General features: G+C 46.8%; 1 protein-coding gene across 5 annotated transcripts; it reads left to right on the plus strand.

Annotated features, from left to right (window-relative positions):
- Window positions 1-9,329: 9,329 nt before the first annotated feature.
- Window positions 9,330-60,138, plus strand: RTN4 (reticulon 4). Of its 5 annotated transcripts, XM_083175211.1 has the most exons (9): window positions 9,330-9,876; window positions 22,512-22,568; window positions 23,338-25,509; window positions 41,607-41,814; window positions 47,736-47,874; window positions 56,076-56,145; window positions 56,942-56,988; window positions 57,071-57,129; window positions 59,611-60,138. In XM_083175211.1, exons 1-9 carry the CDS (start codon window positions 9,519-9,521, stop codon window positions 59,651-59,653), a joined length of 3,153 nt encoding a protein of 1,050 aa, XP_083031337.1. In that variant the 5' UTR covers window positions 9,330-9,518; the 3' UTR covers window positions 59,654-60,138. The 5 variants fall into 5 exon arrangements, with proteins under 5 accessions (XP_083031337.1, XP_083031338.1, XP_083031339.1 ...); XM_083175212.1 differs by lacking the exon at window positions 23,338-25,509 and having other exon boundaries at window positions 9,336-9,876; XM_083175213.1 differs by lacking the exons at window positions 22,512-22,568; window positions 23,338-25,509 and having other exon boundaries at window positions 9,338-9,876.
- Window positions 60,139-60,948: the final 810 nt, after the last annotated feature.

The raw sequence follows: 60,948 nt of genomic DNA on the forward strand, positions 1-60,948 counted from the left end.
TGTGTATAAGGACAGTACTATCATGCGCAATAATGTGTAAGGGGAATTACTGCATGGCATTATGTGTCAAAGGGCATTACTGGTTTGTGGTAACATGTATAAGGGGCATTACTGTGTGTCAATATGTGTATAAGGGTCATTATTACCGTGTGGCATTATCAGGTGCCCTACTGGGTGGCATAGCATGTATAAAGGGCTCTACGGTGTGGTGTAATGTGAATAAAGAGCAATACGGTATGGTGTAATATGAATAAGGAGCAATGGGTCAGGTACAGTGCTAGGGGGCACCAACCAAACTCTTGCTTAGGGCATAAAATTAACTAGGGCCGGCTCTGATCCTGCTGAATCACTTGGCCCTTTCCAGCAACCACTCATCTCATTCCTTAAATACGTGCAGTGATGACCTGTTACTAAAATCAGTCTGCTTCAAATATATCCTTATCTCATTGTGCTTAAGCAGTATGAGACCCTAGGGAATACGAATGCAATTGTTTCCTCATTATAATTCTGATTTGCACAGTGTAGGCCTAACCTAGATTGCAAGCCCAATGTGTCACACTGATTGAAATATAGAAGATGTTATAGAAAAGGTTTTATACTGTAGCAGTCATTCCTACTGCAAGCGATGCGCAGGTACAACTGTATATTGATTGCAATCCTGAGAATACTCTTGTTTTATGTCAATACATTTAATAGCGCAATAAAGTAATTCATCAACGTCTCATTATGTAAAATAAGAACACGGAAACGTGGAAGACAGAAATAATGTTAATACGATGGGATGAGATGGCGAAATGGAAAACAACAATACATACTTTGATTAATGATTGCTGTCCTGATTCAGAGACCACCAATGCATTTGCAGCTGCAAGTCTGGATGCAGCGACTGTACGAAAATATGCAAATGTACAGCCATCTCAGCAGCTACATACCAAAACACAGTATCCGGCACAAAGCGGTCTAGTTTGTGTAGACACGAGACCATCAAGGCTCATGCGCACTCAGACTTAGACATTTGCGCAGACCATGGATAACTCAGTTTTGTAAACATCCCTGCATCAGGCACGATGATTGGAAGATAAAAATATATTGTAATTTCCAATATTTTTAATTAATAATAAAACTATATACTGGGCCAGTCTTACCACTAGGCAGTTGTCTAAAGCGCCAAGATTCTATATCTATCTATATATATATATATATATATATATATATATATATATATATATATATATATATATATAGAATAGAAAGAAGAGACTGGCACTCCTGGGACTTGTGACGGAAATCTGTATTCAAAAATATACAACGACCAACGTTTCGGGGCAGATGCCCCTTTGTCAAGGTGTAGGTGATAACCTACACCTTGACAAAGGGGCATCTGCCCCGAAACGTTGGTCGTTGTATATTTTTGAATACAGATTTCCGTCACAAGTCCCAGGAGTGCCAGTCTCTTCTTTCTATTCATTGTCCATTTCATTGTACGGGCACCCGGGCAGTCGAGCAGGAGGGGTGAGTGCCGGACCGCAACCCAGCTATATATATATATATATATATATATATATATATATATATATATATAGCACCTAAGCCTTGAATAAGTTACATGATGAATAAACAGCAAGAGGTGACGTATGAACCATCTGAGAAATTCCTGTTTGGTTTACTCTTAACACTTCATTTTCTCTGTGCCAACAGCAATGCCCCTACATACAGGGCGACTGCAGGGCATTTTCTAAACGATCTCACTAGATCACTTAGAAAATGCACCTACATTGCTCCATGTGTAGATAGTGATGCGTGGCCCCGGCCCGCGTGCCGCTATCATCCCAGTGATTAATATCCAGCATGCTGGATAAATCTACTTAATCGCCGGTCAGAGCCAGTGTTCTCAGCAGAGAACCCTGCCCCTGACAGATCGCTCAGCACACAGCGCTGACACAGAACTATGGCCCTTATTCTGATCTCGGCGGTACGGCCCGCGTGCGGCCGTACCGCCGATGGTTTCACTCTGCACATGCGCAGAGGTCACTCTGCGCATGTGCAGGCGAAATCGCCGCACAAAAAATGTATACGCCGCAAAGGGGGCGTATAGGGGCGTGAGGGGCTTAATAGCCTCATTACCCTATGCATACGCCCAGCGTTTCATGGGCGTTCCCATGCAAACGCGGGGCGTATGCATGGTAATGAGGCTATGACGCCAGTGATGGGGGCGGAAAGCTGACATCGCCGGATGTCAGCTCTCCGCCCCCATACAAGCTTTCACATGGACGATTGTCCGTGTGGTCTAAGCTTGCGGGAGCTGGTGGAGCGTGCGGCCCTGCCTTCGATGGTCGCCGACCATCGAATGCAGGGGGCAGCTCCCACCATGGTGGAGGCGTACGCCCCACCATTTTCATGCGGATCGCCAGCCGTCCGCGTACGGACGGCCGTGGCGATCCGTATTGTAGGCGGGGATTGGTTTGTGCGGCCGGAGCAACGTATGCGGCTCCGGCCGCACAGATCAGAATAAGGGCCTATGTGCTGAGCGATCTTGCTGAGCATTCTGAGTGATCTAGCATAGTTTAGAACGCTAGCCGCATCTCCCAGTGTGTAGGCCCCTTAATAAGAATTGTTACTTTGTACGGTAGTCTTTCACCCGGGTCCTGCTGAAATGGACTGAAAAACATCAGAAAAGATGAGTCACTTGTTATCTGCTCTCCTTCCGCACCTACTTCTGAATATCAGAGCTTTTTCTTTACTTTGTTTTCAGGGGTTTATGTTGATGCATCTGTAAAAAAAACATTAATGCTGCTTTCCCACTGCAGACCAGTTTAAAGTACTGGTAATCTTAAATGGTATTTAAAACGGTATTAGCATTCCCACTGCAGCAGATTACCGTTTTAAATACCATTTAAGTACCATTCCCATTGCAGTGAACCGTGAATAATGTAGAGTGCCTAACCCCCCCCCCCCTTCCCCCAGTGTAAAGAGTGCCTAATCCCCCCCCCCAGTGTAAAAAGTGCCTAACCCCCCGTACCTGCCCTGTGCCCCCACCTCCCCTCCCCTTGTACTTACCTGTGGGCAGTGGGGAGGCAGCGGGGGTCATTGCAGGGTCCATGCGGGGTACAGGCAGTCCCAGTGCCTGATGAGACCTAGTAGTTCTCACTTTTCGCATATGTAATGAGTGCACGTGCATACTAATGAGCCGCTCATTACATATGCGCATATGTAATTAGCGGCTCATTAGTATGCACGTGCAAACATTACACATGCACAAAGTGCGAACTACTAGGTTTCATCAGGCACTGGGACTGCCTGGAGGCTAAATAACGTTTAAGAGGCATTCCCACTGCCTCTTAAACGTTATTTAACCGTGTAGGACTCTGCTTTGAAAACGGGTTGAAATACCGTTTAACTTTAAACGGTATTTCAACTCTGGTGCTTTCCCACTGCAGCCTTAAACGGTATTTTGCCCTCAAAAATCGGCAATATACCGTTTTAAGGCTGCAGTGGGAAAGGGGCATTAGACATTTCTAAAATCCAAAAACAAATAAAAATAACCTCAACAACAGTGATATAAAACGTCAAAAAACAAAAACAAAAAGCAGCCCAAAAGCTTGAACAAATGTGTCAAACATATACATAGACAGTCATTCTGTGCAATAAATCCCCAACTTAATGGAACAAAATGAATCACAGATATTGTTAGGCCTAAAAAACATTTTTTTTTTCTCTAAATTGGACATTTTCTATCGAATATTAATTGACCAACTTTCTGAAACTTATGAAAAAAAAAAAGAATAATTACATAGTTACACAAAAACAAAAGTATAAATGAATCACCTTCTCCGGGATACACAGGTTATTTATAAATGACTGCATCATTGTGAATAGACAGGCTTACATACAGGCCCTTATTCTGGTTCACTCGCAAAGGCAAATGCCTTCTCAAACGGACAAAACCATGTGCACTGCAGGTGGGGCAGATGTAACATGTGCAGAGAGAATTAGATGTGGGTGGGGTTTTACTTCAGAGTGAGATCTATATTGCAGTGTAAAAATAAAGCAGCCAGTATTTACCCTGCACAGAAACAAAATAACTCACCCAAATCTAACTCTCTCTGCACATGTTACATCTGCCCCCCCTGCAGTGCACATGGTTTTGTCCATTTGAGAAGGAATTTGCCTTTGCGAGTGAACCAGAATTAGGGCCATACAGCGCACACATGTCAGCCGCATCAGGCTCATGGTTGTGATAGCACTGGCATTCTTTCCATAGCGAACCCGACATATGAATAGCTCAGAGTGGCAGATCATACCACAACAAATGGCTTTGTACAAACATTATTCTACTTCCAAGCAAGCAACATCTTTGTGTCAGTCTGATGCACTGTCTAGAGAACATGTTATATAATAACAATTGGTGAGGAATAGAATGACAGATAAATATTGTACAAATCAGATTTATTCTATTACCAGGGCAGGAGAAGCTACTGTCGATATGATATAATTATCTAGCCTGGGGATGCTGTTTCCAGGCAGCGAGAGCCGGAGGTATTGGTAATACTGCATACAAGAAATCTTGCAAAGCATTATGGGAGGAAGTTGTACAATCTGTGTGCAATGTCACCATGCATTATTTTTATACCAGTGCCAATAACCACTTAACTGGCAAATATTTTTTACAAAAAAAAAAACGCTCAGAAATTGTCTTTTTTTTTTTATAATTGAATTTGATTAAGAACTTTTATTTAAAATATATACAATTGGATTTTTTATAAGAAAACCAATTACATTTTTTTTTAAAGAAACATCAATACACACATTGTTGGTCGGAACATCGGAACATTGATGTAGGAACATCGTGTACATTGCAACTCCACATTTAATAGTGCATGGATACTCTTAAGGCCTGCTTTACCCCTGTTTACCCCAGTTTCTATTTTATCATGTTGTCTTTTTGTTTTGCTGCTGTTTTTGCTTAAGCTGCCATAAAGTCTACCACTGACTTCTTACCTCTATTACTGTAACTATGCCGTTATCTTTTGGGCACCGCACCACAACCTGTATCGTTATACCCAGGGCTATTTTTCAGCAGGCTCCAGCAGGAACTGTGGCCCTTATTCTAGTTCACTCTTTCTGACAAAATATTTCCTAGATGGACAAAACCATGTGCACTGCAGGTGAGGCAGGTGTTACTTGTGCAGAGATAATTAGATTTGGGTGGGGTTTTACACCTGCTTCACCTGCAGTGCACATGGTTTTGTCCATCTAAGAAATATTTTATCAGAAACAGTGAACAAGAATAAGGGCCTCAGTTCCTGCTGGAGCCTGCTGAAAAATAGCCCTGGTTATACCTCTGTTATATTTAGACCACACCTCCACTCTCAAAATATATACTGTACCAATCTACTATTTCCCTTATTCACTTCCCGGTCTCCATCCTCCTCTAGAACCCACTCAACTGAAACATTTACCATTTCCTGTCCCTCCCCCTTTTATACACGCTCTAATGCCAGATCTCTTTGCAGAAAACTGACCCCGCCCCACCCTTAGCTTTTTACTTCTAAATCTCTCAGCCTCATTGCTTTCATGGAGGCCTATATAGCTATGACTGATGATGAATCTCCAAAGTCCCTCTTCTACTTGCACATGGTGGTGGTGCCAAGGTCATCCTTCCCTCCACTGCACCTTATATGTCATTACATTTTCCTACTCCGCCGGGCAGCTTGATTTCTATTCTGTCTGTCCTCCTTTAAATTGCTACCATATACCCCCAATACTTTTTCTTAACTCCTTGATAAAGTCTCTGCCTGACTCCCTCACAGTCTCTCCCCTGACCACCTCAGCTTCATTGTATAGGAATTTAAGATTCATATTTAATATCTCTTAAATGTACAGCTCCCAATATTCTCTCCCAATCGACCTCATTCCACCTCTATTAGCTCCTCCTCCTCTCACATCAACATCCACTTCCTGGACCCAACCACGTATTGTACCCCTACATCTCTCTGACAATCAGGTCCACTCTTTCAGCATTGCTCCCATGTTTCCTATTCCCTTCCACCGCCTCCAATCTCTGTCTCCAAATGCCTGCTGCCCACCTGGTCAATCTAATGCTTTCCTTTGGTACATTCTCCCATCCTTCAAACGTACAATGTTCTCCAACAGTCTAAATAACACATCACCTCTTTTTATCACCCACCCATCTCTTTCCTCCACTATGCTGCAAAGCTTATTGAGTGGAAGGTGTGCAACCACCTCTCCGCCTGGTTCACCTTCCACCGCCCACTTCTCCTCCATAGAAAAATGAGCACTCTGCAGGACACCGGAGAGGATCAGGAATAATTAGTAGGAAACGGAATTCAGGAAACAGCTTCTGACACAGGGGACAGGAGTAGCTTAAAAACATGTTGAACTGGCAATGAGCAGGCACGTGGGAAAAGTTTAAATAGGGTGTTCTGGTCCAGGATTGGATACTGGAATCATGTGGGAACTAAACCCCAAGTGAATTGTTGTATCAGTCAGCTAAACAAGGAACGATGGTGGCACTCATCCCGCACTGAACACTAGGAAGACATTATAGACGGTAACAAGGGATAAGAGTAGGGTGACCAACTCATCCCTTTAATCCGGGAGTTCCAGAGCCAGATTAAGGTCTAAATGGGCCTGGAGCTCAAAATTATCAATGGCCTATTATGCGCAATAATAGGGGTTGTGGCCAGCACCTAATAATGTGGGAGGCGTGACCAGTGTTCTGGTTGGGTGGTCTGCTCATGGGTGTGTCTGTATTTGTGTAAATACTTTCAACTAATTATATATGCCTGGAAAAGGCAGGGGGCTGGCATAGGAAAAATGCAGGGAGATATATTGGCGGGTGCACTCCAAAGGTGTACCCGCAGGATGTCGATGTCCTAAGATACTTGCGTGGTGAGGCGGCACTGCAGTCATAAAAAAAATACTGAAAGCCGAAACTTGGTAGACAACATTTCAGCACCTTTTATGTGGTCACCTAAATTTAGCACACCATATACCCCTTATACAAATCATGCAACACAATAGTAACCCCCTTATACTGTTCTTGCCTCTTACACATTATGCCACATGGAATGAGCCAAAATTCACACTGATTGAGCCAAAATTCACATTATGCCACACAGATTAAGGCAAAATTCACATTTTGCCACATGGATTGAGCCATACCAGGTATGTCCAAACAGTGGCCCTCCAGCTGTTGTGAAACTGCACATCCCAGCATGCCTTGACATAGTTTTAGGATTCCCTAATAGCAAAACTGTGGCAATGCATGATGAGACTTGTAGTTTCACAACAGCTGGAGGGACAAAGTTTGGACATGCCTGCACTATACCAAAAAGATTGCACAATATGCTTCATAAACATGGGCATTGCGCGCCAAAGGCGCGCATTAAAAATTTACACCATAATGCCCATTACATGATAAGCCTCACACCATAATGTCCATTATGTATTATGCCAAACACCATAATGCCTATTAAAAATTATGCTACATAATTGTGACTTACGTACATGTTCATTGCCAGGGGTTCCATGCACATTGCCAGGGTTCCATGTTCGCTGCCATGTGGGATTACATGCTCATTGCCAAGGGGAATACATGCTCGCGGTAACTGGGGGACAGCCGCTGCCGGGCAGAAATGACAGCCATTGACAGCCGGGCAGAGAGCAGGGGGCTGCCCGGCTGTATTTAGAGCACTGCATGTCCCGGGTATTTGAAATAATACCCCTTTCACACCAGAAAATGCAGGGACTTACCCAGGAATATGGTCCCAGGATCATGCAGGGACATTCTCGGACTGGCCCCTTTTGCACCAGCCTAGTCCCTGCATTTTCTGATGTGAGGGGGAGAGAAAACCACCCCTGCCCCCCTTTAAACAACCACCTATATCTTCGGAACCAACTGACCCATTTACATGTAGGCTTCGAATGATTTGGTCCCGTGAAACTGGGCCGTTAGGGTTCCAGAGAAATCTGTCCTCAAACAACATGAACAGCCATGAAATTATATTTTAGAAATGAAAAAAAAATGGTTTAATATCTCTAGAACCAATAAACCCATATGGACCAGGTATCAGATTGAAGGCCCAGCGATATGGGTTCGACTGATATCAACCTCGAGCTTCTGTGATGCTGGAGGGGGGAACTGGCAGCCATTGGAACTGGGTATTGGTTGGAATTAGTGGGTCCCATGTTATCCTTGGGGGAAAACGTTCCAGGTTTGCCTGGCGGTATCTCCGGTTACCGGGAGGCTAGCGACACGGGGCTGGGCTCATTGGAAAGCTACAAAATGGGCCTATTTGGAGAGTGGGCCTGGAGCTGTAGCTCCATCAGGCCCATTGTTAATCCGGCCCTGTCCGGGACACATATTAATTACACAGGTTCTGTGGCAGTTTAAAACCAGGTCAAAGCCAGCCACAGAACCTGTGTAATTAATATGTGTCCCGGATTAAAGGGATGAGTTGGTCACCCTAGATAAGAGCCTGGTTGTGCACTTCCTGTTACAGTGTAGAACAACAGTCGGGATCCCCACAGTCATTTACCTGATGTTGGGATCCCAACTGCCAAAACCCTGACACAGAGTCCTAATGACTGTCGGTATACACCACACCCACTTAGGAGGAGATGGCACATTGGGGTTACCCCCTGTAGTGACGCCACTGCCTAGTAGCATTTTAGACCTGGCAAAAAGGCAGGGAGGTGGCTTCCCAGTGGCAGCCATTATGCCGCTCTGGCATGTAATAAGTACATTAGTGCTTCCAGGTGGGAATTACTGCGGAATCGCTACAGGTGGTGAACTTTTATTGAGGCTGCCGCTTGTAAGGGCACTAACCTTGTACTAAATGACTCACTATATGGCACTATGGGACCCTGGTGGCGCCTTGTAAATGAAACCTATTACTATGCCACATTCAGCCCCTGACATTGGGATACATAGGTCCAGACATAGTTATTACTGGTTTTAGTATTTGTCACTCATTATATAAACTGTACACTGCTGGCAGGATGCATAAGCCTGAGAGAGCCATGTCTGAGCATGAAGCCAGCAGCAGCCACACTCTCTCTCACTGAGCTCCTCCACCAGCCAGCAATGGAAAGTGACTGTGCAGCCGCACCGCCTCCCTGTCTCTAGAATGCACCGAGGTGTAGCAGACCGTGCTGGTGTCCATGGCAACCACCATTTCTCCTCAGCTTCGCCCTCCGATTGGTCAATGATCCCCCCTGCTGGTCCCACCTCCGAAGCCTTCCCGCTCTGTGAGTGGCGGACAGGGCTGCCAGTCAGCAGATGCTCGGCGCTTCGGCTGGTTGTCTCCTCTCCTGCGAGGTGGGGGTGAGGCACCGCTGCCGCCATGATTGCTGCTCCTGGCAGAGCCTGAGTCACCAGGGCGTGTCTCCCTCCCCATCCTCCTGCATTGTTATCAGCGCTCGCCTCAGACGGGTGGCGCACTTCTTCTCCCCGGCAGCCGGCTTCCCACCGCACGCAGCTCCCGCCAGCCGCCATGGAGGACCAATCATCGCACGTCTCATCCAGCCGCGCCGGCCAGGATGCTCCGGGGATGCCGGAGGAGGAGGGGTACGGGCACCGGTACACCGACATGGACGACGTCCTGGACCTGACCGGGGGAGCCGGACAGTTCTCCAATCACCCCACCTTCTCCGTCTCCTTCCCGGCCAAGCCCCTGGAGGAGGACGAGGAGGAGGAGGACCGGAGGAGCTACTCGGACAGCCTGGAGCCGTCACCGGAGGACGAGGACCCCGACAGCATCGGCAGCAGCGTGCGCGTCCCGCCGGCCGTCACCCCCAGCGCGCCCGAGGAGGAGCCCCACCGGCCGGCCGCACCGTCCTCCGGCTCTGTGGGTGAGTGGTGGTCCGGGGCAGCTGCCCATGCCTTGGTAGAGGTCACCCCCCCCCCCCCCCCCCCCAATAGGGGGGCACCCAGAGGGGGGGTGGGGGGGGGGTATGAAATATATATATATATATTCATTAGTGTGCACACCTATGGTGAGGAAGTACCACACTATTCCAAATGTCGTGCATGCTGGGATATGTAGTCCCCCCTCCCTCTGCAGCTCGGGTGCCACATGTGTGCATGTACTCACTAGGTTTGGGACTGATTATAGGTGTGTATGTACTAAGCCTGGAAGGGCCGGATGTATCAAGCTTCAAAAAGTGATACAATGGAGAGTGATAAACAGCCAACCAATCAGCTACTAACTGTGACAGGCTGGGTTTGGAAAATGACAGTTGGGAGCTGGGTGTTGTTGCTCTCATCACAAGCCATCCGCTCCTGTCACTTGTCAAACACTGCCAGTAACACGGTAGATAGGAGCGGACTGGTTGGTACTTTATCTCTCTCTGCGGTTTAGTACATATGTCCCTCATCAGTCATGGAGTGGGTGCTTGCCATGTGTCACGTTATAGTTACACATCCTTTTTCCATATAGGCCCTAGCGTAGCTGACTGTGGGTATGACGGCCTGCTGCTTGGGAAGCACACGATGGATTAGTCATGTAAACCTATATATATTTATTGTGTGCAGGGTATAGAGGAGTTGGCACGTGAGAGGGCAGGAAAGCGCGAGTCTGCCACAGTTGGGGGTCGGACCTGGTAGGTGGCAGCTAGGGTGATAAACGACATGCGTGGAGTCGGAGATGGGAATATAGCTGCTCCTGCCATGAGTCAGGAACCAGATGTGACTACATGCCCCTCCTGTTCTCCAGCATGTCTGCCCTGCTGCAATGGACGACTTGTGTCTGAGCTGCATCCTTGCACAGTGCCGACTGCCCACCTCTGCCAACTCCTGTATCTGGCGGCCATGTTTCTATAAGGGGTGGGTGTGTGGTCAGTGAGTGTGCATAATAGATGTGGCGAGGTGGGGTCTGATGTGTGCCAGCTGCTGGGAGAAACCTGATTCATTGCTGAAGAACTGTCAGGGGTGCAGGAGCTGTGACTGTCAGGCTCCCTCATCCCTTCCCTCTAGTCATCTGATTCATCTTTATATACTCCAGTAGGTGTCTGCACCCAATACATTTTTATCGGATATTGTAACATTTGGGGTAATATCCTGCATGGTTTTTATGTTGCAAAATAATGCTGCAATACTACAGTAATTTGTGGGGAAATAGTGGTAACAATGTACAGCGTCATTTACAGACGACATTGCCTAGCACAGTGATGGCTAACCTGGATGCTCTGGCTGTTGCTGAACTACACATCCCAGCAGGCCCTGCTACAGTTTTACTATTTGGCCATGCTAAAACTGATGCGGGGCATGCTGGGATGTGTAGTTCAACAACAGCTGGAGTGTCAAGGTTAGCCATCACTGGCCTAGCAGAATGCCAGGGAGAGAATGCAGCTGAGGGGAGTAACCAATTAGCTGCGGTAATTATTTGGATGATAAAAATAGACCTATACTGTGATATTTTGGTCAGATGGTCATCAGGTTAATTAAATATAGGTCCATTTTTTTAATTTATTTTTTAAATCGTCCGAAAAAAGGACCCGCTGACATGCAAAAACCTGTGGCATCTGGGATAAGTTTCCAGATCCACACTATGTACCACTAGAAATTCGGTCAGCACTGTTTGGCAGGATCTGGCCACACTGCTGTGTGAGACCCCCACACAGCATCCTTGCGGCAGCGGGACCCGCTTGGCCGCTGTGTGTGGCCCCAGCTTTAGAGGGCAGGTTATCAGGGATTATACTTGGTATACCTAAAGCACCAGAAGGAGGATAGCTCCGGCGAACCGGTTAGCAGCGGTAAATTACTGCATTTAATAGGATACCCTCATAGTTATGTAGTTGGTGAACTCTCACTTATTTCCCTTTTCCACTGCTACGATAATCTTAGTGAAAGGGTAATTGAAAAATAGTCCAGGTCCAGTGACCTGGAACGAGGGGGGATAGAATAGGCCGCAGTGTGGAGCGGCTGCAAGGGGCTTCAGTGTGCTCACCTCACTGTTGTGCTCCTGACAGTTGGGATTTCAGTGTCGGAGAAATGACCGTCGGAATCCCGCATTTCGTTAAGTTATCGGATACCTGAAATCCGACCCTGGCAGCTATCGGTGTTGGTGCACTGTGAACAGCATGTCCCAGGTTAAAAAATGCTGATTGGCTGTGTATACGCACGTCTGCCTGAAGGGAGTGTCTTTAAGTGACATGGGGGTGGGGCCAGGGTTCATTGCAAATGAGACTGACCCAGGGGTAACCCTGATCCAAAGTGCATTGTAAACCGTGTATGAACCGGTTCTGACTTAGGTGTGAACTGTGCCTGGAAACCGGGGTCACATCTGGATTTATAGTTAGAAAACTGATATTAGAAAGATCAATTAATGCTTGAACCGTGTGTATCTGGGTTTAGGAATGTTCACACAACCCATGTTTGTTTTGGGGCTTTTTGCATTTGATGCTTTCGATAATTACTGTTTACCCACAAGTGATGGGGAAGTAACTTGTATCTGTAGTATTACCATGTACCTGTGCGCAGTATGTTGGTGTCCATTGACTACAGTAACCTGCATGATCCCTACAGTATGCCGTCATCAGGTAGATGACTATGTGTTGGTTAGTATGTAATGTTCACTGTAGATCAGACTGTTGTTAATGACGACGACTGATATATCACGAGGTCTCTGAAGCCTTAGATTACAGCGTGATGGTAAATACAGAGTACTTTTATCTGATGTCTTCTCAGTACAGTGTGTTACTCTGCGGAAATTATATAAACCAGCTATAGTGAATCACAAGAGGCAATAAATAGAAGATGGAGATATATATTTATATTATCCTGCAGACACTTATTTGATGGTCAGAGGGCCAAATGCACCAAGCTTCAACAAGTGATAACCCCAGCCAATCAGCTCCTAACTCTCATTTGCCTGTAACATGGCATTTAGGAGCTGGTTGTTCAACACTCTATACTTGCACTTTTTGAAACATGTTGCATCTGGCCCACCAGAGTCCTGAGGTGGCAAGCGGAAATGTTCAAGCAGTTGGCTGTTTGGGCACCTAGGCACCACTTTGTGTTGTGTCTGATTGGTTAGACCGGTTTAGTAGCTTTGCGCAGGCTCCTGCTCAGTGTGTGAGCTAAAAGCCGATTGAGTGTCTAGAAACAAAAAGATGTTTGGGGACCACCAGGGGTTCAATGGGCTCAATCCAATTAAATGCGAAGGTTGTGGTGTGCCGGTTGCTAGTGTTCCAAAGGCACCCAAACTCGCACACTTTGCTGGCTGCTGATTCGCTAATCAGATTTCATTGCACTTAACTGTATTGAGCCGAATATATATGGTTCCTCAAATCTCTATTAAGGGGGGTATTCAATCTCCCGCCGCCATTCCCGATGGGAGAAATGGTGGCGGGGCCTACTCAATGCTGTCTTCCCCGACAGCATTGAACAGGGATCTCGGCAGAACGTGCTTAACTTTACAAGCAGACGGGGACGTACTTCTGGTAATTTTCGAGCTCCTGGTCGCTTCTCGCAGCCACGCCCTCTTCTCAGCGCTTCGCAGGCGGGACATTGAATACCGCCTGCAAAATCACAGTTGAGCCGGCCAAGAACAGGATAGCCCAACAGTCGTGACCCTACATTGAATACCTTCCTAAGAGTTCAGTGTTTGGTGACTATGCCGTAGTGGGTTTCAGTGTGCAGAATACAAACAGTGCCATCCTGCTGTACAGCATTTAGACAGGGGCTGAGTAAGTGTTATTAGCCTAATCCACCCCATACCCGCACCATGACCCTCCACATAAGTGCCTAACCCAACATTCCTACTCTTACTGCCTAAAGATGGCCATACACCCCTGCGATGTGTCGCAGCAGTGTAGGACCAGCTGATGTATCACATGCGACCCCTGTTCCCTGCCACTGGGAGGAGGGTCAGCGTTTGTGACTGCACATCGGACCTGAGGGGACATCAAAGCCATCCGATTTCTCACCCCGATCCATTGGGAACAGGTGAAATTGTCCCAAATCGGCTTTGTGTATGGGGGCCTTGACACTAATGCTGGGTACACACCAAAACGATTTGGGCACAATCCCATCAATCTGGATCCAATTCAGACCGATTGGATGCAGATTGGGTCAAAACCGTCTGGTCGGATCCGAATTTGATCTGATTCTGATCCTACCCGCTGCAGGTACTGTAGGATCTGTATAAGATCCATTCATCTGATGGAATCGGATCGTATGCAAATCAGATCGCACGATTTGCTTATGATTTTCATCCAATCCAAATCGTTTTGGTGTGTACCCAGCATAACACATTCTATTTAGTACATAACCCTTACCTTCCCACCCCAAAATCTCCCTAAATCCCACTTATTCCCGAACCTCTGTAAAATCAGCCTATTTTAGTGTGTTCTGCTAAATAAGCACATTCTAACCCGAACCTGCAGCTACCTTATGAATTCATTTTGCGTCAAGTATATTACACCTGGGTTGTTTTCCCACCTATAGTTGTTTATATTTTGCTTGTGTTTTTGTTCTTCTTAGTTCTGCTGTATATGACCTATTAATGTTCTGGTTGAGTTTGCAGTCTAGAAGGCCGAGGAGAGATGTCAGTAGTTTTGCTATATTGGTACTGACCAAGCTTGATATGATGAGACGGGCAGTGACCTGGCTGGGCAGAGCGCAGAGCCCATCGGCAGTGATGTAGTGGAAGTGTGTGTGTGTGGTTGGCTTTCCATCTCCGTCCTGTTGGCCTATATGAGGAATACATTGCTATGTGTGGCTGCACAGTAATCACCGCCGTGGTGAGGGAGTGAGATCCAGCTGGCAGAGGTTTCAGCAGAGAATAGTCATTGTTATTTATATACGCCCTTTAAAGGCCCATACACACTGGGTGACTTTGAGCTGAAAGTCGCTCAAAACAGGAGGTTTGAGCGGCATTCAGCTCAAAGGCGCCCAGTGTGTATGGCCCGGCGGTGAGTACTGCTGCGCGCTCCCGCAACATCGCCGGGAAAGCCGTTCATCTGCTGGTTATACCAGCAGATGAGCAGCTTTCAGGATGGCTTTGCATAGCGCTGTGCTATGCACTGTGTGCTTCTCCCCCCTCCGCTGGTGCCAGGCAGGGGGAAAGCCGCTCAGTGTGTATGCACTGAGCAGCTTTCCCCGCAGCGATGATTCTCATCATCGCTGTCCATACATGCTGGGCATAGTCACCCTGTGTTTATGGACCTTAAGGTTCTCATTGTGGAAGGAAACTGGAGGAAGCAAATGTGGGGAGAGCATGAAGACTCCACACAGGTACATGGCGGGAACTAACCCCAGGTCTAGAGTACTATGGGCAGTAATGCCAACCATTATACCAGCTGTGCTACCATACGCTATTTGGAACATGGATTCGGAATCTGTCGTGTTTGAACCTGATAGTTTAGGTGCAAGGGAGGATTCTACCAATTGAAGTTCTAGACAATTTGGGGCGTTCAGTTGTGGGTGAAGGAAGAGCGTTTCCATTGCTTTATTTATATGCTGACAACAGCACCGTATCTTACCCCTCGCAGAACTCTGAATTTGCACAAATCGGTTGACATCCCTATGGGGTTACAAACAGTTTTGTGTGAAAAACTATTTCTATTGGGCTGAAGTGTACATGCGACAGGGTGTACTTGGTAAAGGTGCATAAACACTGGGCGTACTTGCACAGCCTGTATGGACAGCAATAATGGGGACCCATATAAGCAATTTTCCCAGAGGTGGACGGCTTTCCGTAGCAGGGCACTATGGAAAGCTGTCCACCCTATCACTCATCTGCTGGTAATACCAGCAGATGATGGGCAGCGGCTGGCGGTGATGCGGGAGCACAAGGCCGTACACACTGGGCGGCTTTTGAGCTGAAAGCGACTCAAACAGAACTGAGCTGCTTTCGGTACAAAATCGCCAGTGTGTTTGGGCCTTAAGGGACACTTTGCAATTATTTGCTGTTAAAAGGGGTACAAGAAAAGAGTTGAGGTACTTTGATGTAGAATATGCAGCTGTTGCCTTATAGGCCTCCTGGTAATTCATGGCAAAGGTGTTATTGCTGGAAAAATGTGGCAAATGGATGTGTTTTACCTTAAGGCATCTAGCTTTGGAACGCTGTAGAGTCACTGGCTCCTGTCCCATGGTGCTGCTGGGTAGTGTAGTGGTTGCCGCAGGACAGAGACTACACAGGCACAACATCATTTCCTGCACTCAGCTGCTTCCTGGGTTCTTTTTGCAGCATCACAAGTGCAGCACCTTGTGATGTATCGGCTTTCTGGCTACATGTAACCGAATAGAGCGTCTCTCACCAAATTAATTTGATGCAGTTTCCAAGTGAGCATTTCCAGGATGAAGACGCAAGCAGAAGCTCGTATTGCATGTGTAATATCGGCTGAACTTTGTAAGCCCCAGCATCTATTGGCTACTCTAGGGAGGCTCTGTCCATCTTCGCAATCTCTGACCGGAATGTGTGTGTTCTATTTTAGCAGTTAATGCAAATATATTTCACACACCTCATTTAATGATCAATAATCTCTGGCAGAATGGGGAAAGTGGTGCATTATTATGTTTTCCTCTTTCCAAGTTGGGTGCACTGCAGGTTAGCTATTTCCTTTAGTCATGTGACTGATAAATGCGGCTCAATGTATCTGCTGCGCGGCGCTGTCTGACTGTACACCTGGATGGCTACACTGGATGAGGTCTAACTGGTGCCCTTGCTTGGTCCCCATATTTCTGGGAATCCGACTGCTCAGAGTGATAGCAGTCTACTACTTATGGTAATTGTCGCCCTTTCCATTTTTGTGGAGTCTTAGCTGGGCTTGCAGCACTTGCTCTTCTTTTGGGTCTGCAATAGTAAATAAAATATACATGTAAAAGACTTTGGGGGCATTTGATTAAAAGAGCTGGACGCAGTGTGGTGTGGGGAATGGCCATCGATACGAAATCATCGATGGTTTACGGTCAATGTAGAATAGTTTTGCCATGAATGGGGGAGAACCAGAAGTTGTTGTTGGGATCGCCCCATCTCTGTCATCAGGGCTGAAACCCTCTCGCTTGACCAGCAGGTCTCCAGCGCTTCCCCGGATGAATGCATCGCAGTGTCTATTTTGAAACGGTTGAGTTTCTAGGTACATGTTTAAAATTACATCTCTGGTATTGGGTTCCGTGCGTACATACAGTCATTATACACATTACCCAGACATGCTATCTAGTACAACGTGGGATGCTGAAGTGCGGCAGTATCTCCTTTCCTTCTTATTAGGCTGGGTACTGACCAGTGACTTGTGTTCTATTACAGAGCACATATTTAGCCCATCTTCTCTGAACAGAAAGTAAAGTTCTAAAGAAGTCGCCTGTTTTTCTATAATCCATTTGCCTCACACCTAAGGACCATTAAACCTAAATGACAGCGTGAACTTGGTGATAAAGGAGACTTTCATTCATTTCATAATGTTTGCTTGTATTTATTTTAGTCCAAGTTATCCCCCCTATTAGCCAGTCAGGCACATCATTGTTCCCTGCAGTGTCCTTGAACAGGGCGGTGGCATTGGAAGGTTGCCCTTTTTACTGTAGAAACACAGCATTAATAATTAGGAGGGACGGAGGAATGTTCAGCCTAGCACAGGGCGACCAGAGGGCATCCCCCCTGCTACTATCTCGCCCAGGGAGCCAGCGACGTCACCAATTTATAACATTTAGTTTCAGAATATGTCCAGTACCCACGGGGTAGTTCCCAGTATCGGATATTGGGATTGTTGGAGTACAATTGCCTTGTACAGTGTAAGATACGAATAGGAACAATGAGATGGATACTGGATTACGATCCGTTCCCAAGTATTTAGGGAGCTTGCATCGGCTGTCAGGCAGAGCATATACACTGGGCAATATAATGATCGCTGTCACTCAGAGTTGTCAAATTTAATGATATCGCTCCGTATATCGCCTAGTGCAGGCATATCCAAACTGTGGCCCTCCAGCTGTTGACACTACACATCCCAGCATGCCTTGCCATAGTTTTAGCATTCCCTAAGAGCAAAACTGCAGCAAGGCATGATGGGACTTGTGAAACTACAACAGCTGGAGGGCCATAGTTTGGACATGCCTGGCTTACTGTGTACAGGACTAAATTCTCTCCATAGCAGGTGACCAGGTAGCAGTGTGTGTCAGATCTTGGGTGAGATGCTCAGAGCTCATGTCTTAATCATGTGTAATGGACATACTGGTAATTAAACGCCTTTTATTTGCCAGGAATATTATGGGTTTATGTGATATAATCTAATTCCTAGTATAGGCCAGTCTACATGGCCATATATTGGATAGAAAATCTGTACTGTATGCAAATTAGTAATATCTTGTGAGTGCTGATCCCTAAAAGCATTAGCCTATGCCCCGCCTTCCCTGATCTCACATGGTGGTGGGCGGAGTCAGAAACTGTTCCACTTTGTCAGGATAAGGAAACAATTGGTTATTAAAGTTCAATCCAACATTTTGCCTCTCCCAGCATCGGAATGACATGAAATAATGCAAGTGCTCTTTTCTGTCCCTTTTTTATTTATATTTTTATTTAACTGTTGTGTTGTTGTTTTTTTGGTGGTTCTTGTCTTATATTTTTTCCCTGTAAAGGTAACCCTGGCAGAGTGCCCGTGGCAAAAGTTTTACAAGGAATAACTTACCTGGCTTTGCCCTGTATATTAATGCTGTTTTACTGGCGTAAAGTACTTGCTGGAATTCCTGCACATCCTGCAGCCCTTTGGTTCATTAGCATTCGTCATAAGGACCCCATCCACTTCCTGTGCTGTCATGTTGGTGGGGTTGTTGGACATTGGCCCCCTACTCACTAGTTCTGGAACTTGTCCGCTGTTGCTGCTTACCACTGTCTGGCCTAGATCTGTTAGACTTGGCTGCGGAACAGCATGAGAATTGTCTTTTGTTTGTGTTTGGCTTTCCAAATCTTGTGCCGACTTTCAAGAAGTGCTGAAGCCGTCACATGTTGCCGATATCCTATTCTCCTGTGCCTGGCTGTCAGTGTTTGGATGATCATATTTGGGAAGAGGCCACGCTTTCATGCAGGGAACAAAGAAACCTTGTTTTCCAATGTTTGCAATTAGAATATTAGACAATGGGGAGGTTCCGTTGCTTTGCATGGTTTCCAGCTGACTGCATTGTGCTGGCTATTACCACTTCTTAATGAGCTAGCTGCTGGTGGAACTGGGGGGCAGTAAAGCTGTGCAGGTCTTTTTGGCCTTTTTTGTTTTTGGAAAACTATCAAAATAAGTTAACGTCTTTTTAAAGGCTGTGTTTTGTGGCGCTTTTTCTGAGCTACACAAAGGTGTGGAAATCTCGTGCACATTTAATTACCCAATTTAAATATATTTTGTCTGCTGTAAGACGCTGGTATTGGGGGTGGGGGTGAGACCCTTCCAGCTCCACCAACATTTCCTTCACTAGCCCTCTAGTCCAAGAAGTCCTGGTATTATTGGGATACAGTCAATATGTATTGGGTCAACCACTAAGTAAGTCGACACCTGAAATATGTTGGCATGTTTAAGGTAGATTGGAGCTGAAAGTCAACACAAGCAATTCACAATGGTACGGTCGTCATGAATTTTGATGTGTTTTTTTGCCGACGGACGGTAATCATGCCCTACTTGTAAAGTAGTGTGCCGCGCCCGAAGCATGGCGAGTGCAGCGGTACACTTTGACGTTGTCCATGGCGGCTATGTCGACATTCAGGACAAAACCCTGTGAAACTCATGTCGACCTAATGCCTACGTTTACCTTCCAATCCTGTTGACAACCTATTTCAGGTGTAGACCTAATCCTTGTTGACCTCAGTGGTCGGCCCAATGCATGCCAACCTAAATCGGATCGACGCATACCCAATTTATTTACCACACCCAGGCTAGTCAACATGGGTGTGATATATAATAATGTCGACTGTGTCTAGTTTGACCCCAAAAGGTTGACATGGAAAAAGTCGACTTGGGGGTTTCACAAATTTATCACATAAGGGGTCTTGGTATACTGCTAGTGTGTACAGGTAACACACATTTATTATAACATAATCCCATTCTCTGCCATAATCCTGTACATCATTATTCATGTAGATCTTAAAGGGAAACGGCAAACAATTGGTCAAATTCTAGAATCCCCAGTTGCCGATGGTGGGTAATAGGCTCGGCGGGGCTATCTAACTAGCTCTGAAAACCACACCATGCTGTGGCTTATTGGGGATGTTGTCTTGTTTGCCTCAGGCAAGTGAAGCAAAATCCCCAAAGGATGCCCCATTATGACAGGGAAAACTAGGCTGCGGCTTCCAAAAGCACACAGGAGAGCTTGTCTGGGAATCCAAATTGGATAGCACGACTTTAAAATACTTTTGGGGGAAAGTGCGGAAAAATAGTTTTATTTATTTTGTACCCGATTATTTTATCAGGGATAATAGAATATCCTCGCATGTCTTCATTTTATAGGGAACCTTGTAATACAAAGTGAAAAACCAAATCCAGTCATCTCTTTGAATTCTAAAGGTTCCTGGTAGTGATAATACTGCGCCTCTTAGAATCTCCTCCACCGCAGAATATAAATCCATAACCTTTTCCTATTGTACTTTGATCAGTTCAATTGAAGAGATCTCCCAGAGGTGCTCTGCATCGTTTCTACACCAGTAGAGATTAATAGGCACGTTACATTCAGCGAGTCTTACATTTGTCTACATTTCCATATGGCACTGAGGGATTTATGTACTAGAAAGTGTTGGTTTTATTTTTTTTCCTTCAGGACTTACACGGGAGAATTCAGTTGATATATTTTTTTTTTAAAGGGGGGGGTGTTCAATCTCCCGCCGCTATTCCCTTTGGGGGGAAATGGCAGTGGGATCTTGGCAGAACGTGTCCCACTTTACAAGCAGTCAGGCACGTTCTGCTGGGAATTGTCAAGCTTCTGGCAGCAGCTTGACTATTTCCAGCCGCATCTTGCGGCCACGCCCTCTTTTTGGCGCTCGGCAGGCGTACCGCCTGCTGAGCTGACTGCAAGCCGCATGAGACTGGGACCGGGTCACGGCTGTTGGGATAGCCCGACAGTCGTGACGCCAGATTGAATACCCCTTTAAAGGCCCCCATACACTATGCGATTTGGGCCCGATTTCACCCGATTACAAACAAATTGAACCTGATTGACTCGAGATTTATCCTATGTGCAGGAGGTTCAAGCTCTTCCAATCTCTTGGTTATACCCAATGGCAAGGGATTGTGTCTACACATCAGGCACATCAGATTTTGTCAGATAAATTGACTCAAATTGGATCAAATCTTACAAAATCTCACAAGTGTAAGGGGCCCTTTAGTGTTACGCTGAATCTTGTCGGTTTGTGAAAATGCCATGTAAATGTAAATCCAGCCCTTAGCATTATTACTCCGGTGAGCAGAGTGTGACAGACTCCTGTGGTAACGTTACCCAGGGCTGGATCTGTGAGTGCAGTTGACAAAAGATAGCTGTGAGCCTGTGAAATATTTTGTGTGATGGGTCATCGGTCACTGGAATACACACATCAACATTTCCTACTATAGCAACTCCCAGTACATGTCTCTTAGTCATAATTTATAGCTTACAATTCTGTGAACAGCCATCTTTTCTGGAAAGTAGGACATCTGTTGGTGACTACGTATCTTCCCTAGTCTAGATATTTGTCATGTGTGTAAGTGCGCTGCTGATCTGGATACACCCAATATGTCGTCCGGTGGTGGTATGTTATCTATGATCTTGCTGCAGGCTCATCTGCTACCTGAATAAAACATGTCCCACAGTACCAGTGTTTCTTAAGCTGTATGCCTAGACATCTGGGGTTAGTAGTCCAGGACCAAAACTCATTTTGTGGTCAAAGTAATAGGCAAAACCAGTGACCGTGGCTGCCAATCATAAAATATGTGGACAATTGGAACCACATCTATTTCCTGTGCCACATATTGGAACCATAAGGTTGATCGTTTCAGGAAACACTTTGTTATAGAAAATGGGGTGACTGGTGCCTTTTTGGGTGTAGTTTTTAGGGCTCATACACACGGGGAGACTTGGTGTGCTTACCGATCCAGGCTAGTCAGATCTTGGCACACATGGCTTGCTAGATCGCCCATACATGGTGTAGTATCACTATGGGACATACACACGTAGCAATCTGTGCTTAATTACGCTCTAGTCAGATTGCTTGGAAAACATGCTGTTATCGCCCTGCGCGTTTGCCTGGTTACACTTAAACAAAACTAAAGTACTCAGAAATCCCATATTTAAGCTCTGCAAATCACATGGGAGATGTCTGCGCACTAAAATGTGTTGAGGTCTCTGGATCACAGGTAATGGGGTGATGTTTGCTGTCCTAGATGCAGGCCCTGTTTCCCTATAATGTAATGTTGATGATTAAGCATTGTTCTGTTCCCTATAATGCAATGTTTAATCCTCATCATTATTCTGTGTTCTATTGTCTTGTGGGGTCGTCTTCTGTGTTCTCTGCTTAGGTCTTGTTTTGTTTGTTTTTCAGATGTGAACCTCTTTCCTCTTCCTGCTTCATCTGCTCCTCTGACGCAGTCCTCTGCAGGCAAGTCCTTCTATGCTACTGACACTGCTTCTCCTCTGTACATCTCATTTCCTGCTCTCCAACTTGGGTGCACCTGTAGAACTCTTCATGGGGGAAAGGAGCCAAGCCGCATGTTATTTCTAGAGTAATAGAAGTGGGTCTGGATGTTCCTTCACCCTATTTCTAGCCCCATAACGATGTCATTCATCTCAGACCTCCCAATATGGTTTAAATATATTTCAACCAATTTGTTTTTCCTTAATGGTAGTATTTAAAATATCTAGTTGTCTGTAGAACTCATCGCAACAACAAACCGTTCCTCATTAGCATGCAATTCCTTTGAACTTGATTTAAAGCATACCTGTCACATAGGAGGAAACGGTGTATTAGGATTGCGCTAATCGTATGAAGTATGCAGCTTAAGTGACTGCATTCTCTGCGTGTTGGTCTGTTACATTGCATTGGGACATGAATAATGATGTGGGAGAAGCTCCTGCTGTCCTTACAATGGGGCAGGAGGTAATACAGTATTGAATCTTATATTATGATAGGCACCTCCTCCTGGTGGGGCCAAGGCTTATGTTCTTGGTCACAAGTACGCTTTAGTGATAAAAAGCTAAAAGCAATTTGATCACAAAAGGCCTCCTCCAACTTCCCCTTGAACCGTATTCTTTCTTTTAATTAATGTTCAATTCGTTTTTTCAAACTAATCCTGTATCTTTTGCTCTTTCTTCAAAGTGTTTTGCTCCTGTCTGCTACTGATCTCTTCCCTTTCTGTTCGCCATCACAGCCCATATAATGGATTTCCAACAGCCTTCTGGTACTGTGCCGGCTGGCCAAGAGGAGCGCTCATCTCCACTGCTTCAGTCTCCTTCCCTTCCTCCCTTGTTTTCTCTCTCTGCTGATTATACTAAAGATCACGCTTTTCCTGCTGACTTTACTGCACCTGAAGCTTTGCAAGGCACCGTTAGTGATGTGTATGCGCTGTCACAGTCCTTAGAGGGCTCATCTGTAGTGGGGAAGTTTGGTCATGGCATGGACACTGACTATTCTGAAGTAGGAGGCTACAAGATCTCTCCAGGTGACCTAAAGGAAGACTTGATCTTTTCCGAAAGGGGACATGCTGTTGAACACCCCACATCTCAACTTGACTCTCTCTCTGGAGACTACACAAAAGTATACACGCAGTCTGCTAAGGAAATGTTTTCTGGAATGCTAAAATCTGTTGGGCCACCTCATGAAGAGTTTTCCGATCTCAAAGAAGGTCACGATGAACAGTATGTTGATTTCAAGCCGTTTATGGGCACAAGGGCTTACGAAATGGATTATGAACCTAAGTATGTGGCTGTTGATCTTAAAAGTAATATTAGTGCTTTGAATTTTGGTTCTATAGTAAAGCCAGAGGAAAAAAATAGTGAAGAGAAGGATCTAGACTTATCAGATGATATTTCACCAGTGACTCCCGAGGCCATCTCCGATTCCTCCAGTTATGAACCTTCTTCTGCTCCTCTGCAACACACCTTTCCTCTGGCATTTGGAGGGAGTCCAGCTTCTGGAAACAAGACTGATGAGGAGAAGAAGATGGAAGGGATTGAAACCCGCATTGCCTCCTCTCATCTGGGCTCAAACATTGCGACCGTTAACCCGTTCTTTGAACACTTTGATCAAGAAGGTGACTATGTCACAACTGAGAGTGTATCTGGGAATGCCGTAACCCCAGGGCCCAACAAGCCAGAAGGGCTTACCCCAGATATCGTGCAAGAAGCATATGAAAGTGAGGTTTACGAGACTGGTATACCAAAGCCGAAAATCGATCTGGTTCCGACTTCTGCTAAAGCCCCTGTGGAGAATGTTAGTCCGACATTTCAAAACTCTCCTCTGTTCGACGATTCCGATTCTGTCTCCTCACCAGTTTTGCCCGATATCGTCATGGAAGCTCCTATCGCATCCGCCCCGGTTAGTTTAAACACTATGGTGCCTAAGCCTGATGTATCTCCAGTCAGACATGTGTCCCTTCTCAGTGAGGAGAAGATGAAGTATGAATCTGAAAAACCACCGTCGTATGAAGAAGCTACTAATAAAGGGAGCATCCAAGATCAACGTGTTCCTGGACCGGTCAAGGCTGTAAAGGAGTCTAGAGTTGAAGAGCCCGAAGCACCCTACATATCCACAGCATGCGACTTGATAAAGGAAACCATCCCGGAACAGTTGGCGACAGATTTTTCGAAGGCGCTGAAGACTGAGTTTGACTCGCACTTTACTCCGCACTACGATGACAGCTCTCCAGAGTCTGAACAAAGTGAACCATCCTTCAAACACTGGGAGGTTGTGGATGTCAAAAAGGAAGCGGCCACAGCTGCCCCCAGCAATATAAAGTCCCAAGACTTTACTCCAGAAAATGATCCTGAAAGTATTCCAAAGTGGAAAGAGGTTCCTCCCAGCAAAGCCTACCTAGAGTCTTACCAGGCCACGCCCTATCTCGCGGAGGATAATGATCTTCTAGCAGATGATACCGTTACACAAACGTCCAATCAAGAGAAGCCTTTGCAAATGGAAGCGTTCGGAAAAGCCGTGTTTTCTAAAGACGTGTCGCCGCTAGCAGGACCAACGCACTTTGACAAGCCCTCTGCCGTTGCGTTTGCCGATGAGATCTTCCCCAAAGCTCCCAAAGACGAGCAGGCTAAAGCAAAGGAAAGTAGTCCGCAGCAGGACCATAGTCCAAAAGATCAGCCCAAGAAAAAGGAAGATCTGCAGGACAAGGTCAAAGAGAGTCTTCCAAGCTCTGATAAAGGGGGTTCCGTTAGAAAAGAAGCGTTTGGGACTGTGCCTGATGAATCCATCTCTCGGCCTCTACCCCCTGCAAAGGACCCGACCCCTGGAACTCCGTCCAGCAAAGAGAAGCAAGCTAGCAAAGACCCTTCAGTTCCTGCTCCTCTGGTCTCTTGCACCTTCCAGACTTCAGGTAATTTGTGTGTTCTGCATGTTGCATCTTATTCTTTGTATTTCATTGGCTGCCCGAGAGAATGTCTTCATCTGTCTCGCTCAGGCTTCGCTGTATCTATTTTCACGCAGACCCCAAGGGATGACATTTGTCTCTGATGGAAAGTGAGTGAGTTGTTTTCTCCATAGGCAAACTCTCCTAACAGTGCACTGTGCTCCGTTGTCAAGGGCCGTGATGTCTGTCATGTGCCGCCTGAGTGTCAGGCAGTGCCAGGAATATAACTGCATCAAAATGGAACAGAGACAAATGCAAAATAGGGGGACGTTCACACAGTAGGTCACAAGAGGAACATTCTGTAACATCAAAGCACTAGAGATAGCTGCAATTTTACTAGGTCACACTGGTGCGATCCTGTCCTGTTCTAGAAGAGATGTATCTTACCGATCTCACAGCTTGTTTGTCTCGAAAAAGAAAGATCATGACTAGTTTTACATCTATACAAATGCTGAAATATATCCTTCTAGAACGGTGGTTTATTTGTATAAATATGAATTCCATAGCCCCAATTAGGCGTATGTTGGAAGTACAGGATGCCTATGGTGTGTACGCATAGTGCAATTTGGCAGCCACTGGTATCGATCCGGCTTGGAGGGGGGGCGGGCATGCTGTACTGAGCAGCATGGTCCTCGTTCTGACTGTACTGCAGTCTATTTCTACTTTCCAACCCGATGCCTCTGGGCCACGCATCGGGATCGGATGTGGCGCACACTGTGCTGTTTCACTAATTTGCTATTGATTTATTTATTTTTTTCACAATCAGTAGTGCCAATGGCACCGTGTGTACACACCATTTCACTTCTTTTGGTGCGGATCTCAAGTGGTTATCATGGAATAGATTATACCAAAGGTCTTCTGCCACATTGTGCGAGGATGTTTATGGTGCTCGGCCTTTCCCACTGACATCGCTTTGTGGCAGATTTGTCAATAATGGAAAATTATATCTTTTTGGTTTCGTGCATTTCAATACCGTGGATTCCTTAATGTTTATTCGGTCGGGCACCTAGACTGTATTGTTGGATGTCTGTAAGGTAGTGCTGTATAGCTGGTACTGTGGTTGTGGTGCTCAGGAACCTTCTATTCATCTGAGCTGTTTACAGTGAGTGTGTTTTGCTATGATAGTAGTGTACTTTTAGTTTAGTCCTGAACAGTAATGCACGAGCTAACAGGCATCAGATCTGGCGTACCAGGCGGATGTGCCCTCTGTACACAGCTCAAGGCTTCTGTCTGTTGGCTTTACAAATGACATTTGGAAGTTTGTCATTGCTCCAGGATTCAGCTCATGTAGGGTTAGGAGTTTGCTTCTCCTGTGTATAGGGTGCCACCTGCTGTTCAGCAAGAGAAATTGCAGCTTTCATCATGTTAGATGATGGCGACATAAACTGTGAAAACGACCAATTAAAAAAACTCATCTGGGGAAATATATTAATGATTAATGTATGTTCTGAATAAGTGAGAATGGGAAAGATCATTTGACGTTTGCTGGGGGTTTGTGTGAAATTCTTTGACCCATTTGTAAATGCATTCATATTGTAGATGTTTCATGAAAGAATATTGTGTTTATAAAACTGGACTGGCGCACGAGATCTGCCCGTATAAACCATAACAAGATGAAGGAGATATTGGGTTTTCTTGCTCCTATATAGTGCCATCACTGTGTATTATAGCGACGTGCAGTGCCAGAAATGGAGTCAGAGAAACGCGCCTATTGGCATTGAGGAAGAGCAGTGAAATCTTTTGTCAATTTGTTTATAATTGGATCATTGGTTTGGCTTTAGAACAATTACAATCTGCCCTTTATGAAAAGAGACTGTAAAGGGGCCTCCACACGGAGATTGCTGAGCATTCTGTGGGATACCAGAGCGCTCAGGACACAGTGCTGCACAGTGGTGTGTGTGTGTGTGTGTGACCGGCAATGTCACCAGATTTATCCAGTCCAGCATGCTGGATATTAGATGGGGAAATCGCGACATGTGGGGACACGCATCACTATCGCCTCTACACATGGAGCAATGAGGGGCATTTTAGGAAATGTGTAGACCCTATAAGTCATGTGAAGGATAAATGGATTTACCGTGGAGAATCCAGCGAGTCTTAAGGCGGCGTTCCTGGACCAATGACCGGGCCTTGATCATTATTAGCCTTGGAGAAGGAAGTAAATAAGCAAAGTCTGACTGGGGGGGGAAATCGGTACATCTGTCAGAATGAACTTAGATCTACAGTCATTAGGTCGACCCCACTAGGTCGACTGGCAGGAAGGTCGACATGGGCCAAGGTCGACATGACTTAAGGTCGAATTTGCATAAAGGTCGACATGAGGAAGGTCGACTGGTCATAAGGTCGACATGGGTTTTTCATTTTTTTTTTTTATCCGAATGTCGACCCAGTCGACATGGACACAGTTGGCAATGGGAATAGGACCCTAGCTTCGCTCGCAATGCTTAGGGCACGGTGGCTCGCTTCGCTCGCCACAGCTTTAATAACCTCCTCCACGCCCTAGTGGATGTTAGGGCATGAAATACCGCCTGTCGGCTCAAAAAAATGTGAAAAACTCCATGTCGACCTTATGACCAGTCGACCTTCCTCATGTCGACATTTATGCAAATTCGACCTTAAGTCATGTCGACCTTGGCCCATGTCGACCTTAAGTTAGGTCGACCTTCCTGCCAGTGACCTAGTGGGGTCGACCTAATGACTGTAGACCTAAGTTCATTCTAATAGATGACCGTATCCCATGGGGGGGGGGGGTATTCAATGCGGCCGGCGAGGAGGGTTTGTACGGCTTTTCCTTGCCGAAAACAAGCCATCCTCGCCGTCAAAGATGCTCACTGTATTCAATGTAACGGGCAAATCCTCGCCGTAAGAGGATGGCGAGGATTTCCTTAAACAGCTTTTTTTTTTTTTTTTTTTGGGGGGGGGGGGGGGGGGGGGAGAGGATGCTCTGAAATTGATGTGATCAGGAAAAGAAACTTGCTGAAAAAAAAACTGGGTTTCACTCCGCCCTAATGAATAGGACATGCTCTGAAACTAAAGGGAGGAAGATTCAGGGGAAATGTGAGGAAGAATTACTTCACAGAAAGAGTAGTAGATAAGTGGAATAGCCTCCCATCAGAGGTGGTAGAGGCAAATACAGTAGTACAATGTAAACCTGCTTGGGATAAGCATATTGATATCCTTACAAAAAAATAAGGATCAAATATGGTTTGAGGTAACATGTTTAAAAAAGGGGCAGACTAGATGGGCCAAGTGGTTCTTATCTGCCGTCAAATTCTATGTTTCTGGGTATAGTGGACCTACAGGTGCTTGATGTGGTAATTTATGCTGTGTGCGCTTGACACATAAAGCAACAACGTTTTGAGTATCTTATTGCATGGTAGGCCACCAATAGGATCTTCTCAGAATTTCTAAAGTTTGACACATGACCTGAGAAGTGAGAGGATTGTTCCCATGGAAGAATTGCTTGCAAAGTTTAGAAGCAACAAAGGTTTTCCCTGTAGGAGGAGTAGGTTTTGCCTTAGTTGAAGCAAAACCTGCCAGATTGAGAATTGGACAAGGGTCCTCTGGAAGCCATTATTTTATATGTTTTATTCGCGGAAAATGCATTTTGTGGTGATCGCCGCAGTTTTCATGGTAAAATTGATCCTGTAGCTGTTTACACCTAACTTCTATGAAGGTACAGCTAACAGACACCTGACAGAATATTATTACCAGTTATTATATAGCGCACACATATTCCGCAGCGCTGTACAGAGAATATTATTACCGGTTATTATATAGCGCTCACATATTCCGCAGCGCTGTACAGAGACTATTATTACCAGTTATTATATAGCGCACACATATTCCACAGCGCTGTACAGAGACTATTACCAGTTATTATATAGCGCACACATATTCCACAGCGCTGTACAGAGAATATTATTACCAGTTATTATATAGTGCACACATATTCCACAGCGCTGTACAGAGACTATTATTACCAGTTATTATATAGCGCACACATATTCCGCAGCGTGTTACAGGGAGCATTTGAACATTCACATAAGTCCCTGCCCCAGTGGAGCTTACAATCTATATTCCCTGCCACATGTACATGTGCGCACACAGACATTAGAGGGTTAATTTTATTTGGAGTCAATTAACCTATCAGTATATTGTGGGAGGAAACCCAAGCAAGTACAGGGTAGATTATATACAAACTCCATGGTGGGGATAGAACCCATGTCCTCAGTGCTCTGAGGCAGTAATGCTAACCATTACACCGTCCATGCTGACCAAGCCTTTATATTAGGTTCAGCCAAACCTGTCCACAAGATCTACCAACAGTTCATGTTTATCAGGCCACCTGTGGATCTATAGTAGGTATGAATGCAGCAGGTATGACAATGTGACAGTTAGTAATGACTACACCTGTGCACCAGCTAGGAGATCTGGGAAATTGGACAGTTGGTAGATTTCGAGGACCGGTTTGGCCACCACTGCTTTATATAGTTTTATATAGAATACACTGGGGGTTTATACAGGGCCGGCACCACCACTAGGCAGCTTTAGGCATTTGCCTAGGGCACCGGCCACTAGAGGGTGGCAGAGAGCTGAGCTCATTTGAAGTGATGCAGACCAAGACAGATACAGCCGCCCGCCAATTAACCCTCCCAGGGCAGCCGACCGGGCCACTACCATCAGTGAAGAAAGTAAGTCCCTAGCGCTCTAGCAGGACAGCTTAGCATTTATTGCCCCTCCCCAGGGCTCTGGGCACTAGTAAGGGGCTAGTATCAGTGGGTAAGGGGTTGTTGGCAGTGGTAAGGGACTAGTAGCAGTGGGGTGTTGCAGTGACAGGGAGCGCGGTGTGCCTGCCGCAGTCGCCTCTCCTTTCACTCTGTGTGCTGCCGCCCGGAGCATCTCACGCTGCTTCATCCCAGGGCTGGAAGTCTGAACTGCGCGCACCGTGACATCATCGCAGCGCCAGGGCCACTCACAGGACGGATGGTGAGCCAGTGTGTGACAGCTCTCCGCTGCTCCCCTGCCTGCTGTAACACAGGTATGCTTGCTGCATGCTGGCACGTGTAGTACCACAGAGGGAGCCATGCAGTTTTGCACTAGCACTGGTCAGTGTATGTCTCATAAGCTACAGTACAAATCAGTGCCTGTCAGTCCTCTCCCAGCAGCTACTGTGTGTCCAGCGTTCTTATTAGCCATACAGTGGGGATTTTACTACAGGACACCGAGTAGTCTACATTAAGTGACTAGAACATATTCTATTACATTTAAGTGTTTTCCTAGTTCCATAGAATCTTGTTCAACAGTAAATATATCTAAAAGTTTGTAATATAGGATTAACTTTGATAAAATGGATTTCATTGGCGATTATAAAACCTGGTCTTTGCACTGTACCAACAGAATAACTCCTAAATATTGCTATATAATCTACAGACCTAGGGCATCACAGAATCTCCCCCCCAAATAATCGGACTCCCCCCCCCCCCCCATTGGGGACAGGACATGCTAAAATAGTGTAGCGTGACCACATTTTGGTGGTGGGGGAAGGGGGGCGTTGGGCTAACAGTTTGCCTAGGGTGCCGAGAAACCTTGCACGGGCCCTGGGTTTATACAAAGTGATTGGCAGAGAGATGTGAGTGTAACACAATGTTATATGAATGCTGTCTGATCGCAGAGGTCCTGATGTTACCTGTGCAGTAGTCTGTATGTAGCCCAGACAGGGCCAACCTGCATCCCTCCAGCTGTTGGGAAACTACACATCCCAGCATACCTTGCCATAGGTTTAACACTCCCTAATAGCAAAACTGTTGCAGGGCATGGTGGGACTTGTAGTTTCACAACAGTTGACGGGTCATGTTTTCGCCACGCCTGATGTAGCCGATCCTTTATCTGTAATGTGAAGCGGGCAGGTTGGTCTTGCTAAATGAAATAAATATCTCCGGATCTAAAGGGTTAATCCCTTCTCTGGTGCATTTGGCTTTGCTCTTACTTTTGGGCTGCAGATTAACCCTTCATTCCATGATTTAATTGATGTTTTTTTTTTTATATATTTTCATGTCCTATCTGGGTTTTGTGATTGGCTGCGATGCTGCTGGCCGCCTTGTGATTGGCTGCGATGCTGCTGGCTGTCTTGTGAACCAATCGCATTGTATTTATTGCTCAAATCGTCTACAACATGAAACTGTTGACTGTCTGAGTGTCAAGTGCTTTTTGTAGTGAGATGTTTGGGTATGTCGCAAATTTACAGCAGAAGGTAGCGAAGGGTTAAAGGGAGAGATTGTCTCCTAGAGATTCCTCATTTACATATGCAGATACCTGTACATTGTGCAGTGGCCTTACTGCTGCCTGCCCAGGGCTATGAAGTGATCAGGGGATTTGGGAGAACAATGTGGTGCTAGCCGTCTGGTGACATCACTGCAGCACGCCCATCTGGCAGTCAGGTGACCCTTGAGCAGTGGAGCAGAGGGCAATCTGTCTGCAGTTCACACCCGAGGCTCGGAAGCTGCAGCAGCACATCTAGGGGTATGCTGTAAGTTCCCTCACTACCAGCAAAGGATTACTGGGCAGAGATGGAGTGCCAACCGAGCAACTGGAAACAAAGAGGTAATTCCCCCCCCCCCCGTGCTGCCACATGATGCGGGAGGGCACAGCTACCCGTCGCTGTACAGTCGCTCTTAAATGGTTTAGCTTAATAGGTTTTAATCCGCTTCAGTGCTGAGGATTGGGGGTGAGTTTCTAGGTAACCAGCATTCATCTGACTGTTTTACGTCTCGTTTTAGTACAGAACCCTACATGTAGCAGCAGCCTTATTAATGTGAGGGTTTAGTAGGCCATTTATTTAGCATTGAGCGGTTGCTTTTATAGTTTGAGTAGCTACTAAGCTTTCACTTTGACTGTATTCTGCTGGATTGCTGGCAAAGAATGGAACAGTTTGTGTATTTTGTGCAGCTATTCCCTCGTAGTGTTCTGCTTGTTCGGTTTATTTTCCTCTGCTTTCTGATTGTGGTTCTATAGATGATCTGAATAGGTTTTGTCTTTCAGCTGGTGCTCTGGAGTAATATTACAAGCCCGTAGTCTAATGGGGCCTACACACGGGGCGATTCTGGGGCATTTTCAAAGCAATCTCACTAGATCGCTTATCAAATGCCCCTACATCGCTCAGTGTGTAGGGGCCACAGTGATAGGGATGCGTGGCCCCGCGTGTCGCTATCACCCCGGCGATTAATATCCAGCATGCTGGATAAATGTAGTTAAATGCTGGTCTGGGCCCATATTCTCACTGGAGAACCCTGTCCCTGACAGATGCCAACGCATTGCTGGGTAATCTAGCATCGCTCAGCACATCTCCCCATGTGTAGGCCCCTTTATCCCATTATATTGGTAGGATCCTGTATAACTGCGCTGGTACATGTGGAAATAAGCCAATGCTCTAGGGCTGATGTAGTCTTCCCCTGGAAATGGTCTCTGTAGGGTCAATGACCGACCTCACTACAGGCCATATGTACACCTGGAAGATGAGGCATTGATATCATTAAAACAAGATAATTTGTATTTATATCTGGAGTGTGACTAATCTTATTGAGTTGAGAAACATTACTGCCGGGCAAAGGTCAGCTGGAGTACCTTGTATTACTCTGCCCTATCCCATCCAGCTAATCTTATCACGCTATCTACAGCGGAATACAAATACCTGGTGTCTTTGTCTAATGACCCTCCTCAGGTAGGTTGCACAAGACCAGCTCAGTATGAGGACATAATACACCTTTTGCACTGAGTCAGAAACCTGGGGTCGACCCGGGTCAGCATCAGGGTAAAAGGGGTACTGGAAAAACAAAACAACCACTGGTCCATTTCCCCACTAATCCTAGCATGGTCCTGAAGGGTCATCCGACCAGGCTCCCATTTACACCAATGGCGGAGCCGAACCTCCCAACTGCAGTCAGCATGGAGGTTGGGTGGGGGCGCACACCGCCTCCGCTGTTGTCTGCTGTACTGTGCAGACAGCAGCAGAGCCAGGGAGGGGGTGAATGCATGCCTGTATGGGGGAATCCATTCACCTCGGGGCTAGGGGTGCACGGAGGCTGGGGACAGCCCAGCAGCTTGCCCCCAGCACGGTGGTCTCGGTGTGGCAATTGGCGGTCCCAGAGCTTAGAGATTGTCATCTCCAAGTGCTGCACCCGTGTGCAATGTAAACTGTGCCGACCCGGGTCGACACTGCAGTGTAAATGGGCAAAATCCAGGAGCCAACCAATATTGGAACAGTGTTCCAAATACCCGGTCGGATCTGGGATTTTGGTGTAAAATCGGTATGAGAAATAACGCTCTGAAGAGTCAGTCAGAGAGAGAGATCTTTAAAAACAGAAAACAAGCCGTAACCGATATCAACCAGCGGCACCAATATTTGGCTAGGGTGTGCTGTGCAGTTACAAAATGCAATAAAAGGAGATGTGATTGTAGCACCAGTTCCCAGTATCCCCTGCAGGATTCTCTCATTCACCTTGTCACTCCTAACCATGCTTTCATTCATATGGAATTAGGTATTTAATAGCCTTAGGGTGGCATAGAGACTATGGGACAGATGCACATTAACCAGCCATTTACAGTAGCTGATCTCTGCGTCTGCCACCACTAATTAGCTCTGAGCGTCCTCCTGCGAAGCTGCTGTCCACAGCTCACATCTAATAGTCTGGGCCTACATATGTGTCTTCATGCACTGCTGCTACAGTCACACCTAGTAACCCCCCCCCCCCCCATTTCCTGGGTCCTGTGCAGCATTGCTAGTGTGTGTCTTGAGCACAGTGTGATTCAACAAAACAGCTTAATGAGGTTCCACTTAATAAATTCTGTTGTAATATCTGTGCTAAAGCGTCTCTGTATTGATAGTGCTATGGTGCTGCTGCTTCTCTACTCCCTAGTTTCCATTATGCATTATAAACAGATTCAGACAGTCGCACACAGATACACACATGTATGTCAGGCTGAGGCAGTGCAGCCTCCTCGTGGCTGATGCGGTGCAGTCTGTGGAGAGTTGTCACCAGCCAAGTGTCTGTCAGGCCCTGTGAGGAATGACCGGCTTTACACAGACCTTTACAGGTTTGGTTTATTGTTATTTATTTATTCATTCATCCTGTTCTGTCTCAGACGTCTTCCCATCTCCAGGTACACTGCTGCCATACATGACTCTCAGTGAGAGCTACATGACGCACATTACATAACGCGCTTTGTGCGGGGCTGTACCTACGGCCATGTGACGCTTGATACAATGTGCGTACTGGCCCTTTATCAAGTACACCTCTCTAGTATTGCACATGACCCCGGTTTGTTTTATTGGTACCAAAACCTAATTGTCCCTCATCCGAAGAAATCAGTTGTTCCCTTTTCACCAGGCACGAGTGCGCTGTGTGTACCCATAAGTGACCATTTTAGCTACGCAAAGTGGCTGCACCATCTAAATATTGCAATTCCCAACTTCTTACGCGTTTCAGTCTTAGGAGGCTGCAATATGAAATGTCTCCATCGGCTATTTGCACCTGAACGAGCGACTGTTCATTTGTTCCCTTTGGTGCCATCTAGTGGCAGATGTGGGATAGAACAGTTAAATTGCCCTCTCCTGAATTTACTGTGGCTTATTTTAAATCCGTTTCTTGAAATGGTCTTCAGCACTATGGTGACGTGATGGCATAAAGAACGCTGCGTAATGGCTTATTTGTGCGCGAATGCCGCAAGTTTCCCGTTCCGCCATTTCAATCGCAGCCTGAACAATTGATACCAGGCAGGATGGTCTTCAGATGGGTTACTCCCTGTCCAGGCCTATGCGATGCAGTTTAATCTCTATTTACCAAAGCTTTCACTCTCCTCTCCAGTGCTGTAACCAATGCTGTTACACTTAGTGTCTGCTCCATGGCCCTGGCTGTCAGGGTGCTGCTGTGCCAGGACACCTCGCTCAGCTCTGCACTCTCCGCTGCTACCAGGCCTACCCATTACTGCACCACACAGTGACATTATACACAACGTTCTGGGTGTGGGCAATTAGGTCCGCACTAATGCAATTACATTCTCGTGCTTATGTTGGCATGGACCCCAATTAGGGTGATGGGTTCCCGCACCACGCTTCAGGTTCGGTGTCTCGCACACTGTTTCCCCTCTATGACAACATGGTTGGAGAAGTAAGAGCAAGTCTGTTTATAAAAAACAAAAGAAAATCCATGAATTACTCGTGTTGACCTCTTTCATGTGCCGACAATTAGCATGTCTACCCTTTTGGCAATGTCTCCCTATTGCCTTTTGACCAGTAGTGATCGATCTTTTACCCGACATGATGTCATTGTGAAGATTCTGGTACAGAGGAGACTTGTGCCTTGTTATGGAGCAGTTTTTCTCCAGTTAGGTGCAGGGTGGAGCAGACCCTGCATATTCCCCAGTTAGGGGCAGGGTGGAGCAGACCCTGCATATTCCCCAGTTAGGGGCAGGGTGGAGCAGACCCTGCATATTCCCCAGTTAGGGGCAGGCTGGAGCAGACCCTGCATATTCCCCAGTTAGGGGCAGGCTGGAGCAGACCCTGCATATTCCCCAGTTAGGGGCAGGCTGGAGCAGACCCTGCATATTCCCCAGTTAGGGGCAGGGTGGAGCAGACCCTGCATATTCCCCAGTTAGGGGCAGGGTGGAGCAGTCCCAGCATATTCCCCAGTTAGGGGCAGGGTGGAGCAGACCCTGCATATTCCCCAGTTAGGGGCAGGGTGGAGCAGACCCTGCATATTCCCCAGTTAGGGGCAGGGTGGAGCAGACCCTGCATATTCCCCAGTTAGGGGCAGGGTGGAGCAGACCCTGCATATTCCCCAGTTAGGGGCAGGGTGGAGCAGACCCTGCATATTCCCCAGTTAGGGGCAGGGTGGAGCAGACCCTGCATATTCCCCAGTTAGGGGCAGGGTGGAGCAGACCCTGCATATTCCCCAGTTAGGGGCAGGCTGGAGCAGACCCTGCATATTCCCCAGTTAGGGGCAGGCTGGAGCAGACCCTGCATATTCCCCAGTTAGGGGCAGGGTGGAGCAGACCCTGCATATTCCCCAGTTAGGGGCAGGGTGGAGCAGACCCTGCATATTCCCCAGTTAGGGGCAGGGTGGAGCAGACCCTGCATATTCCCCAGTTAGGTGCAGGGTGGAGCAGACCCAGCATATTCCCCAGTTAGGTGCAGGGTGGAGCAGACCCAGCATATTCCCCAGTTAGGGGCAGGGTGGAGCAGACCCTGCATATTCCCCAGTTAGGTGCAGGGTGGAGCAGACCCTGCATATTCCCCAGTTAGGGGCAGGGTGGAGCAGACCCAGCATATTCCCCAGTTAGGGGCAGGGTGGAGCAGACCCTGCATATTCCCCAGTTTAGAGCTGGAGGGCAATGTGGAAACAATAGTATCTAGTGTGTCTAGACCATGCAGAGTGGGTATTGTTGAGGGGGGGGGGGTTTAAGCTATGGTACAAAGGTGAGCTAAAGGGTCCCCCGACACTAGAGACCTTTGTGACCTTAAGATTTCCTGACTACCCAGTCATGTGAACGTTCAAATGCACCGGATTCCCTGAGCAAGCAAACACATCTGAATACATGAGCACCCGAGCACGCCCAATCACCCAATCACGTGCCGTGTTTCTTAGGCCACCATACACACTACCATGTAAATGCATTGGAGGAGCCTACCTGGGTCTCCCGAAAGTTCCAAGCGCTTTAACACCTGTCCACTGCGTTACTGTGCAACATTCTATTTCCTGCAGTGTAGGATGGAAGGTATGTGACGCTCCTTGTAAAACATTTCCCCCAGAAGCTTACTCCACACTCTCTATGCTGTGGCTTGTGGCCTATTTGTACCCTATTTTTGAGTGAGCTCTCTGATCCCCGTATTAAAGTAATGTGAGCGGTCGCACGTCATTTTTGTTTTTCTGTTTACTGAACTTGGTAACTGCGTGCAGAGACCTTTTATTCTCTGGTTTATGTCTTAGTGCACTGTACGATCTAGAATAAGCAGAGACTAATGGTATTTACTAACCCAGTGGTTCCCAAACTGTGTGCCTAGGCACCCTGAGGTGCCTCGGGCGGGTGGTCAAAATAACGGCTACAATCCGTGCTGGTGGCTGTCAATCATAAAATATGTGGTCAAACAGACGCGAATCTTGTGCCACACAACTTAATATAAGATTTTTTTTTTTATATTTCTCATTAAAGAAACTTTTGGCCTAGGGGTGCATTATATATAATTCTGATACTCGGGTGTTTGTGATTTAACAAAAAAGTTTGGGAACCACTGTACTGACACATCCGCTAAAACTGACCAAAAGTGATTATTGAGTAATTCCACCCTTTTCTGAAATAGCCGGAGTCTGTGTGTGTGAGTCTGTGTGTGAGTCTGTGTGTGAGTCTGTGTGTGAGTCTGTGTGTGAGTCTGTGTGTGAGTCTGTGTGTGAGTCTGTGTGTGAGTCTGTGTGTGAGTCTGTGTGTGAGTCTGTGTGTGTTTTTGCACCCTAAAGTGCGCACTTAGTTTGCCACACATAAATGAATTATTTTTGACTTTGTAGTTATTTGCAGGAATTATCTATTCGCCTTTATTTTTTTCCTATAAATCGGTGTTGTTGGGCTTTCTGTATTATATGGCGGGACCCTTTTGATTGTAATGTCACACTATCCACGTTCCTGCTTAATGCGGCAGCCAGACCTCACTGGTTTTCCTGCGCACCAGCGATGCCGCCGGTCACAATCTTTGCGCCGACTGTTCCAGGCTATTGGGCTGAAATGAATTCCCAACTTGTTAGATGGAAACTGTTTCAGGTTGTGCTATAGCAGGGGTGTTCTGAGTCCTTATAATGAGACTGTATAGAGACCTCCCCCCTTATGAAGCCCGTTGACTGCATGCTGTGTATAGTGTGGGGTGTGGGGGTGTGTTCTCAGCAGGCAGTTGCGTGTTCTCTCGGCAGGAAGTGACAGCAGCTCCAGTCAGTCAGCTGTGGAAGGTCTCAGTGCATTGTGAGCTGCCCCAGGATGGATTCCAAAGCTGGTCAGTGCGTTAGCCAGGCTCCGAGCTGGGGCTGGAGCCATTTTTTTACTGCATGGTTAAATCCTTGATAATCTCTTTGGCATGTTATAATTGTGTTTCCCCTGGTCACACGGCTCCTGTAGTGGCTCTGTGCAGCTTGCTGGGCACTCGTACTTTCCTCTGGGTTTTTGCTTTATACATTTTTACTTGATAGATAGAAAGCGCACAGCCCGGGCCGCTGGTAGTGCGAGGACTGGGTGTCCCGCGGGGAGAGCTGTACATGGACGGCATGGATGCAGGCTGCTATTTATAGTGCTAGCAGATGCCACTTCTGTTCCATCCCTACCAAATGTCGCCAGCAGCAGCTGCTTTCTTTCTCAGCTACTTTTACTGACCTCCTAATCGAAATCCCCATTGTAAACGTGTTGCAGTCAGCCCAAAGTCTGAGAGAAAGCTGCAGTTCTGGAGGGAAATCGTTTGTTAGTTTTTCCTTTAATTGCTAAATACTGCACCCCCCCCCCCCCCCCCCCCCCCCTGCATGTTCAGAGGAGACTGTAACAGGGCTGCCCTGTAATCTTTCCCTACATAGTGCCACATTAATCCCTTTGCAGTGATCCGTTCATGAGCTAGCATGCGGGCACAATCCAATTTGCTGTGAGCTGGGGTCTGCAGCCTGATCTTACAGGGGACTTGCATGCGAATTACAATTCCACGCCGGTTCCAGACTTGCAGTCTCTTTTGTTTGTGTCCGTTTGTGAAATAACTTTTGTGTGCAGCCCCCTCAGCAGGTGGGAAAATAGGGAAATTCTTGGTTTCAAGGTGATGGTGTCATGACTCCTAATAATGTTCATTCCAATGGGTTACAAACATGTGTAGAAATGCTGAGAGAGACGATTTCTGTTCCCCAAACTGCTTTCATTCCACCACCATCAGGATGTGCAAGAAGCATCGATTCAGGACACATTTTAACCCTTTGAGGACAAAGTTAATTTGTCGTCACGGGTGTGAAAATTGCCAAACACTTGTTTTTTTTAATCATCATAATGACCTGTAATGTAGATAATCACATTCGCAGAAGGATAAGGTGGTGATTATAGCAGCGGCCCTTCTGACTAATGGGGTCCACGTTTGTAGGGGCCATAACGGTGCTCGGCCCAATTAGTATCCAGCATGCTAGGCAACCCTAACACTCACCGGTCAGGGCCAGTGTTCTCACAGATCACACAGCGCTGACACACACCTGTGTGCTGAGCGATCAGCAAATCTCCCCGTGTGTCGGCCCCTATACAGCCTGCTTGTTCTGTACACTGTAATAGTCCTTAACCGTGGCCTGGGCTGATGTCATCCGCTCGTCTGTTTGGCAGTGCTTACATTATGGTTAGTGAACTCCTATTTATTTCATCTCTGTGGGCATGGTTTGGCGTCATCCGATTCCCTTTTGGTTATTGCCCATTCCATCTTAACATTGTGGGCTTCTAATTTCTCCAGGTCCGGGTTAATGATTAGAGGGTGACATAGGGCATTTATGGCGATTTGTTGGTTTTCTGGCACTCCTTCCTTTCCTCATTAGCATGCCAGCCATAACATGGAGGCGTGTTTATTATAGGCTATATCCCTAACAACCAATCGGATAATGCGCTGCATCCCTGCGGCTGCAGCTGGACCAATGCCCTTTGTGGAACATAAACCTGTCTGCGTGTAGTGCTCTGTATGATATCCTGCTGCCTCCAGCTAAACTGTCCCTCGTGTCACATGTAGGTGGGATTGTATTGTATTTATATGGGTTGTAAAGAAACACCGGACCCAGTATCTAACCCTTGGAGCTGGCGTCAAATAGGGGTATATTCAATTGTCGGATCCATTCTGACATGGGTTATTCAATGCAGCGGACATATCTGAATGTCCGATTTGGCCGCTGATTGATACTCACCCGGGTGAGCGCGGCGGCTGGGACGGGGCCTGGTGAGCTGCTCTTGCCCAGCGTCTGGACAGGTGAGTGCGGCAGATGGGAGGACGTAGCCAGGTGAGCAGCTGATTCTCACCCAGCGCCGTCCTCTCTGGCTCGATCCAACATCTTTTTATGTCTAATTGAGATTGCCGGAAACGGGGCCAAAGTCGCATTTGGCCGTGTTTCTGTCAAAAGCAGGTGGATTCGTGGCTATTCCTCCTGATTTCAGACAGGTCTGAATATTCTGACCAGTCAGCAAAAAGCAGCTAGAATGGAGTAGGCCGGAATCCCTTCTGACCTATTCTAGGCGGAACCTGCTGTCTCCGACAAGAATGCAGTGCTGACAGCTATTGAATACACCCCATAGAGTACATTAGCTATGAGATCTAGCTGTCTTCCACCTATAAATAAACTGGGCTGTTTAAATTGTCGGAATCAGCCGCAAATTAAAAATTTTACGTCCGTTTCCAACAATTGAGATTCAAATAAATCTAAAACGCTGAATCTGTCAGACACGTCAGCATTGGCAAGTGCTGCTATTTCCACCACATAAATGGCGGCACAGATTGAATACTCCCTATGTCTGTATACAGTAGTAGTCAGAATACGCCACAACTATACAATAAGGCTGCAGCTGTCTTCTACCTCCTATATAGCTCACAGTATGTGTTCTCCTGTTATGTAGGAGGTTTTAAATGCGAGATGAGTGGGTTTGGAAACGTGGCCCTGTGCACAATGTGGGGCTGCTGGCGTGGTAGAATTGGGCACCTACTTCTGCTTTGTAGCATTGTGTGCATAATTGGCATTTCCCTGTGCGTTATTCACCAGCGAGCCTTTGCCAGGTTTGTCTTCGGTGAACTAAACCATATTTAGTAGTGAGTGAAACACATTGCCTGGCGCTCGCTGTGATCCTGACACATTGTTCTACACTGTTGTACTTTCACATTAAATGTTCTGTTACCAGATATGACATTGTCGCTCTCCCATTCCCAGTATGTATTACTACGATGGTGGTGCATCTGAATGGGGCGCGACCGTTATTACTTACCATACAGATTGTGTACGACGCTCTCTAACTGTAATGCTTTCTCTTTCCTTTGCTAGTTGTCGACCTCCTGTACTGGCGGGACATTAAGAAGTCGGGAGCGGTGTTTGGAGCCAGCCTGTTCCTGCTGCTGTCTCTGACCGTGTTCAGCATAGTGAGTGTGAGCGCGTACATTGCCTTGGGTCTACTCTCCGTCAGCATCAGCTTTAGAATATACAAGGGGGTCCTGCAAGCAATTCAGAAGTCTGACGACGGACATCCATTCAAGTAAGTGGTGCTTTACTTCCATATAGAGACTGTGACAGCAGGAGCACTTCTAGCGTTATCTAGTGAGGCCATGTACACACACACACACACACACACACACACACACGTACACACTTTTTGGGGTTAAGTATATTATTGGATACTGGAAGAAAACCAGGGTACGAGGGAATGTATGAAAGCATGGGGAGAATATACAAACTCCACACAGTAAGGGCCATGGTGTAATCGAACCCATGACTTCAGTGCCGTGAGGCAGCAATACTAACCATTACACCGTCCGCGCTGCCCTACAATGAAACATCCTCAAAAATGTTCTTTCACAATATTCTGTGTTGTGCAATGAGGACACTGAGGGCTGTCATTATACAGCGCAATCTCCCATTATGCAATGTGATCCTCCTGCATTTCCAAACTACATTCACAGTGGGCCTGACTCGAGCGGGCCTGACTTCACTCAAGCATTTAGTTCCTTTACAATTGATTGGTATAGCTGAGAAGACGCAACGCTTTCATTCCTGATTCGGTGGCGTATCTCTTTATTCTGCAGCTGACAGACAGATCTTTGCTGTAATAGTTTAGCTTTCAGACATGTGACCCGGGACTTTGCTGGGCCTAGAAAGCTGTCCATTTCTTCTGTCTCAGTTCTGTGACCCGACTTAGGGGATTATACTGGTTCACTCGCAAAGGCAAATCCTTCTCAAATGGACAAAACCATGTGCACTGCAGGTGGGGCAGATGTTACTTGTGCAGACAGAATTAGATTTGGGTGGGGTTTTACATCAAAGTGAGATCTAAATTGCAGTGTAAAAATAAAGCAGTCAGTATTTTCCCTGCACAGAAACAAAATAACTTGCCCAAATTTAAATCTCTCTGCACATGTTACATCTGCCCCACCTGCAGTGCACATGTTTTTTTTTCCATTTGAAAAGGAATTAGCCTCTGCAAGTGAACCAGAATAAGGGCCTTAGTCCTGGGTTGCTTGCATTCACGTATATAGAAGTCCCTGGTTAATGCACCTGCCAAAATCCAGGATTTCCATGTATGTATGAAAGGGGTAGAACTGATGATGCTGGTGTCTGTCCGTGCACTTGGGCTACGTGTGTGGTGTGTAGTCCTTGGCCTCAGCAGGGAGACATGCAGAAAAAGGGGAGTTCAAGGGAATTGACCCCTTACTAATCCCCCCCCCTCTGCAGGGGAGAGGCCAGCAAAACATGCGCAGGAGATTTCATAACTCCCATTCAAATCAATGGACGGCTGCAGATAGGCTGAGAGATTGATTTGAATGTGAGTGTAACATCTTCTGCCCATCCTCGGCATGTTCCGCTGGCCTCTGTCCCCGGCTGCCAGTGGTGGGGTCTCGAAAGGCACATTGCACTGCTGCCAGTCATGACGGGCACAGTAGCCGGCAGAAGAGGATGTAGATTTTGGATAGCTCCTCTCCTGTCTAGCGCTTCCCCTCTGCAGGCCATAGGTGTGTGCCATCTGTGCTAGGCGCCGCTGGCACACACCTAGTTATGGTCCTGATAGGATGCAATACATCACGGGTGCTAAAAAGCACCCCCGATGTGCCGCTGATGGGTCCGAATTAAGATATATCCTATGTGCTGCACCTAAGATCTCTGGATCAGATCCTGTGGGGACCACGCATCGGATTGTATGTCAAACACATCCGATATATCAGGCCGATCCTGCAGAATCTGGCCAGATCTGACCGGTGTATGGGCACCTTAAGAGTTAAGCTGGGTGCACACTGAAGTAAGGGGGGGGGCTTTTCTACATTGCTCCAGTGTGCGCGGGGTGATTTGGGGCTGACTGATGTTAATGAAGTATAGAACAATCACTGTTCACCCAGAGCTTGAGGCCCTCCTGATTGGCTTGCGAGCCTCCTCGAGTTCTAAAATCTGCTTTAACTGTAAATACCTGATATTCATCTAGTAACTTGGAATCCCAAGAATAAAACCAGACTTTCCTTGTAGCTTATGTGAGGTCACTATCTTGTCACTTTGAGATAGAGCTTCCCATAATGCAGATCTACTGATCGGCTGGTTTCTTATTCTAAAGTGCATGAAACAAACGGTTTAATAGACTTGGAAGTGTCAGCCATTATTTTATTTCCGTCTGTTATGTAATGTGTATGCACTTGCACGTAACGCATGTTATGTGAAGTGTAATATGACATACCGTATACCCCTCACCCACCAATACATGGAATATAAATAAATGCAGCAGCTGTCGGCTGATTTATGCTGCAGTCAGTGTTTGGCTAATGAGAAATGAATGATTCTCCTACTCGTACAGATAACGCCCAGTGTTTGGTTATTACATCACTGACGGCTGTTACTGGCACCATCCTGGTTCCTATACAGACCTGCCGATATCTTCACCTGTTCCCTAGCTGAAGGTATCTTAATAAGAACTATCTGCTACAATCCAGTAAATGAACTTTAAACAGAGAATAAAGGTTGAGTCCATAATAAATTGTGCAACAGAATGACATTTGATTTAGGTGTGGTAATGCTACAAGAAATAATGGCCACGCACCGAAACACTTGTCTGGGTGGCCATACACAGTGTAGACTTCACACTTGCAGTCATACACACTGGGGGATTTGCCAGGGGATGGATGACTTTCCGTAGCAGGGCACTATGGAAAGCTGTCCACCCGTCACTCATGTACTGGTGGGGCCAGAGATGATGCGGGAGCGCGCACCAGAGCTCATTGCTGCCCCGTACACGCTGCGGCGGCTTTTGAGCTGAAAGCAGCTTGAGTGAAAAAACTGATCTGATTTCAGCTCGGTCGCCCAGTGTGTATGGACCTGTAGCCAAAATGCTGAGCAGCTTAATCCGAGTCCAGTTTGGTCTCATAGTGGTCTAGCTGGGGAACGTCCTGACGTTTGGTGCTCTAGCTCAGCATCTGTAGGTTACCACACCTAAGCCCTGGGCGGCCACTGTGACTCTTGGGAGTTAGTGGTGGAACACTGCATCGCCTGACTAAGTTGTGCGTGCTATGCTGTCAGTTGTGTAGCCCCGCCCTTAACCCTACCCCCATTATGGGAATGGTAGTTGGCATGTTTAGTGGTTCATTTTTGCAGGGTCACACATAAGATTACCCAGGTGTGCGGCAATTATAGCTGGTCTCTGTAGTGGTCAGTCCGGTCTCCTCTACTACGTTTAGTAGGCTGTTATACGCGCAGTCTGGGACGCGCAGGGAAATGGCTTTACACACCAAAAGGTCGACATGGATAAAGGGTCGACGTGAGGGTTTCACCTGTGTTTGGTGTGTGTCTACACCTGAGCATGTGGCCCCAATTAGTGTAGCCATGTTAATGTTAAAGTATAATTACCCCAAAAACCGCATGTGGACCTTTTGGGATCGCAATACCATCCGGATGCCACCAGAGCATGGCAGTTAGGTGGAAGCAGTCTGAAGAGGGCGTGCCCCCGTGGTGTGTGGTGATTGGATGCTGCAGACAGGTCTCCTATTGCCATTCCCTCTCCTGCCAGCATTTGGTTTATCTCTCTAGGTATTTATCATCTTTCCTGTCCCACTAGTAGTTGATACATCGTCTCCTTTATCTGCGGTCTCATGGCAGGGCAGAAACTAGGTGTTTCGGTGCCCGGAGCGGCAGTCATTTGGCTGCCCCCCCCAAATTACTGCCTTGGGGACAGGCAACGGGGATCCGGGGACTGGAGAAGGTTAACTCCGGCTCCTAGCGCTTCCGGGCGGTGGGAATTCAGCCAATCAGCGTCCGGCAAGTCTTTTCAAAATCATCAGCGCTTCCCGCCGCCAGGCAAATAGCGAGCGGCTGTGTATGTGAAAGCTGCCGCTACACCAGTCCCTGGACCCCCGCTGCCAACATACCTGTGTGTAGCGTCCAGGGACTGGTGTAGCGGCAGCCTTCACTCACTCCGTCTCCTAGCGCTATCTGCCTGGCAGCGGGAAGCGCTGATGACTTTGAAAAGACTTTCCGGACGGGACGCTGATTGGCTGAATTCAGCCAATCAGCGTCCGGCAAGTCTTTTCAAAACCTGCCTCCCACCCGGCAGTAGGAGCCAGCATTAACCCACCAGTCCCTGGACCCCCGCTGCCCGACCCCGGTAGGAGCCAGCGTTAACCTACCAGTCCCTGGACCCCCGCTGCCCATCCCTGGGACCTCACACTAGCGCCCCCACCCTCCAGCGCCGCGGTGCGCGTGACCTCCTAGCCCCCCCCTCTTGTTATGGCCCTGCTTATGGGGCCCACACACGCAGCGGTTTAAGCGATCTATTCTTTCATCAATTTAAAATTCCTACAGAACGTTTTCTCCCATTTCACTGAAATACCAGTGTATATTAAAGCGTTATTTATAGGGTAGTACAGTTGTCGGGGGCCTTCTTCTAGCCCTGAGAAGCCGCACAACGTTCCCATTGTAGCTTATGGCATAGTAACTGACACTGCAGGCTGCCCCATTGATGCGCTTTTTTTAGTTGCATCGCGGGTCATCTCCAGCAAGTTCCCCTTATGCAGACATTCCCTACATACTGCTCCGCTTAGCAAGAGCTTACGTAATTCTTCAAGGTCACCAGAGCAGTAAGGCCTGAACTACGTGTGAACCATCTCCAGACCTTGTGCCAAAAATATCTATATTCTTACATGTCCCCCTCCCCCTGTCTCTGCACTTCTCTGTATACTACACTATGCTGGAAATTATTTGCTGACTCTCTGGGAACATGCGCCCCCCCCCCCCCTTTATATTTCATGTTATTTTACACTGCTGTTTCGGCCATAGGTTTCATTGTAGCAATTCAGGACTGGAGCAAACGCTGACCACTCTGGATTATAAGCGCGCTGCCTACTAGGGGTGCGAAACACACAAGCATTTTAATTTGCGATGATCTCCTGAACCGAACATTTGTAGAGAGATCACTGCGTCCTGCAGATGTCTCCATTACAGAGGACGGTTATTTTTGGTAACAAACCTTACAACTAGGACAGGATGATGGGTGTGGGAAGGAGCTCTCAGTGTCTTATAGCAAAGCTGCAGATTTAGGAGTTGAGAAAAAAACTTTTTTTATTTAATTGAAAGCTCACTGGGTAAAAGTTTGTGGAACGCTGTAGAGGTAATGCATTAGCCTTTTGCTTAGTATTCATTATATCCCTTTTCCTCTAAAATCCCTGGACTCAAAGGCGGGTCCTCCCCCTGCTGGTGGTTAGGGAGTGCTGCAACTCCCAGCGAAGTGTTGGCTCTGTGTACGTTTTTGGACACAGATTTGATGACCTTTATATCAACTACCCTACTCTGACCCCGGTATCTACCCGAGTGGGATTCCCGAGTAACTGGATCTTGTGCCATTTACTACTATTTTGGCAGTGGAAAAGGGGCATTACTGAGGGTGGTCCTGGTGACTAGAAAACACACACACACACACACACACTGATGACCAAGCAAACCACTAAGTCGACCATGAAAAGGGTCTATATGCTAAAGAGGTCGATATGATTTTCATGTTGTTGGTTTTTTTTTTTTTTTTTTAATAAAGTTTTGTTCAAACGTAGCCATCCCAGTGGGCACAGTTAGTATAATAGTGTGACAGAAGCATGGCGAGCGAAGTGTCACTCTAAAAATCCCCCAGTGAAACGTATGTTGACCTAGACTGTAAACTCACACCGTAACCATATGACTCTGGCCTCCATAAATGTCAAGAGCTGAGATTGATGTACCAGCCCCCTGTAATGACCAGCACTGGGTCAGTACGAAACACAACCGTTGGTTCGCGTCCATATAAAATTAGCATATTGTGACTCGTCCTAGTGAGGTTCGGCGGCGACTTTCCAATGAGACCTCAGAGCAGCCGATGAGATTCTTTCAGATTAAAAAGTAACAAATGTAAAAACAAAACTCCTTGTCTGCGCTAATCCGTGATCTGCTTGTTGTCTTCAGGTCCTACTTAGAGTCTAATGTTGCGGTATCGGAGGACCTGGTCCAGAAGTATTGTAACCTTGCCCTGGGGCACATTAACTGCACGCTGAAGGAGCTCCGGCGACTCTTCCTGGTGGAGGACTTGGTGGATTCTCTGAAGGTAGGTCTTATGCTGGGAACGTGTGGAATGATTGCCATGTATTACCCGGAATGCAAGGGGTGTCTGAGCTTTTCGATTTATTTCGGGAAGTATAAAATACCACATTTCCTCCCCTTGTTTCTCACACGGTCACTAGCTTCCTCTGTATTGGATCATTTACGATCGTGTTCACTTGCCATACCCCACTTTTCTAGTGTCTCTCAATGAACGTGGTTTACACCACTCATACAAATGAGGCTATGGGGGGTATTCAATCTCTCGGCGGGGGAGATGGCTGTGGGGTCCTATTCGATGTTGTGTTCCCTGACCGCATTGAACAGAGGGTCTCAGAACGAGCCCAACTTCACCAGCAGTAGGACTCGTTCTGCCGGGAAGTGACGGGCACCCGGCCTCAGGTCACGGCCACGCCCCCTTCTTGTCCCACTGCAGGCAGGACATGGTCTGCTCGCCTGAGAAAAAGCAGGAGGGATTCTGAGAACGGGACAGGGTCACGGCTGTCGGGCCAGCTCAACAGCCGTGACCCCAGATTGAATACCCCCTTAAAATAATGAATAGGTTTTTCCATTGTCCCAGGTTAGTTTTCAGAAGTTCGCTAGAACAAGACACAATTCATTCTGTGAATGGTAACTGAAGGCAATGATTTTATTTGCTTTTGAAACCTTCTATAGGCTCTTGAGTACATCGTCTACTGTACTTGCTTCTCAGTTGTCCCCTACCCCATGTATTGAAATAGCCGCAGCTGTTTTGTGTTACAATCCCATCTGATGGGTGCGGAATCTGTTTGCACCCGTATGACTGCCCCCTATAGTTACATATTAGCCACAGTACGGCCCGGCTTTGCTGACGATAGGCCGGTACACGAGCAGCCTGTGTCAGTGTAGCAGTGCTGGGAAATGTTTATACAGCGTAGGACTTCCCATGGGAAAACTGTTACAATAGCCCAGGGCTGTGACCTTTATCATTGTGCCTTATATTGGGGCTGTGATTGGCTTACAGGCTCGTCTGTAACATAAGGACCTGTTGGCATGTGTCCAGTCCCCAGACTGCAGTCCTATTCCTGGCTCTCGTGTGTAACCCAATGCAGCGGTGGCCTGTGCATCTCTGTGGAGGTGACTCGGCAGACAGTCAAGTCTTCTTAAATCATGGTCTCAGGTTTCAGATAAAGGTCACTGACGCATTTGGGCGGGCTTGGTTCTGACTGTATGCTGGTCATCCACCTATGTGTCGTCTAATACAATAATTAGCTAGGACGCTGGTGGACATTGCTTTGTGCAGCTGCGGGTACAGATGCGTCCTCATATACAGTATAGTGCGTGTTTACGCCATTCGGTGCGAGATGTGTGACTGAGGTAGTATACTGCAGTTGTCTTTTCATTTTGCGTCTACGTGACCTCACAGATGCAGCAATCAGCTACTTACGGTGTACCAGGGACTCTGGGCTGCGGCTGTAATGGGGAAATAATTATTTTCCACCAGTAAAGTCACAGATGGAGCAGAACGGGACTATGCTGGAGGAAAAGAGCCCTATTACCACCAATTCAGATTCCATTGCACACCGATGTACAATTGTCACACACCCCGTGACCAGTGTGCGCTTGCAATGTAGTTCGGCTGTATTACGCAAAGAAGGGCTACATTTACTAAAGTGTGTTGTGTTCTTCTAAAAACTCACTTAACTATACCCAAGTGACTCAACCCAGCATGCTGCCTTTGGCGTGACTGAAGCTGCAGTGAGAAGGCCACGTCTGTGTTACTGCTGGCACATGTGAGCGGTTCTGTAACACGCTGGGTGTCGTCATTCTCTGCCCTGTGACCTAGTTCAGCGAGAGGAAGATTTCCCATGTAGGAAGTTGTGCAGCTGTATGTTACCAGTGAGCACCGATCGGTTATAACCATAGCAAGACGCTAAAGGGGATGTTTTCTGTCCGGTCAGCAGATGCCCGTGTTACCACACTGCGGGCACAGGCTGTGTTTGGTGCATGCAGTTTTTATTTAAATTGAGGATTTTAGCAAAAATATGTCTCTTAAAGCACTGTTAGCGACTCTGAGCTTGTGTTGTCTGGATTGGGGTTGGGGTGGGGGGGGGGTTGGGGTGGTGGTATGATCACACCAGTGTTTGATGAATGGAATCTGCTGTATGGTTACATGGGGTAAGGCCAGATGCACAGTGTGCATGCGATCACAGGAAGTGATGGGGAAGGTGTAATGTAGGCATTGGAGCTGAGTACCATGGAGCCCAGCAGGGGGGTAGCAGAGGGCTGTGCTCTGAGGGTACTTCAGACTTATTGCTAGTATGATTAACAGGTTATTGGTGGCTGCAATATTACACAAGGGAACCTGGAAGTGCAGTGGCCTCGTTCTCTATCATTGGATAGACAGCAACTAGGATAACTAGCGTTAGGTCAACACCACTAGGTAGGGTCGCTGTGCACGGCACACTGTTATTCTCCCACCGCGCCCTAGTGGATGGTAGGGCATGAAATAACCGCCTGTTGGCTAAAAAAAAAAGGGACTTCCCCAGGTTGCCCTAGTAACCCTGTCGCTCTAACCCCATGTCGACCTTCAGTCATAGGGTATAGGGTGGCAGTCTGAGTACCAGGCATTCTGGCTAATGTATCCCACGTGTTGTATTAATGCTTATGCTGAACTTGGTGACAATTGTTTTGTTTTTGCTGTTATCTGAGTTATTTGCCATTTCCTCCCCATCCTACTATTGGTATAGGGTGATATTTTACAGGTCGATGCAGATTGGACATGACAAAAGCGGGGTTTAGCAATGTAAAACGGCTAAACAGCTGTAAAGTGCTGCTGTCGGCATCCATTGCTCTATTTTGAGCCCCCTAGTGGTAGCTTCAGGTTGGAGAACAATTGCATTGTCCCCTTATAGTCTGGAGCAGCTGGTTATTGCTCAGTATACAAATTCCCTTTACCAGGTACATAGTGATCTGCATTATAGTTATAGGGAGTGCAGGGAGACGCTGCTATCGCTACTAGTAACGGATGTGTGTGAGGCAGAATGTGAATCTCACTGACTGTATTATAGTTATAGGCAGTGCAGGGAGACGCTGCTATCGCTACTAGTAACGGATGTGTGTGAGGCAGAATGTGAATCTCACTGACTGTATTATAGTTATAGGGAGTGCAGGGAGACGCTGCGATCTCTACTAGTAACGGATGTGTGTGAGGCAGAATGTGAATCTCACTGACTGTATTATAGTTATAGGCAGTGCAGGGAGACGCTGCGATCTCTACTAGTAACGGATGTGTGTGAGGCAGAATGTGAATCTCACTGACTGTATTATAGTTATAGGCAGTGCAGGGAGACGCTGCTATCGCTACTAGTAACGGATGTGTGTGAGGCAGAATGTGAATCTCACTGACTGTATTATAGGCAGTGCAGGGAGACGCTGCTATCTCTACTAGTAACGGATGTGTGTGAGGCAGAATGTGAATCTCACTGACTGTATTATAGTTATAGGCAGTGCAGGGAGACGCTGCTATCGCTACTAGTAACGGATGTGTGTGAGGCAGAATGTGAATCTCACTCACTGTATTATAGTTATAGGCAGTGCAGGGAGACGCTGCTATCGCTACTAGTAACGGATGTGTGCGAGGCAGAATGTGAATCTCACTGACTGTGTTATAGTTATAGGCAGTGCAGGGAGACGCTGCTATCGCTACTAGTAACTGATGTGTGTGAGGCAGAATGTGAATCTCACTGACTGTATTCTAGTTATAGGGAGTGCAGGGAGACGCTGCTATCGCTACTAGTAACGGATGTGTGTGGCAGAATGTGAATCTCACTGACTGTATTATAGTTATAGGGAGTGCAGGGAGACGCTGCTATCGCTACTAGTAACGGATGTGTGTGAGGCAGAATGTGAATCTCACTGACTGTATTGTAGTTATAGGCAGTGCAGGGAGACGCTGCTATCGCTACTAGTAACGGATGTGTGCGAGGCAGAATGTGAATCTCACTGACTGTATTATAGTTATATGGAGTGCAGGGAGACGCTGCTATCGCTACTAGTAACGGATGTGTGTGAGGCAGAATGTGAATCTCACTGACTGTATTGTAGTTATAGGCAGTGCAGGGAGACGCTGCTATCGCTACTAGTAACGGATGTGTGTGAGGCAGAATGTGAATCTCACTGACTGTATTATAGTTATATGGAGTGCAGGGAGACGCTGCTATCGCTACTAGTAACGGATGTGTGTGAGGCAGAATGTGAATCTCACTGACTGTATTATAGGGAGTGCAGGGAGATGCTGCTATCTCTACTAGTAACGGATGTGTGTGAGGCAGAATGTGAATCTCACTGACTGTATTATAGTTATAGGCAGTGCAGGGAGACGCTGCTATCGCTACTAGTAACGGATGTGTGTGAGGCAGAATGTGAATCTCACTGACTGTATTCTAGTTATAGGGAGTGCAGGGAGACGCTGCTATCGCTACTAGTAACGGATGTGTGTGGCAGAATGTGAATCTCACTGACTGTATTATAGTTATAGGGAGTGCAGGGAGACGCTGCTATCGCTACTAGTAACGGATGTGTGTGAGGCAGAATGTGAATCTCACTGACTGTATTATAGTTATAGGGAGTGCAGGGAGACGCTGCTATCGCTACTAGTAACGGATGTGTGTGAGGCAGAATGTGAATCTCACTGACTGTATTATAGTTATAGGCAGTGCAGGGAGACGCTGCTATCGCTACTAGTAACGGATGTGTGTGAGGCAGAATGTGAATCTCACTGACTGTATTCTAGTTATAGGGAGTGCAGGGAGACGCTGCTATCGCTACTAGTAACGGATGTGTGTGGCAGAATGTGAATCTCACTGACTGTATTATAGTTATAGGAAGTGCAGGGAGACGCTGCTATCGCTACTAGTAACGGATGTGTGAGAGGCAGAATGTGAATCTCACTGACTGTATTATAGTTATAGGAAGTGCAGGGAGACGCTGCTATCGCTACTAGTAACGGATGTGTGTGAGGCAGAATGTGAATCTCACTGACTGTATTATAGCTATAGGGAGTGCAGGGAGACGCTGCTATCTCTACTAGTAACGGATGTGTGTGAGGCAGAATGTGAATCTCACTGACTGTATTATAGTTATAGGGAGTGCAGGGAGACGCTGCTATCGCTACTAGTAACGGATGTGTGTGAGGCAGAATGTGAATCTCACTGACTGTATTATAGTTATAGGGAGTGCAGGGAGACGCTGCTATCGCTACTAGTAACGGATGTGTGTGAGGCAGAATGTGAACCTCACTGACTGTATTATAGTTATAGGCAGTGCAGGGAGACGCTGCTATCTCTACTAGTAACGGATGTGTGTGAGGCAGAATGTGAATCTCACTGACTGTATTATAGTTATAGGGAGTGCAGGGAGACGCAGCTATCGCTACTAGTAACGGATGTGTGTGAGGCAGAATGTGAATCTCACTGACTGTATTATAGTTATAGGGAGTGCAGGGAGACGCTGCTATCGCTACTAGTAACGGATGTGTGTGAGGCAGAATGTGAATCTCACTGACTGTATTATAGTTATAGGGAGTGCAGGGAGACGCTGCTATCGCTACTAGTAACGGATGTGTGTGAGGCAGAATGTGAATCTCACTGACTGTATTATAGTTATAGGCAGTGCAGGGAGACGCTGCTATCGCTACTAGTAACGGATGTGTGTGAGGCAGAATGTGAATCTCACTGACTGTATTATAGCTATAGGGAGTGCAGGGAGATGCTGCTATCTCTACTAGTAACGGATGTGTGTGAGGCAGAATGTGAATCTCACTGACTGTATTATAGTTATAGGGAGTGCAGGGAGACGCTGCTATCGCTACTAGTAACGGATGTGTGTGAGGCAGAATGTGAATCTCACTGACTGTATTATAGTTATAGGGAGTGCAGGGAGACGCTGCTATCGCTACTAGTAACGGATGTGTGTGAGGCAGAATGTGAACCTCACTGACTGTATTATAGTTATAGGCAGTGCAGGGAGACGCTGCTATCGCTACTAGTAACGGATGTGTGTGAGGCAGAATGTGAATCTCACTGACTGTATTATAGTTATAGGGAGTGCAGGGAGACGCTGCTATCGCTACTAGTAACGGATGTGTGTGAGGCAGAATGTGAATCTCACTGACTGTATTATAGTTATAGGCAGTGCAGGGAGACGCTGCTATCTCTACTAGTAACGGATGTGTGTGAGGCAGAATGTGAATCTCACTGACTGTATTATAGTTATAGGGAGTGCAGGGAGACGCTGCTATCGCTACTAGTAACGGATGTGTGTGAGGCAGAATGTGAATCTCACTGACTGTATTATAGTTATAGGGAGTGCAGGGAGAAGCTGCTATCGCTACTAGTAACGGATGTGTGTGGCAGAATGTGAATCTCACTGACTGTATTATAGTTATAGGCAGTGCAGGGAGACGCTGCTATCTCTACTAGTAACGGATGTGTGTGAGGCAGAATGTGAATCTTACTGACTGTATTATAGTTATAGGGAGTGCAGGGAGACGCTGCTATCGCTACTAGTAACGGATGTGTGTGAGGCAGAATGTGAATCTCACTGACTGTATTATAGTTATAGGGAGTGCAGGGAGACGCTGCTATCGCTACTAGTAACGGATGTGTGTGAGGCAGAATGTGAATCTCACTGACTGTATTATAGTTATAGGGAGTGCAGGGAGACGCTGCTATCGCTACTAGTAACGGATGTGTGTGGCAGAATGTGAATCTCACTGACTGTATTATAGTTATAGGCAGTGCAGGGAGACGCTGCTATCGCTACTAGTAACGGATGTGTGTGAGGCAGAATGTGAACCTCACTGACTGTATTATAGCTATAGGTAGTGCAGTGCAGGGAGACGCTGCTATCGCTACTAGTAACGGATGTGTGTGAGGCAGAATGTGAATCTCACTGACAATTATAGTTATAGGGAGTGCAGGGAGACGCTGCTATCGCTACTAGTAACGGATGTGTGTGGCAGAATGTGAATCTCACTGACTGTATTATAGTTATAGGCAGTGCAGGGAGACGCTGCTATCGCTACTAGTAACGGATGTGTGTGAGGCAGAATGTGAATCTCACTGACTGTATTATAGTTATAGGCAGTGCAGGGAGACGCTGCTATCGCTACTAGTAACGGATGTGTGTGAGGCAGAATGTGAACCTCACTGACTGTATTATAGCTATAGGTAGTGCAGTGCAGGGAGACGCTGCTATCGCTACTAGTAACGGATGTGTGTGAGGCAGAATGTGAATCTCACTGACTATTATAGCTATAGGGAGTGCAGGGAGACGCTGCTATCTCTACTAGTAACGGATGTGTGTGAGGCAGAATGTGAACCTCACTGACTGTATTATAGTTATAGGTAGTGCAGTGCAGGGAGACGCTGCTATCTCTACTAGTAACGGATGTGTGTGAGGCAGAATGTGAATCTCACTGACTGTATTATAGTTATAGGCAGTGCAGGGAGACGCTGCTATCGCTACTAGTAACGGATGTGTGCGAGGCAGAATGTGAATCTCAATGACTGTATTATAGTTATAGGCAGTGCTGGGAGACGCTGCTATCGCTACTAGTAACGGATGTGTGTGAGGCAGAATGTGAACCTCACTGACTGTATTATACCTGATTAGTTCCTCTTGGCGTTAGCAGCTGAGTATGTGAAGCACCTGCCCGAGGCTGTGGGTATGGTAGTGTCACACTGGTACTTTTTACCCATGTAAACATTTAGTGTTTAACCTACCCCCCTGCATCTTCCAAACCGGTGCGGTTCCACTTCCCTCTCTGCGCTGTTGTGCTTCTAGAACAGTGTGGTCTGTATTTCAGCACATGGATCAGAACTATGCTAGAAGCACCACAGCAGAGAGCAACACCCCAGGTGGGGAAGGGGAACTGCACGGGTTTAAAAAAATGCAGAGTGCTTAATTAAACACTAAAGCTTGGTACATCGCGGGAGAACGATATTGAGCATATACGCTGGCCAATATAGTTTGTGCTATCGGTAAGTGACGTCACCCGCCTGCTCTGTACATGCAGTCACTGGCGATATTGTGTGTATCATTAACTATCTTCCCGGCTGCAGAAGATCGGTGTGACACCACCAAACCTGCAGGACATGGGCTGTACATTTACATGTGATGTATGTTGGAGACCCTCAGTATGCAAAACTAATGTGATGTGTTCAGTTTGCAGTGTTGATGTGGGTGTTCACCTATATTGGTGCCTTGTTCAATGGCCTGACCTTGCTGATCCTGGGTAAGTACTGTATGGCTGTGTTTGTATCCGTATTAATGAGCCCCCTTCAATTCAAATAGCCAAGTCGCAATGACCATCTTTTAAATGTCCCATAAGTTGCTTATACGTCAGTGCGGTGTTCCAGACATGCCGCAGGCTTTACCTAAATGGCAAATGACTTTCCACCTCTGATTATCTCAGACTGAGCTTAGCATTAAAGTGTCCATGTACTGGTGTATATATAGCTAATTAGCTCTTACGGTATTGTTAATGTTCTGTCTTCCCACCAGTGCGATGCTCCAGAACCATATTGGTGTTCAGATCAGAGAACAGGTGGATAGTGATGTTGGGCAGATCTAATTCCTAGTCAGACTTCCCTTGCCCTCGGATCACTCACAGCAGTTGGTCTGGTGATTGGCTGATGTGATTTTTCTCCCCGGCCCAATCACACTCTGGTCTGGGTTTATTATTTCTTTAGATTTTATTGGACAGTACAACCTTCGCTATTTCAGTCCGTCTTGGCCTTTTAATAAAATGTATATGTGAGTAGCTTAGCTTGAGCTGCCCTGCGTCACCCTCTCGCACCACAAGCTTATTCATAGGGTGTAAGGTAAAACGTATCCGTTATGGATTCCTGTACGGTCCCCACATAGTGCTCATTGCCTTGGTAGAGACCAGCTCTGATCTGGAACATGAGTATCTGGTTATTCTTAATGGGAAATATACTTAGATTGGTTCTGTAATTGCCTTATAACCTCAGCCGGACCTGTATTCTGCTGGCGGAGACTTAGAGTAATTCCTGTCTCTTCTGTTACAGCGCTGATTTCCTTGTTCAGTATTCCAGTAGTTTATGAAAGACATCAGGTAAGTGCATAGGCCCAGCGCAGAGGTATTGCAGGAGACGGGAAGATTTACATGTTCTGACTTTTTTTCTTTTCATTTACAGACTCAAGTTGATCACTACTTGGGGCTCATAAGCAAGAATGTTAAAAGTGTAACAGACCTGTAAGTATTTTATGTCTATTGCGGATCCTCCTAACTGGCTCACCTGCCACATTGGTGTCTTCTCCTGATTGTCATGCTCTCTGCCCTCACCGTGCTGCTTTTTGTATACCCCCTATAACCAGGATGTGGGTTAGTAGAACTGTGGGTTTAGAGTAGAAATCAGGAGATCTCCCAATAGTAGGATATAATGTGAGTATTGTGTGGGGACTTGGGCAATGGCGTTTCATTGGAATTCCTACATTTTTGCTGTAACCATCACATATCTGTAGATGTATTTCTCTGGTACCTTTTCATAAGGTTTCATTTTAAATCAAATAGTACAAGCTGGGTGTCCTCTTCGGGATAGCTAGCGCTTCATCCTGGTCTTCTGCTGGGTGCACACTACACAATCTGTGTGTTCCCAGGAACAGTCTCCTTTGGGACCCAGCAGGGGAGCCGCCATCGGCAGGTGCATACACACCTACAGGTGTCCGTAGCCATGGAGTGGGGATCCTGCTGCATTCAGCAGCATGGCCATCTCTTGCTGTGTCCTCCGTCGTACTGCATGTATCGACGACAGAGGACGTCTCTGACAAATCGCAGGCGCCAGCATGGTCTGTGTCATAGGGCATACACAATGAGATAAACATTTTGTTGCTCTGGCCTTTCAGAATTGGGGAAATCATTAAAAATCTTGTTTAATGCAGGGTTGGCCAAACAGAGCTCTATCAACAGGTCATGATTTCCAGACCACATGTGGATGTGTAGAATGTGTCGGTTAGGAAGGAATGCAGCACATGTTTGAGAATGTGACAGTTAGTAATAACTGCACCTGTGCCCTAGCTAGGTGGTCTGGGAAATGTGACTGTTAGTAATGACTGCACCTGTGCTCCAGCTAGGGGGTCTGGGACATGTGGAATGTTGGTAGTTCTCGAGGACCGGTTTGTACCGTGCTGGTCCTAGTGTATCACCCAGCGTAAGTAGTGATATCAGAGCGGGTCCAGGAGATGGCTACAACACTAGGAAATTCCGGCATTTTACTGTCAATTAGTTTAAAAGTTGTCTAATGATAACTACATACTGGCCAGTCATTGTGCCAAAATGACTTCTCTATTACATTTAAGGACTGATCAGGTTATGTTAGTGCAGTGGTTCTCAACCTCGGTCCTCCCAACAGTTCACGTTCTCCAGGTCTCCACACAGAATCACAAGTGAAGTAATTAGCTCCACCTGTGGATTTTTTAAAATGTGTCTGAATGAGTGCACCTGCTGCATACTTGCCTACCCTCCCGGAATGGCCGGGAGGCTCCCGCAAATAGTCCCCCTCCCGGCCCCCTGGGAAGGTGGGCAAGTCTCCCGCATTGCCCAGCATCCCCCTTACCCGCTGCATTTAATTTCCGATTTTCGCGGTGCATGAGAGGAGCTAAATTGACACTAATTGCATCATTTTGCACCATTTTAGCCCCTCCCCCAATCCACGGACACGTGAATTGCCAAGGATGGCTGTCATGGAGGCGGGGCTTGGTCATGTCGGCCTCGTCCTGCCCCATTTCACTCCCCTCTGGGCTTCTCCCAGAGAGGAGTGTAAAAAAAGTAGGCAAGTGTTCTGCTGGGAGACCTGGAAAATGTGAACTATTGGTGGGTACTGAGGACCAAGGTTGAGAACCACTGTTAGTGGAATCCTGTATTAGTATTGCATCAGCCACTATCAGTACTGCTGAGCTTTCTGCTAATGACATTTTAGTAGGATGTAGCAGAAAAATTGGGTCACACAATGTCTGTAATAATAGAACTGGAGAAAGGAAGCTCATTTCTTACACACTTCTATATGGCGTTCTGTGACATGTAACACAAAACAACCCATTCTGTACATGAATTGGAAGCAGTGGATTTCCTATCCGCATCTACAAGTGCCAGCTTGGTTCTCTAGCTGCTGTAGTGCGCTGGCACCGCTAGCTCTGCCTTGGTTCTCTAGCTGCTGTAGTGCGCTGGCACCGCTAGCTCTGCCTTGGTTCTCTAGCTGCTGTAGTGCGCTGGCACCACTAGCTCTGCCTTGGTTCTCTAGCTGCTGTAGTGCGCTGGCACCGCTAGCTCTGCCTTGGTTCTCTAGCTGCTGTAGTGCACTGGCACTGCTAGCTCTGCCTTGGTTCTCTAGCTGCTGTAGTGCACTGGCACCGCTAGCTCTGCCTTGGTTCTCTAGCTGCTGTAGTGCGCTGGCACCGCTAGCTCTGCCTTGGTTCTCTAGCTGCTGTAGTGCGCTGGCACCGCTAGCTCTGCCTTGGTTCTCTAGATGCTGTAGTGCGCTGGCACCGCTAGCTCTGCCTTGGTTGTCTAGCTGCTGTAGTGCGCTGGCACCGCTAGCTCTGCCTTGGTTCTCTAGCTGCTGTAGTGCGCTGGCACCGCTAGCTCTGCCTTGGTTCTCTAGACTCTGTAGTGCGCTGGCACCGCTAGCTCTGCCTTGTGTTGCAGCCGACGTTAATGCGCATTTCTCTCCTCTTCTAGGATCGTCTCTAAAGTTCCTGGACTGAAACGCAAAACCGAATAACTGCTACTAATAACTAAACACACGTTTGCTGCAGATACCAATAGGAGCCTCTGAATTTGGGCGCTGTGTATGTGGATTACGTGGGTCAGGGGGGAGACCAGCCTTGACATTGCCGTGCAATTTCCCAGATCTCTTATTTTGTATTTTTTGCAATGCAGTGTTCAAGGAGGAAACTCTTCTCTGCCTTGTGTTTTATTCTAAGTATTGTAAGCTGCTATGTATGGATTTGAAACTATTTTATTTCTCTCTCGTTTCTCCTGTGTGAAGCACCATTTAATACAGAACTGTTTGTTCATAGCATGCTGTATATTGTGCTTCAGAAGTAGTCTTACTGCGCTTCCATGGGCCTGTGATGTTATCCAGCTCTCGCACTGTGTTACGAACAAATAAGATGACACTTCCACAATGAACCACATCTGTGTAACACCGGGCATCCAATGCGCTCGGCCCTTCTGGCACCGAGTCGGCTGCAAAACACAACCAAACCCCCCCCCTAATTATGGTCATACATAGAGACACCATGGCTTCTGGCCAGTATGATCGTAGCTGTAGCTCGTGATTTTATTCTTTTTAATTGCCAATATCTGTAGTGTTGTCGGAGAGCCCAGCGCTCTGTCCGTTCCCACACTGCTTTATTTCTTTTGTTATTTGTAGAAGAAAATAAAAATTGCATTCTAACTGCTGGCTTTCATTGCACATATACGTAAAGGAAATCTAGAAACACCGGTGTGCAGCTGAGTAATGTATACCAGTATAGGAATTACACGTTATCGCTCAGTTTTCTGTATGGGGGGGGGTTGCGCAAACACATTTACAGTCACTTGAACTTTCTGTGGACCGAGTAGTAAATGCTGCAAATCTGTTTGAGTGAAAAAGTCGAAACTTGTTGCAAAAGAAAATAAAGTGTTTCACAGCTGCGGGAATGTGCGGAAGCGAGTCTTGGGAATGCAATGTGATGATGTATAAACAACAATCAAAAAAAACAAGTATCCAATAAAGCTTGTAGACTTTAACTTGTTTACAATGTGTTACTGCCTCCGTGTTTCGCCTTCCAAATATCTTATGGTTTAGGATTTCGTGTAGATGCCGACCTTTACTGGTTTGCTCAATCTTTAAGTTTTCATCCATTCAGCCGCTAAATTGCGTTTATTTTATAGCCTGGAGCATTCGTTTTATTAAACACAAGGTTTTGGGGTCTCAAAGTTTTTTGAATTCATGTATTTGTCATCAGACCGTTTTTTTTTTTTTTGTGGGGGGTGTGGGGGTGTCCAGTTAGCAATCTTCTACAATGCTAT

The sequence above is a fragment of the Crinia signifera genome, chromosome 3 (assembly GCF_055691185.1).
Source record: "Crinia signifera chromosome 3, ASM5569118v1, whole genome shotgun sequence".
In the NCBI taxonomy this organism is placed as follows: domain Eukaryota; kingdom Metazoa; phylum Chordata; class Amphibia; order Anura; family Myobatrachidae; genus Crinia; species Crinia signifera.

Excerpts from the sequence above, each read along its gene's own strand:
- RTN4 (XM_083175211.1), top strand. The coding sequence starts at position 9,519 with ATGGAGGACCAATCATCGCACGTCTCATCCAGCCGCGCCGGCCAGGAT. Across the intron at positions 22,569-23,337 it reads TCTGACGCAGTCCTCTGCAG|CCCATATAATGGATTTCCAA; the intron begins GCAAGTCCTTCT and ends TCGCCATCACAG. Across the intron at positions 25,510-41,606 it reads TTGCACCTTCCAGACTTCAG|TTGTCGACCTCCTGTACTGG; the intron begins GTAATTTGTGTG and ends TTCCTTTGCTAG.